The 57,221-nt window shown below is 49.9% G+C and overlaps 2 protein-coding genes across 7 annotated transcripts; one reads left to right on the plus strand and one right to left on the minus strand.

Moving 5' to 3' along the window:
* Positions 1 to 515: 515 nt before the first annotated feature.
* On the plus strand, positions 516 to 40,309 carry LOC112545673 (uncharacterized). Of its 6 annotated transcripts, none has more exons than XR_016347339.1 (6): positions 516 to 743; positions 1,725 to 1,925; positions 20,388 to 20,539; positions 21,183 to 21,330; positions 22,838 to 25,335; positions 25,641 to 27,178. XR_016347339.1 is itself a non-coding variant. In XM_075913683.2 (2 exons), the coding sequence occupies exons 1-2, from the start codon at positions 1,694 to 1,696 to the stop codon at positions 14,330 to 14,332; spliced, it is 1,362 nt and encodes a 453-aa protein (XP_075769798.2). In that variant the 5' UTR covers positions 762 to 1,693; the 3' UTR covers positions 14,333 to 20,381. The 6 variants fall into 6 exon arrangements, 1 of the variants encoding a protein (XP_075769798.2); XR_016347340.1 differs by lacking the exon at positions 20,388 to 20,539 and having other exon boundaries at positions 530 to 743; positions 22,838 to 22,897; positions 25,195 to 25,335; positions 25,641 to 26,520; XR_016347342.1 differs by lacking the exons at positions 20,388 to 20,539; positions 25,641 to 27,178 and adding an exon at positions 39,322 to 40,309 and having other exon boundaries at positions 531 to 743; positions 22,838 to 22,897.
* Positions 29,688 to 47,994, minus strand: LOC149522246 (zinc finger protein 77-like). The gene is given in 3 exon segments (XM_089771210.1): positions 29,688 to 30,774; positions 30,777 to 31,397; positions 44,393 to 47,994. Coding segments are annotated over 3 exon segments (921 nt in total). The 5' UTR covers positions 44,520 to 47,994; the 3' UTR covers positions 29,688 to 30,601.
* Between the last annotated feature and the right edge of the window lie 9,227 nt (positions 47,995 to 57,221).

Below are 57,221 nucleotides of genomic sequence, written 5' to 3' on the forward strand. Positions count from 1 at the left end.
GTGTTTAGCGTGTGGTCCAAAGCACTTGCAACTCCCTCCCAATGGGTTATCAGTTACAGCCTTTAAAAGTGCACTTGCCAAGCAGAGGTGACTAGTGAGGGGCGACACGGGCCTGCGATCCCTCTGCCCTGACGCCTGTGCCAGAGTTTTGGCAACTTACTGTTCAAGAGGTGACTTCCACTCCCTGCAGCCCAGTGGGTGGCAAATGCGCAGGGAAGGGTTTAAACCAGGGATTTTAAATTTAACTAGTCGAAGGGTTTCCCATCAAGGCATTTGAATGGATTTTCCCTGGATTAGCCCATAAGCAGGGGACCCGCAGTGGGGTAACCCCGCTCCCCTTAGCGCCCCATCTGAGACGTCACCTGCTCCCCCCACCCACACGCCCCTTGCCCCTCCCCGCCTCACGTCGACTCCTCCCATTCCTTCTGCCCCCGCCCCGCCCCTCCCGTCACCACGGCGCTGCCCGGAAGCGGAAACAGCAGCCCGGCGAGTACTACACAAACGATTCCCTCAGAACTCGCGCCACATGGCGCGAGGCGCATGCGCAGTAACTGGCGGAGCGGGGGGGACGCACTGAAAACTCGGCCGGGGCCGTACGGAATGGCGCGGGGGGGATCAGGCCGCTCGTGCGCAGCGGCCAGGGACTCCAGTCCCGGGTCAGCGCCAGGGCATAGCTCAGACCGGGAGCTGCCTGGCCACGCCCCAGCCCAGCTGGGTTGGGCTTCCCGGGCGAGAGCATGCAGGTTGCAAGTGCAGGGCGCGCGCCGGGAAAAGGCCGGGCGGGTGGGCGGCAGCGCCCCACGCGCCAGGGGGCGGGGTCGGCGCGCGCTGCTGTTCGGCTCGTGCCCAGGCCCCGCGAAGGGCTCCTGCTGCGAACACTCGAGCCGGGCGCTGGACACGGGCGGGGCGGGGCTGTCGGGCCCGGCCGCTGCTGCCAGTCAGTGGCGGCCGCGCGGGGGCTTTGCCATGCGCTGTCGCTGCGCCGGCCCCGCCGCCAGGCCGGGGAGCACGCGCCCAGCACCCGCTCCCCTCGCTGCTGGCGCGGGGATGCCGAACCTCAGGCCGGGTGCAGAGAGACGGGAACATGGATTTGGGGTGCAGCTTGTGGGCACGGTGCATGGACTAGCGGGACCCAAGCATTTGCCCGAAGTTGAGGGGTGTCAACAAGGACAGAGTGGAGGGGGGGGGTGGAAGGGTTAGGGCTGTAAGCGACTAGTCAGCTAGCCCTTAAGCAAGGAACTTGAGGGATCCTTCCCCCTCCACTGCCCCTGTCAGAGAGAGGCAGGACGGGGGGGCAGCACAAGCCTGTGCTGGGGAAGCTGGCTTATAAGGTGGTTTCCTCTAGTACCATCTCTGCAGGGGGCAGAGGAGGCAGCAGGAATGGGGTGAGCTGCTCTTATACATTGCAAAGGAACAGACACCGAAGGGGAACCCACTGACCTGAGTTCCTACTACCTTTCACCCTTTGAAATATACAAGAGCCTTGGGCAGCTCCTCTGCATTTCAGAGGGAGAGAGTGGGGTGGAGGGAAGCCCCTGGGACTCTCCTTTTGAAATGTACAGGAGCTTGTTCTTGCACATCTCAAAGGGGAGAGACCCAGTGGGGGTAGCAAGTGACCCTCCCTTATCGACAAATCTATAAGTTTTGATTAATCAGCTCAATGACCCTATGAAGGATTAAAGCCCCTTCTGAAATGTCTCCCATTACCCTTCTCCCCCTGACAGGCTGCAGAACACCCGTGCCTTGCACCAGCTCAGCCCCCGGCCTGCAGAGCAAGGGACAGGAGATGGCTGTGGCAGAGCCAGTGACCTTCGAGGAGGTGGCTGTGTATTTCTCTAAGGAGGAATGGGCCCTGCTGGACCTGGGGCAGAGAGCACTCTACTGGGATGTGATGCAGGAGAATTATGAGGCTGTGAGCTGGTTGGGTAAGGATTCCTATCCCCACTGGTGTCGGAGACTGGGTGGGCTCTGGAGCAGTTGGGTTTGGTTCAGAGTCCCTCATTGCCCCCTGCCCCCCAATGTCAGGAGTATCAGCCCCAGTAATCCTGGTTTCTGTGTGAAAGACTGTTCCCTCCATGGCCCCTCCTAGGGGAAGCAGGTTCAGGCACATAACAGTGGGGCTGCTCTTCCCACAGCCATGGTCTCAATGTGCTTCCCCACCATCTTGCCCTTGTGAGTTGGCCAGAGGTGTCACTCTGCAGTTTGGGCTGCAGGGTAGCTCATAGTAGGCTCTGAGGCAGCCAGCCAAAGATTCATTTGGCTGCTCAGAGAACTTCCTCTGCCTCCTTCTGGCCCAAGTAGAGCATCTGAACCAAAGAGCAGGGTGAGCTGAGCCCCCCAGCCAGGAGCTTTGTGGGCAGGGCCCTTGGGGAATTAGAGCTCTGCTGGGCTCTTTCTCTCCAAGTCCTAGTGACTTGCCATGTGGCAGCTGCAGTCTGAGCCCTGCCTGTGGTCCTCGGTGTCAGACCTGACAGCCCTCACTAGAGCTCCCCTTTGAGCAGTGTGTTCCTGTCCTGCCCTGAGAGAGGGGGATGGAACAGGCACTAAGGGAGGCTGTGTTGTACTCTAGAAAATGGAGCAGAGCACTTGGCTCCCACAGAGAATAAGCTGGGCCATTCCCAAGACAGAGGGGATACACCTTTACTGCAGGTGAGCGTGTCCTGGGATCTTGTACCAGCCAGAGCCCAGTCTCTACAAAGTGGGGAAGGAACCTCTCTGGGTGGGCAACTCAGATCCTGGCTCTGGAAGCAGCAATGGCGCAGACCTTAATGAATAAGATCAGCACTTGATTAATTGCTCCCCCACACAGGATTTCCAGTCTCCACAGCTAATGTGATCTGGGTGGAGCGAGGGGAGGAGCTGTGGATCCCAGCTCTCCAGGGTTGTGAGGAAGGGAAGATCATTGGCAACACCCACAGGCTACATCTAGACTGGCATGATTTTCCACACATGCTTTTAACGGAAACGTTTTTCGTTAAAAGCATTTGCGTAAAAGAGTGTCTAGATTGGCACGGACGCTTTTCCGCAAAAGCACTTTTTTGTGGAAAAGTGTCCGTGCCAATCTAGATGCGCTTTTGCGCAAAAAGGCCCCGATCGCCATTTTCGTGATCCGGGCTTTTTTGTGCGAAACCATTCTGAGCTGTCTACACTGGCCCTTTTGCGCAAAAGCATTTGCTCGAATGGGAGCAGCATAGTATTTCTGCAAAAAGCTCTGATTTCAGACAGTAAGAAGTCAGTGTTCTTGTGGAAATTCAAGTGGCCAGTGTAGACAGCAAGTTTTTCCGCAAAAGCTGGCTGGCACAAACAGGACCATGTTACAAGCATTTATACTTGTCTGCAACTGGTTAGTAAAACACTCCCAAACATCAGTAATTCCCGAAGTTGAGTGTGATTCTTGAGCAGGGGAGGGCTAGAAGCGGCCAATGGCAGAACAAGGAGCACTGAGGAAGGTCTAGTTTAGGAAAAACTATTTCACTGGGAGGGTGGTAAAGCACTGGAATGGGTTCCCTGGGGAGGTGGTGGAATCTCCATCTTTAGAGGTTTTTAAGTCCTGACTTGACACAATCCTGGCTGAGATGATTTTGTTGGGGTTGGTTCTGCTTTGGGTAGAGCAGGGGTAGAGCAGGGGTCTCCAGCCTTTTTAAGCATGAGATCACTTTTTGAATTTAAGTGCAATCCAAGATCTACCTCAAACCCAAATACCCTTGTCCCGCCTATGTTGTGCCCCTTTCCCGAGGCCCTCCTCTGCTCACTCCATCCTCCCTCACGTTCCCCAGGCTAGGGCAGAGGGTGGGGGTGCAGGCTCTGGTCTTGGATTAAGGGATTTGGAGTGAGAGGGGCTGATCTTGGTGCAGGCAATTGGAGTGCTAGATGAGGTTCTAGGTGCAGGCTCTGGATTGGTGTTTGGATGCAGGGGTGCTCAGGGCTAGGGTAGGGGCTTGGAGTGCAGGAGGGGTTCATAACTGGCATAGGATTTCAGGATGTGGGCTCCAGCTGGGCATTACTTACCTCAGGTGGCTCCTGGATGGTGGTGCAGGGGGGCTAAGGCAGGCTCACCCCTGCCCTGGCCCTCCAAAAGCAGCCAGCAAACTCCATCCCAAGTCCTGCTGTGCCTCTTCTCTGCAGAGATAAGATACAGGGTGGGAGAGTGGGCACCTTGACATCAACACCCCTCCTCCCTCCCTTGCCCTGCACAGAAAGCAGGAGGCTCATGAGGGGACAGCTTCAAGGCAAAGGGCAGGAGATGCACAGCATTGGGGGGGGGGCAGCTAAAGTGCTGGCGTTTGATAACCAAATCAGTTAGGATCACCTGTCAGAGGCTCCAAGATCCACCAGTAGATCCCAATCTATTGGTTGGTGACCAGTGGGGTAAAGGGTAGGACTAGTTGACCACCTGAGGTCTTTTCTAGCCCTATGATTTTATGTATCCAGAGGGAAAGTCCCTGACAAGCTCCTCCTGAAGAATCCATCTACCTCTAATCTTCCATCCCTCTTTATTTGTTAGTACTAGACTAACACATCATTCAAGGAATACTTGCTAGGTGAGCAACCCTGAAGGTGAGGCAGGAGCCAGCCATCAGCCAACCAGGTAACTTTTTTTTTTTGTTTAGAGTTTGCCTGCCTTGGCGCCTTGACAGACACACCCCTGAGGGCACATAGACAAGCTTCTCAGCAATTTCAACAGAGATCTTAGCAGGAAGGACATGGGGGCCTTTCTGTCACCCAAACCCCCCGCCCCTTCCCCCTCCCCCCACACACACACACTTGTTTGTTGCATGACTGTTGCCAAAGCCCATTTGGAGCCTGCTAGGCTGGCTTCTTTTAGCAATAAGCAGAAGGGGTTCACATACTACACTGGTTTGTCAATATTTCCCAGCAGAGAAGGATGGACTCTCTCCTCTGGGGAAGGGTTTTGAAGGTGGAAGGTGAAATTAGGTCATGATATTTCTGTGATGGATTGGATCACAGAAATCCACTTGGGGTTGTCCCCTGGTGTGCTGCTGATCAAGCTACCAACGCCCGTCTTCCTACCCTTGGAAGCTCCCTACCACTCTGTCCTGCTGGGCCAGAAGCTCTGCTCTCCCCCAGCCAAAGCACAGAATTGAGGTTACTGCCCCCAGCTCAGCAACACAGAAGCTGAACCAGTTCAGCTCCAGGAAGGCTTAGCTATAAGGCTTCAGCACTCAGGAAACCAACCCCCAAAGTGACAAAAACCCCAAGGCTGTGTCTAGACTGCATCCCTTTTCCGTAAAAGGGATGCAACTTAGACACATCGCAATTGCAAATGAAGCGGGGATTTAAATCCCCCCCGCTTCATTTTCATAAACATGGCTGCCGCTTTTTTCTGGCTCGGAGCTTTGCCAGGAAAAAGCGCCAGTCTAGATGCAGATCTTTTGGAAAATAAAGCCTTTTCCGAAAAATCCCTTATTCCTTATTTTAAGAGGAATAAGGGATCTTTCGGAAAAGGCTTTATTTTCTGAAAGATCCCAGTCTAAACTGGCGCTTTTTTCCTGCAAAGCTCCTAGCTGGAAAAAAGTGGCAGCCATGTTTATGCAAATGAAGCGGGGGGAATTTAAATCCCCGCTTCATTTGCAATTGCGATGTGTCTAAGTTGCATCCCTTTTACGGAAAAGGGATGCAGTCTAGACACAGCCCAAATGAATTTGTATTACTGTGAGTAAAAGTTTTACACAAAGAAAGGTCATAAGTTCACCCCCTTTTCAATGAAAGAGAGATGGACAGCGGTCATTCTCCCAGCTAAGAATGATTTGCACTGATGTTAATAAACAGAAGTGTTTTCATTAGTATAAAAATAGGCTCCAGCTAATTTTAATACACTAAGAAACTCATTGCATGTAAATTCTTATCCTAAATTGTTCTTATCTCAAGTAAAATAAAGTAAAATACTTAGTCACAGAGCTGCTCTGTATTCTTTCCTGGGGATCTACAGATTTTCCAATGTTCTTTAGAGCTTTTTGTTTTCAGGTTTCTTCATGTGCGTCACCTTATGGTGGGTGTCAGGGCTGTTCCTTACTCTGGCACCCTGAGTGCAGAAGGTGAGGGTCCCCAAGAGAGCTTAAAAACCTTGCCTCTACAGGTACTGGTTACCAAAACTTCCCAGTCACAGGTTCCCTGCCTCTGAGAAATAAACAAACAAGCTGCCACCATCAGGTGATTTTCTTTCATTCCTAAAACAAGGGGTGAACACTTGAATCTACCTGTAGGGGTACCTCAAGCTCTTTTGCCTCAAAAGAGCTTGAAAAGAGAAAAACAAGCTGCAGTCTTGATCACACATCCACACACACGATAGGACACACGAATCAAATAATCACCTTACAGTGATTTTTATTACAAAAAGATGAAATTGATAAAGCATTCTTGGTTGTTCGATGTTATAGTGCAACTAAGGAAAGCAAATTAAAACACAGAAAAGTCTCTAGAAACAAAACTTAGATGGTAAGAGGAGAAGAGAGATATAGATTCACACAGAGCAGTTGAAACTAAACCACAAAATAAAGAAAAAAAATACCCTGATTGCGACTAGACCCACTTTTCTTTTACATACTTCCAATCTTTTCTTTATTCAGCTCACGTCCATGCTCTGTATTCCTTGGAGGCATGGTAGTCCTGCCTGGGTTTAAATCATTCTGTTTCTCAACTCCTGTTTTTTCTCCCACACAAAGAAATCGTGGGTCTGGCCCACGAAAGCTCATCATCTAATAAACCATCTTGTTAGTCTTTAAAGTGCTACATTGTCCTGCATTTTGCTTCAGCTACCCCAGATTAACACGGCTACATTTCTATCACAAAGAAATCAGGCATGGAATCTTTGCTAGTTACCTGAATTTACCCTGGGGTGGGCAAAAGCTTCTCAGGGGGCTGGATCATAGAATCATAGGACTGGAAGGGACCTCGAGAGGTCATCGAGTCCAGCCCCCCACCCTCAAGGCAGGACCAAGCTCCGTCTACACCATCCTTGACAGATGTCTATCTTACCTGTTCTTAAATAACTCCAGAGAGGGAGATTCCACCACCTCCCTTGGCAATTTATTCCAATATTTGACCACCTTGACAGTTAGGAATTTTTTCCTAATGTCCAATCTAAACCTCCCTTGCTGCACTTTAAGCCCATTACTCCTTGTCCTGTCCTCAGAAACCAAGAGGAACAAATTTTCTCCTTCCTCCTTGTGACACCCTTTTAGATATTTGAAAACCGCTATCATGTCCCCCCTTAATCTTCTTTTTTCCAAACTAAACAAGCCCAGTTCATGAAGCCTGGCTTCATAGGTCATGTTCTCTAGACCTTTAATCATTCTTGTCGCTCTTCTCTGTACCCTTTCCAATTTCTCCACATCTTTCTTGAAATGTGGCGCCCACAACTGGACACAGTACTCCAGCTGAAGCCTAACTAGTGCAGAGTAGAGCGGCAGAATGACTTCACGAGTTTTGCTTACAACACACCTGTTGATACAACCTAGAATCATATTTGCTTTTTTTGCAACAGCATCACACTGACTCATATTCAACTTGTGGTTCACTATGACCCCTAGATCCCTTTCCGCCATGCTCCTTCCTAGACAGTCACTTCCCATCTTGTATGTATGGAACTGATTGTTCCTTCCTAAGTGGAGCACTTTGCATTTCTCTTTATTAAACTTCATCCTGTTTACCTTTGACCATTTCTCTAACTTGCTAAGGTCATTTTGAATTATGTCCCTATCCTCCAAAGAAGTTGCAACCCCACCCAGTTTGGTATCATCTGCAAACTTAATAAGCGTACTCTCTATCCCAATATCTACATCATTGATGAAGATATTGAACAGTACGGGTCTCAAGACAGACCCTTGTGGAACTCCACTTGTTATCCCTTTCCAGCAGGATTTAGAACCGTTAACAACAACTCTCTGACTACGGTTATCCAGCCAATTATGTATCCACCTTATCGTGGCCCTATCTAAGTTATATTTGCCTAGTTTATCAATAAGAATATCATGCGAGACCGTATCAAATGCCTTACTAAAGTCTAGGTATATGACATCCACCGATTCTCCCTTATCCACAAGGCTCGTTATCCTATCAAAGAAAGCTATCAGATTAGTTTGGCATGACTTGTTCTTCACAAACCCATGCTGGCTATTCCCTATTACTTTATTACCTTCCAAGTGTTTGCATATGATTTCCTTAATTACCTGCTCCATTATCTTCCCTGGGACAGACGTTAAACTGACCGGTCTGTAGTTTCCTGGGTTGTTCTTATTCCCCTTTTTATAGATGGGCACAATATTTGCCTTTTTCCAGTCTTCTGGAATCTCCCCCGTCTTCCATGATTTTTCAAAGATCATAGCTAAAGGCTCAGATACCTCCTCTATCAGCTCCTTGAGTATCCTGGGATGCATTTCATCAGGACCTGGTGACTTGCTGACATCTAACTTTCCTAAGTGATTTTAACTTGTTCTTTTTGTATCCTATCGTCTAAACTTACTCTCTCTCTGCTTATATTCACTATGTTAGGCACACCTCCAGACTTCTCGGTGAAGACCGAAACAAAAGTCATTGAGCATCTCTGCCATTTCCAAGTTTCCTGTTACTGCTTCTCCCTCCTCACTGAGCAGTGGGCCTACCCTGTCCTTGGTCTTCCTCTTGCTTCTAATGTATTTATAAAAGGTCTTCTTGTTTCCCTTTATGCCTGTAGCTAGTTTGATCTCATTTTGTGTCTTTGCCTTTCTAATCTTGCCCCTGCATTCCGGTGTTGCTTGCCTATATTCATCCTTTGTTGTTTGTCCTAGTTTCCATTTTTTATAGGACTCTTTTTTTATTTTGAGATCATGCAAGATCTCCTTGTTAAGCCAAGCTAGTCTTTTGCCATATTTTCTATCTTTCCTACATAGCGGAATTGTTTGCTTTTGGGCCCTTAACGTCCCTTTGAAATACTTCCAACTCTCCTCAGTTGTTTTTCCCTCCAGTCTTGCTTCCCGTGGGACCTTACCTACAAGTTCTCTGAGCTTATCAAAATCTGCCTTCCTGAAATGCATTACCTCAATTGTGCTGGTCTCCCTTCTACATTTCCTTAAGATCATGAACTCTGTTATTTCATGATCACTGTCCCCCATACTGTCTTCCACTTGCAAGTTCTCAACTAGTTCCTCCCTATTTGTTAAAATCAAATCCAGAACAGCTTCTCCTCTGGTAGCTTTTTCAACCTTCTGAAACAGAAAGTTGTCTCCAATGCAGTCCAGAAACTTATTGGATAGCCTGTGCCCCCGCTGTGTTAGTTTCCCAACATGTCTGGATAGTTGAAGTCCCCCATCACCACCAAATCTTGGGCTTTGGATAGTTTTGTTAATTGTTTAAAAAAGGCCTCATCCACCTCTTCCACCTGGCTAGGTGGCCTGTAGTAGACTCCTAGCATGACATCACCCTCATTTTTTACCCCTTTTAGCTTAGCTGTGTAGAGTCTCTCTGGGTTATCTCCTACGTTCATCTCCACATTTTTAATATACAAGGCAACCCCTCCTCCCTTTTTTCCCTGTCTGTCCTTCCTGAGCAAGCCGTACCCTTCCATACCAACATTCCAATCGTGCGTCCCATCCCACCAGGTTTCTGTAATACCAATGATATCATAGTTGTATTTATTTGTTAGCAATTCCAGTTCTTCCTGCTTATTACCCATACTTCTCGCATTTGTATATAGGCATCTAAGATACTGATTTGATCTTGCCTCCCTGTTGTGCCCTGACCCTCCTTTCTCCTTGCCATTATAGGCCATAGTCTCCCCCCATTTCCAACCCATCTCCCAGTCCTGCACATTCAGCACTTACCTGTCCCCGTCGAACCTAGTTTAAAGCCCTCCTCACAAGGTTAGCCAGTCTGTGTCCAAACAAGGCCTTCCTACTCCTGGAAAGGTGAACTCCATCTCTGCCAAGCAGTCCTTCCTGGAAGAGCACCCCGTGGTCAAGGAAGCCGCAGCCAGGCATTCACCTCCAGGATGCACCTCTCTCGGCCCGGGCCCCTACCTTTGACAGGAAGGATCGAAGAGAATACCACCTGCACCCAAACTCCCTCACCTGTACTCCCAAAGCCCTGTAGTCACGCTTGATCCGTTCAGTATCATTTGTGCCCACATGGATGAGAAGCATGAGGTAGTAGTCAGAGGGCCGGATAATCCTCGACAATGCTTCCATAACATCTCGGATACGGGCCCCTGGCAGACAGCATACCTCTCGAGATGAACTGTCAGGGCGACAGATAGGCGCCTCCGTTCCCCTCAGAAGAGAGTCTCCAACCACCACTACCCTACATTTCTTCCTCGCAGTGGTGGCAGGAGACTGCTCAACCTTGGTGGTGCAAGGCCTGATCTCCAATGTGGGGGGTGATGCCTTGTCTCCTGCAGAAAGTATAGTGTAACAACACAGTGGGAGGGTTAGGAGCAGGGGTGGAACACTTCCTGCTGCCAGAAGTAACCAGCTGCCAGTGCTCACCCTGCACCATCTCTTCCTCCATAAGTGGCGGGTCAGCAGTCCCACATCCTAGGACAGTGACCTCAGTGGACTCCACAGGAATACTGTCCAGTAATTCCTTATGGCCTCAAATTATGACTTCGAGGCAGTTCTAGGATTTTCAGCCCCATTCCTCCTCCCCAACACAGCTGCTGGAGGGTGATTCCCCTCCCTGCAGCAAGTTAAGCTGTGGATGGAGGAAGCAGTGCCGGAGTTGAGGCTACTCAGTGGTGCCTTGACAGGGACTGGATGTGCCCTGGCCACACAGTCCGCGGTCGGCCCTGGAGGCGCCGCTGCTGCAGGCACGTGGTCTGGGGCTCTCCCCAGAGTCTGTAGGCACTGCCGCCATGGCCACGCAGTCCGGGGCAACATGGCCACGGCAGCAGTGCCTACAGCCTCTGGGGCTGGTCCCAGAGTATGTGGCTGCACAGCAGCGGCATGTCTGGGGCTAACCCCAGACCATGTGGCAGCAGGGCCTTCCTCCAGGGCTGGCCCCGGACTGTGTGGCCACCATTGTGACAGCGGGGCCTCCCTCTGGGGTGGCTGGGACTGCTTGGCTGCAGCCACTATTACAAGGGGGCATGAAGCCAAGTAAGGTCCCCCCTCATGCTCAGATCCCTCACCCCAATCCTGTCACTTCCCCTCCCCATCAACACCTGGGTTGCTCCGACACTTGTTCCTGCACCTTTTCTCCTGGCCAGACACCACACCCTGCTTCTTCATCTATGTTGCTCCTACACCCTTTCTCCTGGCCATGCACTGCACCCTCTCTTGATCCTGCTCCCTCCTCCTGGCAAGACACCCTACTCCCAGCCTGCTTCTGCACCTCACCTCCTTCCCAGATCCTGCACCCCATCACTATCCTACTTGCTGGCAGCCCTATCCTGCACTCTGAACCCCTTATTTTTGTCCCTACCCCAGAGCCTAAGGAGGACCATAAAATCCACTAACTCTAGAACCCCAGAAAAGTAAATCTGGTTTATGGTATGTCCTGAACCTCAGGCCTCCGTTTCCCCTCACCCGGTGAGGCTGAGGCATCAGAGGAGTGATGTGTATCAGTTGGGGCCACATCAGTGAGCGCTGGGTGTTTTTGAAGGAGTTTTTTCGCTTCTCACTTGTGTGGTCCCCAACTGATTTTTCTGTGGGTCAGTGACCCCTGACCCCAAAAGGTTCCCCACTCCTGCCATAAATAAAACATTGAAACCTTTTGTGTGTGACATATTTTACTTTATTTAAAATGAAGTTTGATAAACTAACATGAGAAAATTAAAATGCTTAATCTGTTTCATAATTTAAATTAAACCATTCTCACTAGCTGCAGCTGGTTCAGAAAATAAGGTCACTGTACACAGCCTGCCCCTGGCACACAGATCCGTGAATAAGTTAAATCTCAGTACGCTACTTCTGAAATGTTGCCAACCCTTGCACTAAAGATCTGCGTCTTAATTTATTTATTAATGAAGCTGCTGTAAGTAGGACTATTTTTGACTTTAAAAAGTATCACCAGCACTCTGCCCTGTACATAGAGGCGAATAAGTCAAATTTCTGCACTCCACCTCTAAAAGGTTGCTGACTCCTGCCCCTAGCACGTTGCCTGGGAGCCAGAGAGGCATGAGCCTTTTCAACTGCTTCTATTTAAAGGGCTCGCACTTGCTGGGCAGTTGCGTTGCCTGGCAGCCACCTGGCAGGTAAAAGCCCTTTAAACAGAAGCAATTGAAAGGGCTCACAGCTCTCAGTCCCACTGTCCCATTGCCCGGGAGGCACGAGCCCTTTCAACTGCTTCTGTTCAAAGGGCTTGTGCCTGCCAGCAGCTGACAAGCAACAGGTTAGTAGCGGGGCCAAGAGCTCCCATTGGTGTTATGTGAACTCTAAGCCTCCACACTAGACAACTCTGGAGGAGGCTGGCCCCCAGCACCCTGCCATCTGCTCCAAGTTCCTTCCATTGGCAGAGACCCCAAACCAAGCAAAGCTCCCAACAGTGTAGTTCTTAACCCTGCCCCTTCTGGATTGGCCCATGGCCACTTCTGAAATTTGTGAAGTGGCCCCCCTTCCAAAATGGGTTTAACCACCTGGTTACCAGGTGCTAGTCAGTACTCCTCCTGTCTATTGCAGTAGATGAGGCAATTTCTAAGGCCAGCTGAAGACAAAGCCCTGATTGCTTTCCTTTCCTAACTTAGGCTTTCCCCCAATCTGAGAACATGTGTTCACACTCTCCATACTCATGGAAAAGTATTGGAATCCATCTTGAATCTAGTACCAGGTGGCACAGTCATGTGACTTTCTAGGATCAACCACAATTTGGACTTACAGGAGAAATGTAATCATCATTGGTGGTTGGTTTGAGTACTGAGTCGCTACGTTCCTAACATATCAGTAATGGTCCTCATTAGTACATTTAGACTTAAAACCAGATGCACACTTCATAAGACTAACTTCGCAACACAAGAATGATACAGGCACAGAAATAGCACATACAGATTCAGCAGACTGTAACAGTAAAAATGGTATGTTACATGATGAGTTATGCCTGTCTAGAAGAAGCTTTATGAAAATCCATATTTTCATGAAGGATGAGGGAGGGCCGTGGCAATTTCAACCTGCACAGCATTTGTTTGGATGTTTTCTCTCCCTTTTCCTGTTCCCCTTTCAGCACAGCACAGCACAGCACAGCGAATGACTCCTGTCTGGTTTCTGTCTCTATCCCAGCAGGTGATGGGATGCTGAGGAAGAACTATGAGGAAAGTCTTCAGCAAGAAAGTCTGGAGCAAGTGGCTCCACATGGGATGTTACTGTCAATATATGAAGGGCACCTTTTTCAGACTCCTAAGCAGGGAGAGACCTATGCAAGTCAGCATAGCCCAGAAAAACAGCAGGGAAACCATGCAGTGGAGGGACAGGGTAAATCCTATCACAGGAACAGACACATAAAAAAGAACAGAGAAACTGTTCAACAAAAAATCCCCCATCGAGAGGAAACCTACCCTTGCAGTGACTATGGGAAAAGTTTCCAGTGTAGACAGGTCCTCATTTTACACCAGAGAATCCACACAGGCGAGAAACCCTTCAACTTGTCTGACTGTAGGAATAACTGCAATCAGCACTCAAAGCTTATTACCCATCAGGGAATGCATCCAACTGAGAAAATCTGTGACTGCCCTGACTGTGGGAAAAGCTTACATTGCCAATCAGGTGTTATTAAACACCAGAAAAACCACAGAATAGAGAAGTCCTTCATCTGCTCTGACTGTGGGAAAAGCTTTAGTCAGTGCTCACACCTTGTTAGACATAGGCAAATCCACACAGGGGAGAAACCCTTCAACTGCTCTGTGTGTGGAAAAAGCTTCAGTCAGAATGCAAACCTGATTAAACATCAGAGAATCCACACAGGGGAGAAACCCTTCAGCTGCTCTGACTGTGGGAAAAGCTTCAGTCAGAGTTCAAACCTTATTAGACATAGGAGAATCCACACAGGGGAGAAACCCTTCAACTGCTCTGATTGTGGAAAAAGCTTCAGTGAGAAGCCAGACCTTGTTAAACACAGGAGAATCCACACAGGAGAGAAACCGTTCAGCTGCTCCGAGTGTGGGAAAAGCTTCAGTCATAGGTCAGACCTTGTTAGACATAGGAGAATCCACACAGGGGAGAAGCCCTTCAATTGCTCTGAGTGTGGGAAAAGCTTCAGTCAGAATTCAAACCTGATTAAACATCAGAGAATCCACACAGGGGAGAAACCGTTCAGCTGCTCTGAGTGTGGGAAAAGCTTCAATCAGAGATCAGATCTTGTTAGACATAAGAGAACACACATAGGAGAGAAACCTTATAACTGCTCTGACTAATTACAAAGGTTCAATTGTAGCTGAAATGTTTTTGAACATCAAAGAACCCTTTTAATAGCTCTGACTGTGGGGAAAATGGGCTTAAATTGCAACAAGGAGCTTTCGATTTTACATTACAAAAAACTTCCTGTGAGGGTAGTGGAGCACTGGAATAAATTGCCTAGGGAAGTTGTGGAATCTCCATCACTGGAGTAATTTAAGAACAAGTTAGGGATCATCTAGATGGTGTTTGGTCCAGCCATGAGGGCAGGGGATTGGATTTGATGCCCTCTAGAGGTTCCTTCCAGCTGTAGTGTTCTATGATTCTGTGAAAAATATCTTTATTCCAAATGGCATGAAAGAAAAGTGTTAGAAATAGGGAAAATAGTACAGCTTTCTAACTGCTGCAGGTTGTGGAAAATTCTTCTAAACATAAAGTGGAATGTGTGACAGGGTTTGCATGTGATTCCACTACCGTGCAAGAAATGACTTGGTGCTGATTTGAACTGCTTGCTTCCCTACCCTGAGTAAGCACCTGAGCCTCTGGGTTCAAAGCTGGGAGGGAACCATCTCCTTCCACCCTCTCCCAGGCTATTTTGTGTAGAGAGAAGCAGCCTTGGTCAGACCTGCCAGATTGGGCCCCGCCTGCCTTCCCCTGGCTTCTGAACTGCACTGTAGCTTGGGGGGCAGCCAACAGCCTGGGTGCCTACAGTGCACTGCTGAGTATAGTATGGAACCTGTTCCTTAAGTTTCTGCAACATCTGACTGAAGGATGGCTAACATGATGCTAATTTTTTTAAAGGATTCAGAGGCAATCCCAGGCATTCCATGTGGGGAAGCCTACCTTCGGTGCCAGGGACATAGGTTGAAGTACAGAGTTATCCCACATAGAGATGCACATGATCCTTTTGGAGAGAAATCAACAGTGCTTTCTGTAAAGAGAAATCATACCTCACCATTGTATTAGAATTCTTTGAGGGGTCAGTAAACATGTGAACAAACATGATCCAGGGGATATAGTGTACTTTGTCTTTCAGGAAGCTTTTGAGAAGGTCCCTCACTAAAGGCTGTTAAACAGTGGAAGCTGTCATGGTTTTGTGGGAGAATTGAACCTAACATTAGCTATTTTGTATGTCCAGCCATTGGTAGCTGAAAACCAAATATTGCACAGCTAGGACTAATATTTAGGACTTCGAGAGTCAAAGCCAAATAACTGCATATTTCCAGTTTTGCTTATCACAGTGGGACAAAAAGTTAATGTACCATACAAGGAATGTTTAAAGAGCTCACCTTGGTTTTAAGTGTCTGTAATGTATTAGTGTTATAACTAAAATGCGTTGATAACCATTATTTGCTAAAACTCGATGAATTAGTGACCCACAGTGGGTTCCTATGGTGATCCACTAGGCATCAGGATGTGTTATGTGCTTTAAGGTAGCTATAAAAAAATCAGTCTACTTTGGAGAAATCCAAGGGAGTTTTTCTTCAGGCAAGAACTTGGTACCTAAACTCCCCAGCAACTGGATGGAAGGAAGCTCACCAAAAGCCAGCTATTAATTACTCAAACTGTCTCAGTCTTTGGGTAATTATAATGTTTGGAATGCTTTGCATTACGGGTCTATTTAGTGCACGTGTGTGTGTTTGCTTAAAACCTAATTTTAAAAAAGCTCTCTGGTTGTATCAGTTATTTGTTATTCAGAGGACCTGGGGCCTCATTGTTTTATTCCTGATGTCACCTAGCAGTATTTCATTGACCACTGCTTTGGGTTCTGAAACCTTTGGGTAGCAAATGTGGTGAGCTAGTCATGAGCGATGGAGAGGAGGGAAGGATTGTGGAAGAGGAGAGGACAGCAGGACAGGCGCTCTCTATGATATCCCTGTGGCCCTGGCTGTGATTTGATTCACAGCTACATTCCAGTACTGAGTCTCATGGCTCAGGCTGGTAGTCTAGAGGAGTGGAAAATGTCATAGGGAATGGGACTAGTTGAGAAGAAAGGGAGAAGGCGAGAGAGATCAGTTAACAGTGGCTTTGGGGAAAAGGTTACTGATTTTGTAGAGGAAGCTGGTAATGGTCTTTGGAAACCTGGGGCCTCCCAGTAGCTCTCTCAGCAAAGAGCAGCAATAATAAAAACATAATTCAAAGGAACAACACAAATAAATATAATGAAAAGGAAGAAAGGCTAAGGGCAGAGCCAACTCCCCTGGGCAGTAACCCTGCCTCGCCCAGCAAAGGCAGTGGCCCGGCAGAGACGGGTGTGACAGGAGACAGAGCGACAGGCTGAAGCAGGAGGTGAATGAAAACAGCAGCCCATGGAGCTTGAAGGGAATTGTTAGGGCTTCATTGCAGGGTTCCCAGAACAAGCCCCAGCCCATCCTAGGGAATATAGGAAACTCAATGATGCTCAGAGCCCAGTGGGAAGAGCAGAAGGGAACTGGGACTGCAATTTGTAATCTGGGGCAAGGGAGGGAAGTTAAAGGGGGACCCAACTTGCATCCTTCTTAACACAAGCATGAGAGGGATGAGCCAGATGAGCTTTCCCTACACAGGAAACCCTATGCTAAGGCAGATTGGTCCCCAAGGAGGGGAAGTGAGAGAGGTCATGGCCCTTCTCTCCTGCCCAGGTCAGAGCCATAGAGAAATTGGGGGGGGGGGCCTCTCAAACGAGCACAGCCTGGGGATGGGTGGCACGGGTATCTCATACCTCCGGCCTCCCTCTGGTTAGGGAATGCCTGATCCCAGAGGATTTTGGAGGGTTCCCTTATGCTGCCCAAGTGGGTATCCAGCCTGGAAATGAAGGCAGCGCAATTAGTTTGCAAGATCAAGTGGCAACCTCCACTATCCTCCTCGAGCTGGGCCAGAGCGTCCAGATGTTTTGTCTGCCTGTGAAGCCCCCCTTCTTTTTAGCAGGTTAAATTTGTTATTGCTGCCTGTATTTTGTTTTTTGCCTTCTCTTTCCTTTCCTAACTCATTGTTTATTGTTTATTTCCCTTCCTAACACACACACACACAACTTCTGCTTTTTCTTTCCCAACTCCTCTTTCTTTTCACTTCTTTCTCCCTCATCACACACACCCCACCTCTTTTTTGTGTGCATGTTTTTTGTTGTTTCAGCGGTGAAGGGTTGAAGAGACAGTTAAAAATATTTATAGCTGTATAGAAATAGAAGAATGTGAGAAGCACCAGGGCCAAAATTTGCATTTCATTTTCATGGCCTCAATAACGAGACTCCTAATCACAAAACGATGGGGGTCTCTGGGATTGACCCTGCCCTGCAGCCTGTCCCACCTGGCCCTTGTCGTGGGCTCTCTGTGAGGTCACCACCTCACAACCTCCTTTAGCCAATAAGCTGAGGTGCTGCAAAAGGCCCTTGTGATGTCACTGCCCATTGTCGGCAAAACCATTTCTGCTGCAGAGAGACCAGAAGCCCAGAGAGCACACAGCCATGGCCACAGCAACTCCTGTACGGGAAATCCAAGAGGAAGCCAAATGTCCCATCTGCCTGGAATGTCTCAGACCCAGTGACCCTACACTGTGGGTACAACTTCCGCCGATGCTGCATCATGCAGCACTGTGGGACATGGGCAGAGCTGGGCTCTGACCTCTTGTACTACCCCAGCTGTAGAGCCCAAACCCAGAAAGGGGCTCTGAGGAATAACTACCCACCAGCAAATATCGTGGAAAAACTCAAACAAGTGGATTTGAAACCAGGCAATGGGAATGTGAGAGAGACATGGCAAAGCCCTGGTTCTGTTCTTTGAGGAGGATGGGGAAGCCATGTGTGTGGTTTGCTGGAGATCCCCGAAGCACAGATCTCACTGGGTGCTGCTCCTGGATGAGGCTGCCCAGACACACAGGGTAGGACACACACTGGATGTGGGTTAATTCCAACCTTCCCTGTTCACACGCAGTCTCTCTGAGCCCCAGAATCTCCCCGTTTCCTAGATTTTCTCCCCTGATCTGTGGCTCCATCTAAATCTCTGCCCTGCAGGTGCCTTCCTCTGGGCAGGTGCAGGGAGCCCTGGCACTCATGCTGCACCAGCCTGTCCTTAGGGAGACGTGGGCACCACAACTCTGTGAACGGCATTTTTCTGGCACATAGAGTTGAAGCAAAGTGTGTCTGTGCTGCTGGCAGGCCAGGAAAGGAGGGAATGAGCTGCTTTCACCACACCCCTGACAGCTCACGCATGGCCCCCAGTAAAGACAAACTATGCAACAGAGAAACCTCAGGTCAGATAGGCAGCTGGTGACAGACAGAAACAGCGTCCGGAGGCAGCAAAGGAAACTGGATGAGTCAGGGTGTGTAGGGAACAGCAGGAAGATCTGAAACTGTTCTGTGAAGATGATCAGACTTCTTCTACCTGTCTGGTTTTCCACCCACCCCTATGCTCACAGAGCTCAGACAGTGGTTCCCATACAGGAAGCTGTCCAGGAACACAAGGTATTGAGTTGCTGTTCTGTCTTATGGGCAATAACTTTGCATTTTAATAACTGGTTACTGGCACCACAAGGTGCATCCCTCACAGTACGCAAACAGCTGAGCAAAGCAGTGGCACTCCAGCCTGGCAAGAAAGGAACCAGAAGGGAAGATTTTGGATTTGTCTGATGTGGGAAAGTTTTCTCTGAGCATCTGAATCCTTTTCAAACCCAGTGCCCAGCAAGGACATGTGGGAATTTTCAACAGACTAGGAGCTGTGAAATGATCCATGAGTTCCTCTTAGAGTGGTCCCAGTGGGTGCTTCACTCATGGTGTTGGGCTTGTCCCGTACCACAGCTCAGATGCTTTGTATAACTGTTTCCAGCTGGGTGCGCGTGCGCAGGATACAGTTCATGCCGTTTGCGCTCTTTGATCTTTGCGCGTACCCAGCTTCCCTGTCAGGTCAGGACTACCCCCTCGATAGCGACACAGTGTGAGGCTGATCCCAAGGCTGTGTGAGGCTGATCAAAGGCAATCAAGGGAACAAAAGATTAAACACTCCCAGTCACACAGTTCCAACCGCCACAGTAACTGAAATCACCTGCAACAGAACAGAAACAAAATGCAAACAAACAGTCCAGCAAACTCACTCACTCACGCCAAAGCTAGTCCACTCTTCTGGCAGCCTGTTCAGTGGCGGGATCTCTTGTGCGCCCTCTCAAACTCTCCTGTCTGCAGCCTCCTGTCCGCTTCACATGGAGGTGGGAAGGTTTTTTATTGGTAGATTTCTCTATGACTTTGAGGAACATGGGCTTGTGTGTGTTTCTCCATTGTCCTGAAATAGTCTCTTGTGTGTGTACTTGTGTATATGTGGGAAAAACTGAAGCATGAAAGATGCATTTAAAGTAACTACAAGACTTGCTTGGCATTGCCCTGGTCCTTCAGGGCAGGGGGCTGGTGATGGGTGTAGGTAGGGCGAGGCAAAAGTGAGGGTTGGGCGCTGAGTAGGCGCTCAGGGCCAGAGGGGACTTTCTCTCCTTTCCCTGTCTGCAGGGCCTTTTCTCACCCCCTCCGCCTCTCCACCTACCCCCAGTTTCCAATGGCCAGCAGGGCCCTTCTCTCTCCCTCACACCTCCTGCGGCCTTCTGTCTCCTCCCAGCTCCCTGACCTCCTTCTGGTGCTGTGGCAAGGGCTAGGGGAGGAGAAAGGTTTGGGATGGGGGGGGGAGCTACTTACCTGGTCTGGTGACCGACAAGATGGCAGAGCCCCAGCTCTGCTGGTCACTCTTTTGGTGGTATGACTGTCGTCCCCCCCCAAGTGGCCACTCTGCATATAGCTTTCCCCTGCAGGCTCAGCACCCCCATTGGCTACTCTCAGTTTCGCATCTCTCTTCTCTGTGCCCCTCCCTTCAATGTTACAGAAAACAGTCCCTTTCCCAGCACAGCCCATTGTCCTGGCACAGCCAAACCCTGGCTTTGCTTTACGTTAGGATAGGAAGAAGCTGTAAACCAAAATTGGTGGTCCTAGCTCTTCCCATTTAGGAGTACTTGAGCAAAGAGACTCACAGACGGACATTTCTAAAATATACATATGTATGAGTTAATTCCTATTCATGGTGATGTTCACAAAACTTCTCCCAAACTGCACATATTATTTTCCAGGAGGCCCGGAGACATCCCTTTAAGGCATATTGGGGCCAAAACTGTAAAACAAAGACACTGTCAGGAAACTCTCCGCACAGATTTCCCATCTCAGCAAGGTGATCAGTGAGCTGGAGGGGAAGTGTCAGAAGCCAGCGAGTGAATTCCTGCGGGTGAGACTGAGGGAGAAGCACAGGCACCACTTCTGTGGGTGCTGCAGGGCTGGACCACCCATGGAAAAAATTAGTTGGTGCTTAGCAGCCAGCTTCTCCTTTTTCCCCAGCACCTCCTGCCTGCTGCAGTCAGCTGTTCCACCGTGTAAAGGCAATGCTGGGAGGGAGAAGAAGGATTGGGCATAGGGTGTGCTCAGGAGAAAGGTGGGGAAGAGGCAAGGCAGTATGGGGTGTGGCATTGGGGAAGGACAGGAGTGCGGATGAGGCCTGAGGTTGAGGGCCCTGGGACAACTGGACACTAGCGCCAGTGGTTGGAAACAACCCAGCTCCCCATACAGGGAAGGGATGCTCCTGAATCACAAGCGCTGAGATCCAGGTGTCCGATCTCAGTGTAACTCCGTGTGCATTGCTGGCATGTGAGTGACTGTTGTGCTTTGCAGAGTCACAGGCACAAAGATAGTAGAGATGGCAAAGCCCCATTCGCTCAGGGAATCCATGGCCCTGGGGCCAGGGCAGGGCCTCTCTTCCCCATGTTTGCAAAATCCCTTCCCTTGGGTGAGGTCCCCTTTCTATGTCTAGTGGGTGTTCCCAATGTCTCATATGGAACTGAGATGCGTCTCTCTCTCTCTCTCTCTCTTTCTAGGATGTCAGGTACATGGCGTTGTCTCTCTCCAGGTGTGAGACGAGGCCGTTCCAGCCGCCAGAGGAGATTTCTCCTGAACTGGATTTGGGAATCTGTCATTTCGCCCAGAAAACTGTTGCTCTAGTGAAGACTCTGAGGAAGTTCAAAGGTGCTGAGAAGGGATCTTGACGGGGAAATTGGGATGAGCCTCTGATACAGCAGGAGAAGGGAGATGGGAGGTGCTCTGGCAAGCTGGGTCATAATTAGATGATGGATCATTTGAGTGAAAGATGGAAAATAGAGAAACTGAGTGGGAGTAACAGGTGCCCTGGTGCCAGCACACCTCGTATTAATTCATGATTCACTAAAAGTCACAACACTGAGCCCCAAATTTAGCAAAAATGCCTAATTTTTCATCCCTCCCAACTTGGAAAGCCCATGGGGCCAGAGAAACAGGGATGCTGCTTTGGCTGGATCTTGAGACTCCCCTAGCCTATGCCAAGATCTGCACAGAGCTCTGCATCCATGGACTAGGAGAGTCACAAACTGCCCCCTGCAGTCCTCGGCCAGTTCAGGGTGAATCTGGCCCATTGATCCAACCCTGTCCCAGCTCCAGTTTTCACCTTGTATAATGACTGCATTACAGTGTGTGCCAGTCTGTGGAGGCCAAGGGCCCCATTGTGCTGAGCTCCGTAGAGATGCTGAGTTAACAGAGGGGCTTACAATGGTGAGACCTGACCCTGCAAACTGTTACCATCCCATTCCTGTCAAAGGCACCTGTCAGGGCTGGTCCCCACTCTGGTACTCTGAGTAAAGAAGATGGAGACCCACAAGAGACCTTCCCTCTATAGGCTCTACGTACAAGAATTCATCAGAGTCGCAGATTCACTGACTTTTTTAGGGAGTAGCTGCCACCACCAAGTGAAATAAAAGAAAAAAACCCTTTCTTCTTGATCCCAGGCAGAAAGCACTTGGACTGCTTCCAAAGGGAAGCTCTTTACCACCAAAGAGCTTGAAAACAAAGAGAAAACAACGGCAGTCTCTGGCAGCTGACCTCTCAGTCTGAGGCATGCAGACACACACACACAGACCCAGACCAACGACCTGTGTCTTTCCAGGACACAAGAATCAAATCATCACCTTACAAAAAGGTGATTTTATTAACAAAACAAAAAAGGTATATGCAAGTCAAATTTCAGCACTGTATCCCATTAGTTCTTCTGCCCCCTGTCAACAGCCTTGTGAGCTACCTGAGTTTAATCCTTTAGTCACCGAGTGCTGGCCATCACAGCGCCAAAGTGGGTAAAATTACTTTTATGCTAAAGTCTTTGCAGGATCTGGGTCTAGGGTCTGACAAAAGCCAACAGGTGGATGAGAGAAAGCAGCTGGTGTCTGGAGGGGGGGAAGGAAGGATGAGAGGAAAATAAATCTCTTACAATTGCATCTCCCCTAGGTTGGGTATGAGACCTAAAGGCTTTTGGCTGCATTGCTGGGAGATTCCTGAATGAGAGAGAAAAAGGAAGGTTTCAGATCAGTTTATGTTTATATTGAAAACCTGTGTGCGCCCTTGTGCCCCTCTGTCAAAATTCAAACCAGGCTAGGTCAGGTCAAACTGGGGATACTCTTATAAATCCGAAAGCATGAAATCTCGTCTCTTTCTCCTTTTCCCCCACCAGACACTCTGCCCTCTGTACTGGAGACACAAAGAGGGGAGTCCCTAGTAGTGCACAGACAAGGTAAGATTGCACATGGTCACAACTTAAAGTGACGAGAAAAATCCTTTGAAACCATCTTCACGAGATTATGGATAAATTTAAAAATTAAAGCAATAAAAACAGCCCCACAAATAACAAAAAAACAGGACTATGTAGCACTTTAAAGACTAACAAGATGGTTTATTAGGTGATGAGCTTTCGTGGGCCAGACCCACTTCCTCAGGGGCTGGGGGCACAAGGATAGAGGGAGTCAGGGGGCTAGGCTGGACTTCAGTGACCTAGGCCTGGGATGTGAGTGGGCCATCCCTCTCCATCCCTCTGTATTGCCTCTGCCAGGACCCCACTGTCTTGAGATCTCTAGGGAGTCTTTCAGTCTCTGCAGGGGAGAACACATCCTACGTGGGCCCTGAGCAAGGTGTGTGTGGGGAGTCTGGCTCCAAGCTCCTGGAAGGGGCCAGGCCTTGGGCAGAAGAGGTAGAGCTAGTGGAAGCCAGGTCTCAGACCACACTCCCCCCAGTCCTCAGAGCTGCCTGTAGCATGTCACAGGGTGCTTTGGTGGCAACCGGGAACTCCAGGCCCTTTTGAATCCAATGGCCTGGGAGGATGCAGTGGCAGCATTACTGGGCCACAGATCTGGCAGGCAGATGCCTGACTCCCACAGACTGTCACAGCCCTCGCAGCTGGCTGATGGTGTGGGATGATGTAAGTTGTTACGAGTTAGAGCACAGAGGGAGCTGGAGAAGCAAAGCCCATTGGGGAGTGGGGAGAGGCTGAAAAATGATGCAACACAAGGGTGTTTATTTTCCTTCTGCACCAGGGCATTCACTGCCCAGTTCAAGGTGACAGGCCTAGGTCACCAGGGTGAGCATTGAGCACACAGGGCAATGGCACTGTTGAGCCTTCTGCTCAACTCTGCACCTCTCTCCATGGAAAAGTTCCAGGATGAGATGACACGTGTTGTGGAGGACATGGTCTTCAAAAGGAAAAGCGGCGAGGAGTCCTGTGGTACCTTATAGACTAACCGAAGTCCTATAAGGTGCCACAGGACTCCTCTCCGCTTTTGCAGGTTCAGACTAACATGGCTACCCCTCTGATACTCTCAAAAGGAAGTGTAGCCTTGAGGGTACAAGACATCAGAAGGACAATATTGGTGCCTTTTCAAATATAAGAACAGCCATATTGGTCCATCTAGCCCAGTATCCTGTCTGCTGACAGTGGCCAGTGCCAGATACCTCAAAGACTATGTCTAGACTACAAAGATAATTCAGAAAAAGAAACACAATTTGCAGTATGCAAATTGCATATCTTTTTCCGATTTACTTCTAAAACAGGCTTTTCTGAAATTTGGCTCGTCTGCAAATTTTCAAAAAAAAGTGTCTTTTGGAACATCCTTTCTTCCTCGTAAATTGAGGTGTACAGAGATGACGACAAAACATGTCCACTTTTCTGATAATTTCTTCGTAAAAGCAGACATGTTCCTTGGACACGGCAGAGCTTTTCCGGGATCCTGCAGGTATCCAAGAAAAGACCTAAAGTCTGGACGTACCCAGAGGGAGTGAACATAGTTGATAATTGTTGGCCTCCTTCTCTAAGCAGAACCCAGGGGCACAAAAGTCTCCCCTGAGAACAGTGATGAGAAGCCTGCAGCCCACGGGCATGTGCAGCCCATCAGAGCAATATGAGTGCAGCTGCCAGGCCTCGTGCTGGTGTTGTTCAACCACAGGCCCCACGCCTGCAGCTTCCAGTGGCTAAGGTTCCCTGTTCCCGGCCAATGGGAGCTGAGGGAAGTGGCAGCAGGCACAGCCCCTTTGCTTTCTGTAGTTACATCGATCTATGCCCGTAAAGCTTTGTAAGTGACAGTATTGACTGCCAGTAAATCATTATTTATTGCTTCTCATTGGCTGACAGCCCCCCCCCACCACACACACACACACACACACACACACACACACACACACACACTAATTCCTTACAACTGTGAACATCTGAATAGAGACAATTTTTAAATGAAAGCTTCAAACCCACCACTTGAGGGAATTGTTTAAATCCATCAACATTTACAAAATGCTTCCCAACAAACATCTCTCCAGCCTGTGAGTCTCTGGGAGAGATTTCTGCCAAGCCTGATCCCACCTCACTGGCCAGAGCTCCCCTGACAGAGGAGACCCTTGTTCACAGTCGCGTTCCCACCTGAGACAGGAAGGGAGCGCCTGGTGCTGGGACAATGGGGCAACCAGCAATGGGTGCAGAACTTTAGGATGCACAGGGGGACCTTTCATGAGCTCTGCACCTGGCTCACCCCTGCACTCCGGAAGCAGGACACCCACCTGAGCCCCACCATTCCCGTTGAGAAGAGGGTTGTGATTGCCCTGTGGAAACTGGCCATCCCAGACAGCTACCTCTCCATGGCAAACCAGTTTGGGGTGGGCAGGTCCATCATCAGCACAGTCGTCTGGCAGGTAAGGCCCTCCGTGGATCATGGGCTCGTCCTGCGAGAGGGAAGGGGCCAGACTGGGTGGGGGGAGGCTGTAGAGGCAGGGGGAAGCCCCGCACCCAGGGGGTCATGCTGTCCCTTCTGCACACAGCCCCGCTGGTGGTGGTGGGGAAATCCTGGGGAGCAGAGGGTCCTGTCCTGCGTGGGGGAAGGGGCCAGGAAAGAAAAGTTGAGCACACCCCAGGGGCCCATGTATGCACTGTGTCTCATTTCATGCTCCCATGTGCTTCTCTGCATGTCGTCCATGCCATCAATGACGTACTGCTCCAGAGGGTCATCTGCCCCCGTGAAGTGAACACCACCATTGTCGGCTTCGCCAGCCTTGAGTTCCCAAATTGTGGGGGAGCCATAGACAGGACCTACATCCCCATCTGGGCGCCAGAGCACTGAATGGCCCGGTTCATAAACCGGAAGGGCTACAGCTCCGTGGTGCTCCAGGCGCTCGTGGACTACTAGGGCTGGTTCCAGGACATATACGTGGGGTGGTCCGGCCGGGCCCATGACGCTCGTATCCTCAGGCACTCAGGCCTGTGCTACAGGCTAGAGATGGACACCTACTTCCCCCAGGGGGAATTCACCATTGGGGATGTCAGGATGCCAGTCTGCATCTTGGGGGATGTGACCTACCCCGATGGCCTGGCTGATGCGGCCATACACCGGCCAACTAGACCACAGCCAGGCCACCTTCAACGCCTACCTGGACCGGGCCCGCAACCCCGTGGAGTGCGCCTTTGGGTGTCTGAAGGCATGGTTCAGGTGCCTCCTGACCCGCCTGTAGATGTGCGTGCAGCACATCCCGAAGGTCATCTTGGCATATTATTGAGGGGAAGGGGGAGGCCTTCCTCCTGGGATGGATGGCAAGTGAGGGCCAGGCCTACCAGCAGCCCCAAACGGCCGCCACCCGGCAGACCAACCGCCACGGGGTGCGGGTCCGGGAAGCCCTCTGGGTGATGCTGGACCAGGCCCCACAATAGGCTGCCCCTACACCTCTGACCGCATGCACCCGTGCCCCCACTTCCCACTCCCATCACCACCCCTTCCTACCACCCTTCCCTCACCTCCCAATAAATAAAATGCACTTGCTTTATATAAGGCATTTTTATTTACATGGGGAAGGGGGTGCACTGTGGGGAGGGAGGAGGAGGGGGCCCTGAACTGGGAGGAGGGGGCCCTGAACTGGGAAGGCCTCATGGGTGTGAGGGGAGGCCTCTCCCACCCCCACGGGTGCAGGGTCGCCTCTGCCCCTCATGCCGGGTCGAGACAGACTGCACCAGGAGGTGCTGATGTTGGGGGGCTGCAGGACGGGGCATGGGCATGTCGGGGGCCTCAGGACAGGGCACAGGCACATCAGGGGGCAAAGTGGGGGGAGGACTGGGCACGTCAGGAGGGAAGAAGGGGGGTGGACTGGGCAAGGCAGAGGGGACAACAGGAGGGGGTCTGGCCATGGTGTGCTGCAGTACAGGGTCCATGCGCTCCGCAATGGTGCTCAGGAGAGTTTATGTGCGGTCACAGTGCTCAATGTACCCACTCCCGCCACTCCTCGTTGGCACATATTTTGTTTGTGAGCGAGCCTTCCATGCGCTCAATGGCATAGACGTGGCAGCAGAGAAGGTGGTAGCGGTCTCGGGTGCGCTGCAATGGGCCCTGGCTCCTTGGTGCCAGCAGGATAGGGCTGGAAGGCCCTTCGCTGGCAGGAGGTCCCACTGCAGATGAAGCAGATGAGAGCAAGATGGTCAGTGACCCCTGCCCCATGGTGTTCCAGGCGCCCTGTGCTCTCCTCATGCCACCGCACATGCCACAATGCCTGGGGACAGGTAAGACTGGTGGGGGGGGGGGATTCCCCTAGGGGCAGCGGGAGGGCCTGAGGTGGGCCAGGGGATCCTGAGAGGGCCACATGTGGTGGTGGGGGGGCCTGTTGTGCCTTCCCCTGGGGCAGCTACTGTGTCCCATAGGTGGCCATGGATTAGTGCTGTGTGTAGTCCCCTTGGGCTGCATGGTGTCTGCCCTGCACCCTTGCAGCTGGGCTGCTCCCAGCTGGACCTTCCCTGCTCCTCCAGGCTGGGTGTGCATGGCCCCTGGGGTCCCAGGCATGTGCTGGGGCTGGCAGCCGTGTTCGTGTGCCACTTGGTCCGGCTGCACAAGGTTGTACATGCTGTGTGCCGCTGTGCAGCATCCGGCCAGGCTGTGCAATGTGCTGCACCCTCTCCCCCATCCCATGGCCCCCTACCTCCTGCACACTTGTGAGTGGCAGCTGCGACACTCACCAGATGATCCCTCACCAATCTCTGAGGAGGCCTGGGACACATGGTGGCTGCTGTGCTGGGCTGGTGGGCTCTGGCTGCCGTCCTCCTCCTCCTGCTCCTCGGTGGACCGGTTGCCCTCCTCATCTTCCTCCGCGTCTGTTGGCTGGACCACTGGGGTGGCCAGGGCTGAGTCCACCATGGCCTCCAGGGTCTCAGCCCACTTGTTGGCCAGGATACTGCGCAGGCGGTGGTAGTGGGGGCAAGCAGTGGCTCCGCCACCCCCACTTTCGCTGGCCCGCACGTAGCTGAGCTGCAAGTCTTTCACCTTGACCCAGACCTGTTCCAGGGACCGGGCTGGGTGTCCCTGTGTGGCCAGCACGTGGGCCATGCAGGCAAATATGTCCGCAATTTGCCTCTTGGATTTGGGATTACAGAGGGCCTCCTCCTCATTCCAGAGGTCTAGGAGGGCCTGGACCTTGACATTGCCCCAGCATGTAGCCCACTGCTTGGTGAGCCTGTGGGCCTGCTGGGTGCTCTGGGGTGGCTCCTGGGTGGGGCCTGAGGGACCTGGCTGTTGCTCAGCAGCGGCCATTGCTCCCTTTGGCAGCTCCAAGGGCTGCACGTGGCACACGGCTCCGCTGGCTGCCTGTGCCTTTAAGGGGAGGCTGGCTACAGGGAACCAGCAAATGGTGACAGGGTATATGGAAGGTCGGAGAGGACACCTGTGTATTTTTCCTGGAGGCCAGTTCTTACACAAGAAACCCCTGCCACGCGTCCACACCGCCCTCTTGCGCAAGAGAGCTTACACCTGATAGCAAACAGCGTAGCTCTTACGCAAGGAGCTGTCTCTTATCACGCCGTACTATAAATTTCCTTACGCAAGAGCTGGTGGGCAGTGTAGACATTCTGCGGATTCTTGCACAAGAATGGCCATACTTGCGCAATAGCCCGCAGTGTAAACATAGTCCAGGAGTGGGAGAAACTAAAACTCTGCTTTATTTGCAAAGAAGGAACAAAAAGAGACTCCTGTCTCCACCCAGCTCAGCCTGGCACTTTGTACCCCCAACCCAAACACCCCCCAGAGAGCAGCATTCAAACTTGGGTGGCTGAAAACTAGAGAGAATCCCCGAGACAATGGTTCCTAAACTTTTTTATACTGGCAAATCCATTCACAAGCTTTTGGCAGACCAAAAACATTTGCATATTCATTGTGCAAATAATGAATATGCAAATATGGGAATAAAATGTAGCTTGTCTGCCAAACCACTCACCGGCTGACCCCATCTTGTCACTGCACATCCTTCTACCTCCAACCCCAGAACCCTCTGACCTCGTCTAGCCAACTCTGGTACTCTGTGTATCTGTATTATTAAACCTGCCAAACCCATCATCTGATACCCCCTATATCCCACTATCTCACAAGTCTGTCTTGCCAAGATGGTCACCCCAGTGCCATCTCCTCCTTCCTAACACCCCTTGCTGCCAAATTCCTTTTGTCAACCTCCTCTGTCTTGTTTGGCGCCTGTACTGCATCCGCTGTCACCACCAATCCTGGCACGCTGCATCCCCATCAACCCCTGACTTAAAATTGACAACCTCCCATTTCCCCAGATCCTGCCCACCACTCCCAGTGCTCCCTGATCCTGCCCCACTGCCCCTTGCTCCACAAACTCCATGACTGCCTGTTGTGCCAAACCCTGATCCTGCCTCACTGACCCTGCAACTGCCCGTTCCACAAGCTCTGAGGCCCCCTGCCCTGCTCAGACACTCTGAGATCTGCTGCCCCCAAGCTGTGCCACACCTAGCTCCATACAGACCCACTGCAACCCACCCCCTTGCCCTTTGACTTCTAACCACTACCCTCCCTCAGCCTAAGTCCTCCCCATTTAACCCTTAGCTCCAACCCAGCCCCTTGCTTCCCAGTGCCTAACACCCTTTGACCCCTCCAACCCTATGCCTTGTGCCCTTTGACCCTTTAAACCCTACCACCTATGCCAACCCCCTTTTGCCCTATGACTTCACCATACCCTCACCCAACACTCCTTAGCCCCGCCCCCACCCCCATACTCCCCAGAGCGAGGTTGTCCTCTCTAGGGAGCATTGCCATTACTGTCACGCGAGTACAGGAAGCAGCCATTGGCTGTGTGCCCCCTTCCTCCCCAAGTGTGTCTTGCACTCCCATGGGTAGACATGGGTGAGAGCACAGAGCCTCAACTGGGCTGCCATCTTACCTGGATAGGAGGGGGCGGGAGGGAGGGAGGTGCCTTCTGCTCCACGTCCTCCTGCTGCCACCTCAGCCCCTGCACCGTGGCCAGACAAAATCAGCCATCATGGCCGTTGGAACTGAAGCCGGCTGATTTTTAGCAACTAAGGTGGGGGGGGAGGGGAGTGACACCCCCCCCCCCAGAACTGCAGCAAATAGCCAGCTTCAGGTCTGGCAGCTGCCACAGCTTGGCAGCCAGCGGTTTGTTGCCTGGCACGGGTTCATGGACCAGCAGCTGGGAACTGCTGCTTTACACATTAACTCGGTGGCTCTTAACCTCTTTAGCACTGTTATACCTTAAAACTTAACCAATAAACTACCCCTTCTTCCTTTTTAAATAGCAATAAACAAAAAGAAAATTACGATTAATCATTTTTATTGTATTTTGTAATCTCATACATGTTGAACAAAATTTAACAGCTACTGTATTTTAAACGTATTACCACCTGAAATATGAGAAATTATACCTTGAGGGATAATTACCCCCCAGATTAAGAACCACTGCACAACCTAATGAAATCTGAGAGGTTTCTGCCCAGGGGATTTGCTGATGAAGCTGTGTTGATTCTCTGATGTCTAGTGAGGTGCTTCCAAAGCTTTTCCCACAGTCAAGGCATTTATATGGCCTCTCTTGTGTGGGTTCTCTCCTGGGCAGTGAGGGCTGATCACTGAGTGAAATCTTTCCCTTACTATGGTGTCTCTCCCTTGTGTGCACTCGCTGATGTCTAATAAGTTTTGAGGTCAAGTATCAGAGGGGTAGCCGTGTTAGTCTGAATCTGCAAAAGCGACAAGGAGTCCTGTGGCACCTTAAGATTTGAGGGTTGCCTGAAGCTTTTCCCACAGTCAAGGCATCTATATGGTCTTTCTCCTGTGTGCAGCCTCTGATGGATAATAAGTGTGAACTCTGACTGAAGCTTTTCCCACAGTCAAAGCAATTATATGGTTTCTCTCCTGTGTGAATTCTCTCATGGGCAGTAAGACCTGATCGTATAATGAAACCTTTCCCACACTCATGGCATTTATATGGTCTTTCTCCTGTGTGGGTTCTCTCATGGACAGTAAAGGCGGATCGTATAATGAAACCTTTCCCACACTCATGGCATTTATAGGATTTCTTTCCCACATGGATAATCTCAATATGGGATGACAGTTCACACAAATTTTTTCTACACTTGGAGAGTCTTTCTCCTGTATGCCCTCTTTGGGGCAGAATAAGGCATGATTTCTCATTCAATCTTTTCCCAGGGTCTGAGCATTCATGGGGTTTCTTTCCATTGCAATTTGTCTGCTGGGCTGGAGTTTCCTTGAGATCCTTGGATCCTCCCCCACATTCAATGGATTCCTCCTCTTTCCCGCTTGGATTGTTCTCCAGCTGCCTCGCTGCCCTGTGTTGATTTCTCTGTTCTACACACTGGGAAAAATCCCCTTCAGCTTTTTCCAGAAATATTCCCTGTGATTCTACAGTTCCAGGACCATCCTGCTGTTGATTCTCCTCATTATTCTCCCTAACTGTCTTATCACCTGCTGGAAGAGAAAGAATCCAGGTAGGAGTGTCTGTGCTAGAGAAAAAAAATGACCGGGGAATGGCAAACAGAAAGCACAACTCAATAAAAGATCAGGAGACTGAGACATTTGATTCTGCCTCCACATCCCACCCAAACACTCCCAGGGAAAAAGAAGTTACCCTGTGAAGTAACGATTGTTCTTCGAGATGTGCCCCGTGGGTGCTCCACTCTAGGTGTCGGGTCTCGTCCCGGCACCGCGGCTCGGAGACTTTTCATAGCCGTGCTCCGCCGGCTCGCGCATGTGTGGTTCACCAGGATAGTGTTCACGCCTTTGATCACCCGCGCGCAAGCCGGCAACCGTCAGTTCCTCTCATCCGCTCATCTGAAAGAAACATTAAGAAGAAATTTCCGGAGCGGGGAGGAAGGGCGGGTCGTGGAGCACCCATGGGGCACATCTCGAAGAACAATCGTTACTTCACAGGGTGAGTAACTTCTTTTTCTTCTTTGAGTGGCCCCGTGGATGCTCCACTCTAGGTGACTCTGGAGCAGTACACAGAGCAGAATTAAAGCGCTCCGGAATCAAGACTATCAGCACGATTCAGTACTGCTGTAGCCACAGAAAAATCTGAAGTAAACTGTTTGGCTATAGCGTAGTGCTTCATAAAAGTCGCATACGAAGACCATGTTGCCGCTCTGCAAATGTCACAAAAGGACACTCCACTGAGAGAGGCTGTAGTAGCAGCAACTGCCCTAGTTGAATGAGCTTTGGGGCGAGAGGGGAGAGGCTTCCCTCGCAGCGAATGACACATGGATATACATAAAACTATGAGCTTAGAAATACGCTGAGAAGTTAAAGGCTGTCCTTTTGAGTGACTCGCCACTGACACCAACAAACGGTCTGTTTTCCTAAAACCCCGTGTTCTGTCAATGTAAAACACCAACGCTCTTCTCACATCCAAGGTATGTAGGTGTGCTGCTTGCGTTGAGGTATGGGGTTTTGGGAAGAAGCATGGTAAAATCACCGGTTCGTTTATGTGGAATTCAGAAGACACCTCCGGGATGAACGCTGGATGGGTCCTCAACGTTACCGATTCTTTCGAAAAGACTGTATAGGGCGGCAAGGCCATCAAAGCTGCTATCTCACTCACTCTGCAAGCTGAAGTGAGGGCTAGAAGAAAAACCAGCTTGACCGTAAGTAAGTGTAATGTTATTGTTGTAAAGGGCTCGAAAGGGGGACGAGTCAAAGTTTGTAGGAACAGATCCAAGTTCCATGATGGAGGGGGAGGCCTCTGTGGGGGATGGAGATTCGAGAGCCCCTTCAGAAATCTTTTTGTAGTGGGGTGAGCAAACAAGAAAATATTGTCATCTCCATGATGGAATGCATTAATTGCTGCCAAGTGCACCCGTAGCGATGCAATTGCCAAGCCATTGTCATGTAGTTGCAAGAGGTAATCCAATATACAAGGTAAGGGTATGTCTACACTACAAAGTTAGTTCGAACTAACGGACGTTAGTTCGAACTAACTTTAATAGGTGCTACACTAGCGCTCCGCTAGTTCGAATTTGAATCGAACTAGCGGAGCGCTTAGTTCGAACTAGGTAAACCTCATTTTACGAGGACTAACGCCTAGTTCGAACTAGCTAGTTCGAACTAAGGGCTGTGTAGCCCTTTAGTTCGAACTAGTGGGAGGCTAGCCCTCCCCAGGTTTCCCTGGTGGCCACTCTGGCCAACACCAGGGAAACTCTATGCCCCCCTCCCGGCCCCGGACCCCTTAAAGGGGCACGGGCTGGCTACGGTGCCCGTGCCAGGTGCAAGCCTGCCAGCACCCAGCTAGCAGACCCTGCACCTGGCACGGCACAGAGCCACCGACCCGATGCCCCCCAGCCCACCCCCTCTTGCCGGGACCAGGCTGGCGGCTCCCGGGAGTTTGCCCTGGACCGCAAGAGGCGGGCACCTTCCTGGGCTAGTGCGGACATCGTGGACCTCGTCCACGATCTCCGCACTAGGCACAGGAAAGTGGCCGTCTAGGGCAGGAGAGCTGCCAGCCTGGCCACCCAGGACCAGGTGTGCATGAAAATCAAGGGGGTCCACTGAGACCCCCGACACTGAGCCCTGAGCTTACAATGGCCGTCCTGGGTCAGACCAAAGGTCCATCTAGCCCAGTAGCCTGTCTGCCAACAGCGGCCAACCCTAGGGACCCTGGAGGGGATGGACCGAAGACAATGACCAAGCCATTTGTCTCGTGCCATCCCTCTCCAGCCTTCCACAAACTTTGGGCAGGGACACCACTCCTACCCTCTGGCTAATAGGACTCCATGGCCCCAACCTCCATGACTTGATCTCACTTCCCTTTAAACTCTGTTCTAGTTGTAGCCTTCACAGCCTCCTGCAGCAAGGAGTTCCACAGGTTAACTATTTGCTTTGGCAAGAACAACAACTTTCTCTTACTAGTTTGAAGCCTGCTACCCATTCCTTTCCTTTGGTGTCCTCTAGTCCTTCTTTATGGGAACTCAGGAAGAACTTTTCTGAATGCACCCTCTCCACCCAACCCCTTCTTTTAGAGACCTCTATCCTGTCCCCTCTCCGTCTCCTCTTTTCTAAGCTGAACAGTCCCAGTCTCTGTAGCCTTTCTTCATCTGGGACCTGTTCCCAACCCCTGATCATGTTAGTTGCCCTCCCCTCTCCCAGCCTTTCTCTTCCCCTCTCCCACCTCCTTTTCCCAGTCCCCCCCCAGTTTTGTTCAATAAAGACAGAGTCAATGTTGGAAGAAACGTTATCTTTATTTTGTACATCAATAAGAAGGGGGGCTAGGGAAGGGTAAGTGGAAGGAGGTGAGGGAGGAATGGGGTACGAGCCCCCGATGGGGAGGACTGGGCTGGCTCTGCGGGCTTCTGGGGGTGGAAGCTCTCCTGCAGCCCCCCAATTACTCCCTCTCCCCAGATGGCAGCCTGCGGCAAGTGCAGCCGGGCTGATGGCCGAGTGGTGTGATGTGCCCAGTGTGGGCACTCAGGGCACTCCAAGCCAGAACTTCTTTGCAAGCGGGGCACCCCTTAGAACTGTGTGTCCGGGGTGGGGGTCGGGACCCTTTAAGCGCAGCCCTCGGCTAGCCTGAGACAGCATCTCCATGCTCTAAGTCCTCCTTTTATGCCCTGCCGGCACTGCTTCCGGCCATCCTTAAGCCCTGTCCAGAGTCCACTCAATGTGGACTTACTAGTTCGAACTAGCAAAACGCTAGTTCGAACTAGTTTTTAGTTCTAGATGCGTTAGTTCGAACTAGCTTAGTTCGAATTAACTAATTCGAACTAAGTTAGTTCGAACTAGCGCTGTAGTGTAGACGTACCCTAAGGGTGCAAAACGTGAGTCCATGTTATTGTCCGCACACCATGCTTGGAACTTTGCCCACTTAGCTGTGTAAGCAGTTCGAGTAGATTGTTTCCGACTATGCATCAACACTTGTTTGACTCGCTGAGAGCAGGATTGCTCGGAGTCGGTAAACCAGCCAGGATCCACGCAGTGAGGTGTAGGTCCTCTGGACGCGGATGACTGAGGGATCCGTTGTCCTGGGTCAACAGATTCGGAAGAGAAGGCGGAGGATATGGCGCTTTCACTGACATCTGGTGGAGTATTGAGAACCAAGGCTGACGAGCCCATGCCGGCACTAGAAGGATTACTTGGGCTTTGTCTACATTGATCTTTTCGAGAACTCTGGGAATTAATACTACCGGTGGGAAAGCGTACAGTAATGACGTCCCCCAATGGAGAAGGAAGGCGTCCCCCAGCGAATGGCGTCCTATCCCAGCTCTCGAACAATAATTGGGACATTTCAAATTGAGTTCTGTCGCAAACAGATCTATCGTCGGAAATCCCCATCGAGCGAAGATATTATTCAGTACGTCCGTGCGAATCTCCCACTCGTGGTTGTGTGGAAAACGTCTGCTGAGAGAGTCCGCTATTAAGTTGTTGGCACCCGGCAGGTAGGAAGCTGTTAGAACAGTGTTGTTGGTAATACACCAATTCCATAAACGGATACTCTCTGCGCAAAGAGAACGGGATCGGGCACCTCCTTGCTTGTTTATATAAAACATAGTCGCCATGTTGTCCGTTAAAATCCTGGTCGTTGTATTTTGAATGCGTGACTGAAAATGCTTGCACGCATGCCGCACCGCTCTCAACTTGAGCACATTGATGTGCAATAGCATTTATCTTACCGACCAACGTCCCTGGACCATGAGATTGCCCATGTGAGCTCCCCAACCTATGGGGGAGGCATCTGTAGTTATTTGTGTAGTAGGTTGAGGACGATGAAATGGAACACCTGTGAGAAGATTGGTTGGGTTGGTCCACCACTGCAGGGATTCCCGGACATACTGCGGCACCACTAGCGGCCTGTGAACACTGTGCTTTGACGGGATGTAAACCGTGGCTAACCAGTGCTGGAGGCAACGAAAACGTAACCTTGCGTTGCACACTACGATGGTGGCAGCAGCCATATGCCCCAACAGCTGTAGACAGACACATGTGGGAATTGTTGGAGCATGGACCACCGTGTGTACCAATTCCTTGATTAATATAAAACGTTCCATCGGTAAATACACGCGTGCCATAGTTGAATCGAGGCGCGCACCTATGAACATGAGATTTTGGGATGGAACTAGTGTTGACTTTTTCAAGTTTATGAGAAGGCCCAGGGTAGCAAATTCGTCGGATACTGTCCGAACCATATGACATGTTTCCATATAGGTCGTACCCCTGAGAAGACAAGTAGGGGAATATTGTTACCCCTAGTCTGAGTAGGTGGGCCGCGACCACTGCTAACATCTTGGTGAAAACCTGGGAGCACATGCCAGGCCGAATGATAGAACCCTGTACTGGTAATGCTTGCTCCCCAATTGGAAACGAAGGAAACGTCTGTGTGCCACGTGAATTTCTACGTGGAAATAAGCGTCCTGCAAGTCGAGGACTGCAAACCAATCCTTTTTGTTCAATGATGGAAGAATGGTTGATAAAGTTACCATCTTGAAACGCTGCTTTCGAAGGTGCCGGTTTAGTCTTCGAAAGTCCAGGATGGGTCTCCATCCTCCCGACTTCTTTGGTGTGAGGAAATATCGGGAGTAAAAACCTTTTCCCCAAAACTGCTTGGGAACTCTCTCTATCGCCCCGATGGTGAGCAAACGTTGAACTTCTTGCTCCAACAGTTTCTCGTGAGAGAGGTCCCTGAAGAGGGACGGGGAGGGAGGAGTGGTAGGAGGAATAGAGAGAAAAGGGATGGAGAGACCGGATTGAACTACCTCTAGCACCCATCTGTCTGTGGTGATCGTAGACCAGTAGTGGTAAAAAGAGCGTAGACGATGGTGAAAAAGATGATGAGTTTCCGTATTGACTATGGGCAATTGGTTTGCATCCTCGACAAGCAAGTCAAATCTATTGCTTAGTCGACTGCTGATTACCCGAACGGTTCTGCTGTGGTCGCTTGCATTGGGGGCGTTGTCTAGGATGCTGGTTGTCAAAAGGACGTGATTGCTGTCTAGGAAAATTGAAGTCATATCTCCGTTGGTAAGGGAAATAACATCTACGTTTGAAGGAAGGTGTGTACATCCCCAGTGTACGTAAAGTGGTGCGTGAGTCTTTTCCCGAGTGGAGGATCTCATCAGTGTTTGCTGCAAAAAGTTTAAGTTTGTCAAAGGGCAGATCCTCAACCTTGCTTTGCAACTCTTTCGGCGCCCCTGCTGACAAAAGCCAAGATGATCTCCTCATGGTGATACCAGTAGCAGCGGCCCGAGCTGCTGTGTCAGCCACATCCATAGCAATCTGAAGTGCAGCGCTACATGACGCGTACCCCTCCTGTACTATTGCTTTCAGGAGTGGTTTCTTAGTGTCTGGGAGATGGTGCAACAAATCTGCTAGTTTGGAGTAATTATCGAAATTATGGTTCGACAGATGGGCTGAGTAATTTGCAATGCGAAGTAAAAGTGTAGCTGAGTAATAGACTTTCCTCCCAAAAATATCCGATTTTTTATTGTCCTTGTCCGAAAGGGTATTTCTGTACTGTGTCGCCTTACCCCTACGTTGCGCTGCATCTACTACCAGTGAATTAGGTTGGGGGTGATTGAATAAAAAGTCCAACCCCTTTGCTGGAACAAAATATTTTCTATCAGCTTTTTTACTTGTAGGTGCAACCGATGTTGGGGTTTGCCATATCTCGTCCGCCACTTCCATAATCGCCTCATCGATTGACAATGCGACTTTCGCACATTGTTGTGGGCGGAGGTTCTTCAAAAGGCGATGTCTCTTAACAGGCACATTTGCTAGCTGTATGTCCTGCGTGTCTGCCACTCGTTTGAAGAGATCCTGAAAATGTTTCAGATCATCCGGTGGGGAGATTTCAACTGGGCAAATCGCTTCATCCGGGGAAGACAATGGGCTGTCCGCTGGGGAAGTTTCCGTCTTAGGGTCCTCCGTTTCCGATAACTGACTCTCCTCTGGTTCGGATTGGTCTAACCGGATTGTTGGGCTCTTAGTTGGAGAAGGTGAGTGTAGTGGTTGTGATCGATGAGGTAAGTATTCCGCTAATGGTGATTGGCAGATGTAAGAAGATCCCCTATGCGATGGTGGTGAATGGTGACGCTGGGGACGATCGTCATAACGTTCAGAGCGTGACAGAGAGGGGTATCGAGACGAACGTGCGCTACCATGCGGGATATAATAGACGCAGCACGGAGAGCACCTCACTGATCCGTACCTCGAGAGACGGGAGGGCGACCGGGATCGTGAATGGGACCGATGTGCATCTAAATACACCGCATCCCTATAATCGTACCGGCTGTACATAATCCGTGAGGGGGAAAAGTAGCCGTGATAGCGACTTCGCCTTCTTGGTGAAGCAGATGGGGAAAGAGACCTGTCCCTATGATGGGTCTTTGACAATGACTTCCTATATGTTGAAGTCTCATCCCTACCCCGAAGCACAGGGGAACCAGGCACCGAGTGAAGGTGAGATGGTGCCGGAGAGGTCAGCTGCTGCTGATCTGGTGTTGGTGCCGGCAGGGCACCCGGTGCCAGGGTTAGCAATGGTGCCGAGTCTGAGGCATTGACGAGTCCCGCCTCAGGTCTCAGTGCTGGAGGAGACGGTGCCGACGTCACCGCTGGGGCAGGCGAAACAGGCGCCGGTCCGCTGGGTGCTGCTGAAGCCGGTGCCGGGAGGCTGGTCAATTGCGGCACCGGCGCGTTCATCAATTTCAAGGAGCGCGCAGCTGAAGCCAGTGCTGGCTTGCTGGTCAGCTGTGGCGCCGCTCCTGATATTGGCGCTGAAGCCGCTCTGCCTCTGGATGGTGGGGGCTCCCTTATGCCAGCCCCAGCAAGGTGTCTGGACCCCCTGGGGGTCACTTTAGAAGCCACTGCCGGGGTTGAGACTGCCGCAGGGAGGGAGCGTGTCGGGGACGGCTTTGACGTTTTGGAGCCAGCAGGTCCCGGAGAAGCCGCTCTCCTCTTGTGCTGGGAGATTTTTGTGGCTGCTGGAGGGGTAGGGTCAGGCTGCAACGCCTTGCCAAACATAAGCAGCCTTATCTTCATCTCCCGCTCCCTCCGGGCTCTTGAAGTTAACTTACAGCAATGGGTGCACTTGTCAGGAACATGAGTCTCCCCCAGGCACCTAATATAAGTGTCATGGCCGTCAGCCGTTGGCATGGCTTCACAGCACACTGAACATTTCTTAAAACCAGTTGATCCTGGCATTGTCAGCAGAGTTACAGAAAAAAACTGATCCCTGTGCAACCCCGCTGTGGGTAGTCAATTTCACAATTTAGCGCTTCGCTGCAGCGCTTCTGAGTGAAAAACGGCTTTAAAGGAAATCTTTTCCTTTTTCTCCTTTTTTTTTTTAAACAAGAGAACACCTAACAAGTAACAGGAACACAGCTAACACGAAAACTTTAACTATTTACAGGTAGACAACTATCTAAAACCATGACTGAAGAAGAGATCAGGAAGCTCCGACCGCGACCTGAGGCGGTTGAGAGGAACTGACGGTTGCTGGCTCGCGCGTGGCTGATCAAAGGCGCAAACGCTATCCTGGTGAACCACGCATACGCGAGCTGGCAGAGCACGGCTATGAAAAGTCTCCAAGCCGCGGCGCCAGGACGGGACCTGACACCTAGAGTGGAGCACCCACGGGGCCACTCGAAGAAGAAGGAGACGTAGAGAGGAAATTCCTGACATCTAACAGGATGTATGGGGAGTTGTGAAAGGTATTTGCTAGGATGATACCTGCAGCCCTACCTGGGAGACATGGGGCAGAATTGAGGGCTCTCGCTCAAAGCTCATTTTTGGTAGTCCCAGCTTTACTCTGCACTCCCCAGAAGGTGTCTCTGTCAGTATCTTTATCACCTGTGCTGATACCTCTCAGAATCTCCATTTCTTTGGAGGTCAGGAGATCCGGGACCCACGGCTCTTCCCCTTGGTCCAACCGGGTGATCAGGTCAGGTTTGGGAATGGGGCACCCTGCAAAGGGGTGAAATCAGGCAAGCTGAAGGTACACGAAGTCTGAACTGAGTATGTGTCACAAGGAACATTCCCTGAGCACAATCTGATTCTATATGGGACTGTGGTAATTTAGACATCTTAAGAGCAGCAGATTCCTGGGGCAGATCAGGGTGGGGGATTTGACTAAGTTGGGATTGTATTTGCTGTTCACTTTAAGTGATATGTACTGGATTGCAGTAAAAGACAGTTACCTGTTTTCAACGTCCATTCCAATTCAGATATATGCATGTCATATGCATGAACATCAGAAACTTTTCCCTTAGCAGTTCCCGTGGGGTTGGCTGTGGAGATACCCCTAGAATGGCACCACTATATTGGTGCATATATACCACAATCGATCCTACCGGCCCTACGTTCCTGCTTGCCAGCTACTCCAACAGTGGGAAGGAAGGTGGGTATTGCAATGGACAAGAACAACACATCTCGACGAACACCAGTTATGAGAATAGGTAACTGTCTTTTCTTCTTTGAGTAATAGTTCAAATCAATTCCAATTCAGGTGACTACCAAGCTGCTACCCCATGGAGAGAGAGTCAGAGTCCAGAATCACAGACCAAAGTACTGCTCTACCAACTGCTGCATCCTCCCTGGAGGATTTATCAATTGACTGATGGGTTGTGAATGTACAAATCAAAGACCACGTGGCTGCTTTGCAGATTTTCTGCAAGGGGACCTGTGCCACAAAGGCTGCAGATGAAGCCTGGGCTCTGGTCAAGTGGGAGGAACCCCAGCTAGGTCATAGCAGATGCGTATGCACTGCACTATCCAGGTAGAGATGCACTGTGCATATGCTCTGCAACTACCAGGACAGTTGTGTGGATTTCCTAAATGACCTAGTGTGTTATATGTAGAAGGTAAAAGCCCTCCTTACCTACCTATCCACCCAATAGAACTGGAAGGGACTTTGAGAAGTCAATCAAGTCTGGTCCCCTGCACTCATGGCAGGACCAAGTACCATCCTGGACAGATTTGCCCCAGATCCCTAAATGGCCCCTTCAAGGATTGAACTCCCAATCCTGAGTTTAGCAGGCCAATGCTCAAACCCCTGAGCTATCCCCCCCAAATGTATATAATACCCTTTGTCTGTCACTAGTGAGGCTTAGGGGGGCGGGGGGAACAGAAGGAAGACCTCTTTTGACAGGTGGAATTGGGAGACCACTTTTGGTAGGAAGGCTAGGTGTAGACTAAGCTGCACTTAGTCCTTGTGGAAGACTTGTACAGTGGTTCTGAGGATAGGGCCATCAACTCAGACACTCGCCTCACTTACATGCCAGTTACCAGGAAAGCTATCTTCATAGACAGAGGCAGCAAAGAACACCGAGCCATCACATCAAAGAGTGGACCCAAAAGTTTACTGAATAGCAGGTTCATGTCCCAAGTGGGTACAGGTGGATGACAATATGGTTACAACCTCTCCAACCCCTTTCTTAACTGTGTCCCCATAGGGTGGCCCGATAGGGAATGCTGAGAGCAACCTCGATGAAAGGAGGATAACACTGCTAAGTGAACTTTGACTGAGGAGGGTGCAGCCCTGCAACTACAGATGCAACAAGTACCCCACCACTACCAGGATACACATTTGCCCTGGGACAAAACTCAATTCTTGCACCAGCTAGAAAACCTCTACCATTGGCCAAATATGCTGCTCTGGTAGAGAGCTTTCTACTACCCAAAAGGACCTCTTGTACGTGGGCCGAACATTGACGCTCTAACCAATCAAACCATCCAGCCTCCATGCTGCCAGATGGAGCGAGTGCAGATCCAGGTGCTTGAGGCATCCCTGATGCTGCAACAGAAGGTCCCAGTATAGGGGAAGGTCTACCGGGGTTTTCACTGACAAGCTGAGTAAGGTATAGAATCAATGTTGATGCATCCATGCTAGTGCCAACATGATTAGATGGGCCCCATCCCTCCAGGCTTTCATTAGGAACGGATGAACCAGGGGAATTGGGGGAAATGAATATGGAGTGGTGCCTCTCCCCAGTGGAGCAAAAAAGCATCTCCTATGGAACCCTGATAGTAATTCTAGAATGAACAAAAGGTGAGGCGTTTTCTGGGGTAGCAAACAGGTCTAGACAGGGAGTCCCACACACAGAAGATTGATTTTTATTATGTCTTTGCTACAGACCACTCGTGGACCATAAAGGTCCTGCTGAGGGCATCTGTCAACATGTTTTGTAGCCCTGGGAGATACTGGGGCATTGAGGTGAATTCTGTGTCACACACAGTAGTGCCATAGACTCTGCATCTCGTTGCATAGATGAGATGTATATAAAATATCATGGTTGTACTGTCTGTACACACTGGTATGCAACAGCCCTGCATCTGGGCCCAAAACACCGAGCATGCCAATCTGACTGCTCTCAGTTCCTCCACATTGATATGAAGACTCATGTCTGTAGGTGACGAGAATCCTTGCATCCTGAGGTCACGCAGGTAGGCTCCCCACTCCATATCCAATGCATCAGCTACCAAAGTCAGAGTGGGGGTCAGAGGGGCAAACTGTACTCCCTCTGATAGGGTACACTGTTCACCACCTGAGGGACTATCACCTTCTGGGAAATGGATACTACCATATCCTGGTTGTAACATGCAGGCACATACACCAAAACAAGCCACCCACCCCTGAAGGGGACTTAGATGTAGATGTGCATATCTAATCACATAACATGATGCCACATGGCCTAGAAGCCTGAAGCACATCTTTACGGTAGCGACTGGATACTGTGTGAGGGAATGTACAAGGTCCCAAATGCTCTGAGCCCTTGACTCTGGTAACAGTGCCTTCTCTTTTATTGAGTCTAATGTTGCCCCTATGAATTCTATCCTCTGCACCACACTCAACACCAACTTTTCCCTGTGAGGAGGATACCCAGCATTTCAAAGAGCTCCAGGGAGAAGTCAATGTAGCTCAGGAGCAGAGCCCTGGAAGGTGCTTTTATTAGCTATTCATCCAGGTAAGGGAATACCTCCACTTCCCTCTTTCAGAGGAAGACGGTTGCCACTACCATACATTTGGTAAAACACTCATGGGACTGAGGAAAGGAGAATGGTAGCACCACAAATTGGTAGTTTTGACCCACTATTGTAAATCTGAGGTAACACCTGTGATAAGGAAGGATGGAAGTGTGGAAATACACAGCCTTCACACTGTGGGCAGTGAACCAGTCTCCTGGATCCAGACAGGGAATTACAGTAGCTAGGGTGACCATCCTGAACTTTATTTTCCACATAAAGCAGTTGAGGTTCCTTCGATCTCGGATTGATCTTAGGCCATCCTTGGTTTTGGGATAAGGAAGTAATGGGAAAAAAATCCCTTGTCCCTGACTTCAAGGGACCTCTTGAATCGCACCTGCCTTGAGGAGTGATTCAAGCTCCTGATTTAGGAGATGCTTGTGGGAGGGGTCCCTGAAGAGAGACGGGGAAGAGGAATGGAGAGGCGGCAGAAAAGCAACTGCAGGGAATATATCCCACTCCAACCATACGACGAAACATTTGCTCATGCCTAGTAGTAGTGGGATGATCTGGCTAAGAAGTGGGGGAACAGATCTTGCAGGTCTGGTGCTCTGCTCTTGAAGGTACACTTGAAAGGCCTGAGTGTCTTGGAGGACTTATTCTGCTGCAATAAGATTCTCCTCCTGTTCTTGTTTCTATTGCAGCTGTGCTGTTGCACTAGGTGCTGTCTGGGTGCAAACCTGTGATAGGGAGGCTGAGGGCAGAAAGAGAGCCTTTGGGAGTCTGGGGTGTACATCCCCAGCGATCTCATAGTTGCTTGGGAGTCCTTGGCTACGTCTACACTATGATCCTCTTCTGCTTGAGGAAATGCAAATGGAGTGCTCATTTGCATATGTCCTGCTCTCATTTGCATTTCCTCCTCAGATCCCTTTTGCGCAAGAGGTTTTTGCGCAAGAAAGCACTGTGCACTAACTGCTCCTGGGTCCAGTGCTCAAAAGCCTGTTCTACAATGTATCACTGTAAACTAATAAACTTTCTGTTCTACCTGCTGGTTGAGAGTCAACAACTGGCTGCAGTTAGCAGTGCAGGGCCCAGTGACTCCCCACCCCTCAGTGGGGAGCTTGTCATGCCCTCACTAGGAATTTTAATGATCTGTTGACTTATAGGGGACTTGCTAAGACATACACAGCTCTGGTGTTCAACTCCTGCCTATTTCCAAGCCTGCAGAACCTGGACTCCCTCCCCACATATGAGCCAGTCCGAAGGAGGCAGGTGAACGGTGTGTGTAGGAAATAATGTAGGTAGGAGAGGACCCAGCTTCTGGCCCCTGAAAGCTGGAGAGATGGGGATGAATTAGCATGCCCCTTAGGTGTCTGACTCCCCTGTTCCCCAGAAGGGATCACGGTGATGAAAGTGTCTCTCACAAAGGGACTGTAGGCCCCACTCCCTGCACTCAAATTGACCAGATGCAGAAATGCCAGCCCCATGGCTTTATTAGCTGAGGGCACAGGAATTCTTACCCAGTGAGGCCACAGACTCTTAGTTCTCCTGCATGACATCCCTGCAGAGGGCTTGCTGTGCAGGGTCCAGCAGTACCCCCTGCCCTGCGGTGAAATACACAGCCACCTCCTCAAAGGTCACCGGCATCTGAAAAAAGACAGGGCCCCCCACTCAGCACCTGCAGCCCCAGCCACAACCTCATGAGTCACAAAGGAGGAGGCCAGAGCAGCAGAATCTCACCCTGCCCTTGCCCAGAGCTGCAGGAGGCATATGGAGCTGTCAGGACCAGTGGAGACTGGTCAGTTTTCCCAGCTCTGTCCGTGGGATGTTTCCTCTCAGAAATAGGAGAACGTTCACCCCCCTCCCAATAAGCCTGTTCAGACAATCAAACCCTAGGCTGAGCATGTCCGAACAGGTTTATCCCACCCTACCCCCTCCCTGCCCCATCCTGTGTATTTCCTGCCCCTTCTTCTCTACACTAGCCCTGCTCTCTGCAGCTCCCCACAAAATCCCCTACCTGAGCCAGCTCCACCGCAGCCATTTCCCTGCTGATCTGGGATGATCTGAAGCAAAGCAGGTATGTGAGTCTTCAGCCTGTCAGGATATGAGTGGCGACTGGGGAGGTTTCTAAAGGGGGTTTGGTCCATTTCACACCCCAGTTCCCCCACACTCTCTCCCTGCAGACAGACATGCTAGGCTCCACAATGCTGGGAAAACCCTCAGCTGAGTAATTACAACACTTCTGTAGCTAATGACTGGAAAATCGCTAATCTGATGCCAATATTTTAAATGGGGCTCTAGAGGTGATCCTGGCAATTACAGACTGGCAAGTCTAATGTCAGTACCATCAAACTAGTTGAAACGAAGTTGTCAGACACAGAGAAATGGTGGCGCTCTGGCCACTGTTGGAAGATAGGATTCTGGGCTAAATGGACCTTTGGTCTAACCGAGCATGGCCGTTCTTATGTTCTTAACACAGACTTGGCTCCTCCCACCAGGGCTGAGCCCATTAGGCATTTCTACTCCCTTTGGGAGTCTCTGAGAAAACACAATTTGCCACTCTGGGGATTCCCAAATATTGTCCCCAAGAGCAGTGCCTCCCCCCACCTCCCATCACATGGGGACTGGGAGGGGCAGTAACTTGCAATTATTATAATTTAAATATAGGCATTGCCATCATATTGACATACATTTCACAGTAGCTTTATATAAATGATCTCCATGGGAAATTAACCCTCACCACCACTGCTTGCATGATGCTTACATGAAGAGGAAAGGAGTCCGGGAGAGCTGGCAGGATTTTAAAGAAGGCTTTTTGAAGGCACAGGAAGAAGGCATCCTATGTGCAGCAAGAACAGTAAATATGGAAGGTGATCAGACTGGCTCACCAGGGAAATCCTTGGTGAGCTTAAACACAAAAAGGAAGCTTACAAGAAATGGAACTTGGACAGATGATTTGTCACATATGCTTAGCAGCTCTTTAAAATTAAGCTACAGCAAAAGCACAGACAGCTATGTTTAAGAGGAAGTAGTCTAACCACAGACTACATGAATTGTCTTTTAGCTGTTAAGAAGGAGTGTATTAGGAAATGTGTTGGGAAACATGATAATTTAGGATAAGCAGTAAAATTTATAAGAGTAAAAATTCTCATCTGAGTCTCTAGCTCTTCAGCAACACACCACATTTGGTGTAAGAAAAAATTTTCTTGAATCTACTTACAAGATCCTCAGCTAATTCGCTAGTCCTTAAGACAGTGGTCTCCAGCCTTTTTACACCCAAGATCACTTTTTAAATCTCAGAACAAGCGAAGATCTACCGCCCCACTCCTTCCTTGAAGCCCCGCCCTCTCTATTCTCCTCCTATCCATCACTTGCTATCCCCAGCCCTTACTTACACACTCTGATAAACAGTTTTTTTAAATTATACAATACATACAATTAAAATCACGTGTTTATAGTTATGAAATAAATGGTCTGTTTTTTATTCATGCTATTTAAATCTAAAATGAAGCATTTATAATTATACATTTGTGGGGACAGAGTACTGCGGCTGGGGACAGGGGAGAGGGAACAGGGTGCTGGGAGGGCAGAGGACAGAGTTCTGCAGCAGGGGACAGAGGGCCAATGGGGACAGAGTTTGGGGAGTGGGGACAGGAATTGGGACAGCGTTCTGTAGCTGGGGACAGGGAGTGGGGGCTGCGGTGCCAGTGGAGGCAGAGAATCCCCTGCTTCTCCCCCCCCCCCAGGGAAACCAGAGCATGCCTGCCCCGGGGCCAACCCCTCCCCCCCATGCAGGGAAGCCCCGCGCGCTTATCCCGGCACCAACCGCCCCACGCCGGGAAGCCCCAGGGCAAACTCCCCTCCCCCCCAAGCGCCTCCCGCAGGGCTGACTCACCCCTCCTGTGCGGTGCAGGGAGCCAATGCTCCCTCCCACAGTACACCCGGCCCGCAGAGCAGCTAGCGCACTTCTGGAATTGCTGGAAGTGGCGCTAAGCTGCGGGATTTCTGAAGCCAACACTACCTCCGTTTTCTCGAGGTAAGTAGTGGGGCTTCTGGGGGGTAGGAGGGAAATGGGGTCGGGGCGGACAGGATGCCTCGGGAGCGACTGCTTGATGCCTCGAGATCGACCAGTAGCTCACGATCAACCTGTTGGTGACCACGGCCTTAAGAGAAAAAATTTTTTTTGCATCTCAAATTAACTACAGAACTGAATATACAATGAGAGATCAGGCCATAAATACCCTGCAGTAACAACTGCGGGTACCTCATCATCTACCACTCATTCTGGAAACTGAACTCACGTGCTGCTCTCTGACAACAAGAGGCAGGAGGTCCATACCAAGGCAGGCATCGTTACAGCATTCGTTGTCCTCTACCTGGCAAGTAGAGAAATGCTGCTACACCTGATCGGATGAGTCAAAAAACTTAATAAGAGACTCTGAAAAACCTAACAAAAAGATTCTTAAAAAAAAAAAAGAATCAAGAAAAACAAAATAATCTTGATATCAAGATCAAGATTATAAAATCAAGGATCCTCATAGTTGCAGTTTAAAAAAAAATAATCTAGAAGAAATTAAAAAACCAGATAAGTTAGCTGACATCACTAAGTATCCTTGTAATCATGCTAGCAGAAACAATTTGCTTTTTGTATTCTTCTCTTATTATTTTCTTTTTAATTCTTAGCTGTTATCTTTTGACTCTGTTATTCATTAAGTGGCAACATCGATAAAGTTATGCTCATTGATTAAGACACAAATTGGTATTTGGTCTAAATTTATTGACAACTTACCAGGTAAGCAAGGGGGCAGACCAGAGTTCTGCACAGTCCTAGCGAACCCAAGGGAGGGGGGCAGTTTGCATAATCGTGACCACTCACGGCATAGCACACATCTGAGGACAGCAGTGGCATGTAGACACTGATGATGTGAGTCTGTCTTTTGGCAGGAAGAATTTTTTTTATATAAGAGCAATTATTTTGAACCCATCATCATTTATCTGCATTATTATTGTGCCATACGTGTCATGGCACTACTTATTTTCATATTAAAAGCTAATGCTCAAAAACATTTAAGTGCATAGTAGAACTGGATTTGATGACCTCTTGAGGGCCCTTTCAGCCTCCTGCTCTCACAGCAGGACCAAGCACTGCCTAGATTATCCCTGACAGGTGTCTATCCAACATGCTCTTAAATATCTCCAGTGATGGAGATTCCGCAACTGCCCTAGGCAATTTATTCCAGTGTTTAAGCACCCTGACAGGAAGTTGTTTTTTTTTTTACACTGTCCAACCTAAACCTCCCTTGCTGCAATTTAATCCCACTGCTTGTCCTATCAGAGGGCCAGGAGAACTATTTTTCTCCCTCCTTCTGGTAACGCCCTTTTAGATTTTAGAAAACAGCTATAATCTCCATTCTTAGTCTTCTCTTTTCTAAACTAAACAAGCCTAAACCTTTCAGTCTTCCCTCATTCCCCCCTCCCCCCCAAAAAAATCACTTCCATCCCCTGCTGCTGCTCTGTAGCCCCGGGTTTCCCCTCTGCCACTGGCTGGCAGGGCCCATATCCTGTTCTAAACCTCACTGCCTGCCCTGATTTTACCATTTGACCCCTCTCCTGGTTCCATCGCCAGCTGCAGGATCCACCCATACAGTCAGTCTGGCCCCTTCACAGACTCCTTCCCTGCTTCACAATTTGCCCAGAGCAGCTGGGAGTGGGTTGTCACCTGGAGACAGGGGGAAACAAGGAAAGCAACACATAGGTTGAGATGCCCCAGTTTGCACAGGACTGCTCAGGCCCTGAACCACAGCGGATGGTGCCACTGCCCAGCCTCTTGCCCAGGGCTTGCCCCTAACCCAGAACTTGTTCCTCACCTACAGGCTGTGGCTCTGAAGCTGGGGCAGGCAGACCATGGCTCTCCTGCACACACGCAGTGCTACATGGAGGGGGCAGCAGTGTGTGTCAAGTGACCCCAGCCCCAAATCTGCAGAGCAGCCTGAGCAACTTCCTCTACAGAAGCAACCAGCAGTATGGGCTGGGAGCAGTGTTAACTCACTGCTGCCAGATCCCATCCATAGCCCCACCCAGCACCCAGGGACACGCCACAGACATGGGTCTGTTTCATTCAACATCACTCAACTTTTTCTGTTTCAGTGTCTATCCCTTTCTGAATGGTTCTCAAAAATTTGTTCCCTTTTAGACTGTAGCTGCACTCAGTTTCAGAGAGCTAGCCAGGATTAGGGATATAATAGTGAAGTCAATTAACCGATAAGCACCCCCATCCCCACCAGTAAAGTTTTTAGCAAGCTGGCCAGCAGCCTGGCCCAGTCTTGGCTTGAGATGGGTTCAGGACCTACACCCACTGCAGCTTTGCATTTAAAGTACAGGCAGTCCCCGGGTTACGTACAAGATAGGGACTGTAGGTTTGTTCTTAAGTTGAATTTGTATGCAAGTCGGAACTGGTACATATTGTAGGGGAAACTCAAGCCAAACTTTTTTTTTTAGTTTTGGATAGCATAGGGAAGGGTCAACTCCCCTCTAATAAAATACAGGACTATGTAGCACTTTAAAGACTAACAAGATGGTTTATTAGATGATGAGCTTTCGTGGGCCAGACCCACTTCCTCAGATCAAATAGTGGAAGAAAATAGTCACAACCATATATACCAAAGGATACAATTTAAAAAAATGAACACACATGAAAAGGACAAATCACATTACAGAACAGAAGGGGGATTTAGAGGGGGGGGAAGGAAGGTGAATGCCAGAGGACACCACTGCCATCCTGGTAGCAGACCTATGTAACTTCGTTCTCACCCACAATTATTTCCAGTTTGAGAACAACTTATACCTCCAGATCAGCGGCACAGCCATGGGTACACGCATGGCCCCACAGTATGCTAATATCTTTATGGCTGACCTAGAACAATGTTTCCTCAACTCCCGTCCCCTTTTACCCCTTCTCTACTTACGCTACATCGATGATATCTTTATGATCTGGACGCATGGCCAAGAAACACTGGAGACATTCCACAGAGATTTCAACAACCTACACCCCACCATTAACCTCAGCCTGGACCATTCCACACGAGAGATCCATTTCCTGGACACCACAGTACAAATCAACAATGGAAAATTAGACACCACTCTCTACAGAAAACCCACTGACTCATACAGTTACCTACATGCTTCCAGCTCCCATCCAGCACACACCACACGATCCATCATCTATAGCCAAGCCCTTCGATACAACCGCATCTGCTCTAATCCCACAGACAGAGACCAGAAACTTCAGGATCTCTACCAAGCATTTATAAACCTCAACTACCCACCCGGAGAAATAAAAAAGCAAATTGAAAGAGCCAGACGAATACCTAGAAACCATCTACTACAAGACAGACCCAAGAAAACCAACAATAGAACACCACTTGTCATCACCTACAGCTCCCAACTTATACCTGTCCAACACATTATCAATAGATTACAGCCTATACTGGAACAGGACACTAAACTCCAAGAAGCTCTGGGAGACAGACCCATAGTCCCCTACAGACAACCACCTAATCTCAAGATGATTCTTACCAACAACCACAGGACATACCACACTAATACCAACCCTGGTACTTTCCCTTGCAACAAACCCCGCTGCCAGCTTTGTCCACATATTCACTCTGCTGACACCATTATTGGGCCTAACCAAGTGAGTTACAAGATCAAGAATACATATTCCTGCGCCTCCAGAAATATAATCTATGCTATCATGTGCCGAAAGTGTCCGTCTGCTATGTACATTGGACAAACGTCTCAGACACTTCACCAAAGAATCAATGCCCACAAAACAGACATTAGACAGGATCACAAAGAAAAAACAGTTGCTTGTCATTTCAACCAGAAAGGACACAGTCTCAATGACCTGCTAACCTGCATCCTACTTCAGAAGTCATTCAAATCTGCACTTGAAAGGGAATCCTCTGAACTGGCATTCATGCTAAAATTCGACACTCTCCGCACCGGACTTAACAAAGACCCCGGCTATCTTACACATTACAAAGATAGCTTCCCCAATTATCACCTCTAATTCTATTAACTCACAGACATTTCCCCTTCCCCACCTCTAATATCATTAACTCACTGGCATTCACCTTCCTTCCCCCCCCCCCCCAATCCCCCTTCTGTTCTGTAATGTGATTTGTCCTTTTCATGTGTGTTCATTTTTTTAAATTGTATCCTTTGGTATACAGGCAGTCCCCGACTTACGTGGATCCGACTTACGTCGGATCCCTAGATACGAACGGGGTGAGGCAACTCCCGCACATGCGCAGCAGCATTCCTGGGGCTTGCTCACCTGAGTCCTAGGATCCTCCTCCTCCTCGGGCCGGCTCCGACTGGGGTCCCACAGAGCTGCTGGGCAGAGGAAAAGTGCCTCCCCATGCCCGCTGCCCCCCCACCAGCAACAGGCTGCCCCCTCCCCTGAGCAACAGGCTGCCGAACTGACAAAAGCAGCCTCTCTGCCCCTCCTCCCCTCTATACATGCCGGGCTCCCGGAGCACAGCAGCGTCCCCGGGGCTCGCTCACCTGGGTCCTAGAATCCACCTCCTCCTCCTCTTCGGCCGGCTCCTCCGGCCTGCCGGCTCTAACTGGCCTCTGCCTGCAGCAGCTGGCCACAGGGACAGGGATCCCGCAGAGCTGCCGGGCAGAGGAAAAGTGCCTCCCCACGCCCGCTGCCCCCCCCCCCCCGCGGCCTCTCATCCTGCACGCCTTCCCCCTCCCCCCCTGCCAGCAACAGGCTGCCCCCTCCCCTGAGCAACAGGCTGCCGAACAGCAGACAAAAGCAGCCTCTCCGCCCCTCCTCCCCCTATACATGCTGGGCTCCCTGGGCAAACAAAGACTCCACCAAAACAAACAAAGTGCTGGCCTCATTGTGTTAGCAAAAAAAGGACCCTCCTCCTAGAACCCTGGGTGGTGTGTGGAAATAAAGCTATTAGCTCAAAGCATGGTGCAGAGCTGTTTGGTATTTGATGAGTTACTCCTTTAGTCCTGAGTGTGTCACAGGGACAGAAATAGATGTGAAATCTTCTGAACAGGGGAACAGACAGCAAAACAAACATTAGAGGGGAGTTAATCTTTCCCTATGCTATCCAAAACTAAAAAAAATGTTTGGCTAGAGTTTCCCCTACAATATGTACCAGTTCCGACTTACATACAAATTCAACTTAAGAACAAACCTACAGTCCCTATCTTGTACGTAACCCGGGGACTGCCTGTATATGGTTGTGACTATTTTCTTCCACTATTTGATCTGAGGAAGTGGGTCTGGCCCACGAAAGCTCATCATCTAATAAACCATCTTGTTAGTCTTTAAAGTGCTACATAGTCCTGTATTTTGTTTCAGCTACACCAGACTAACATGGCTACATCTCTATCACTCCCCTCTAATGTTTGTTTTGCTGTCTGTTCCCCTGTTCAGAAGATTTCACATCACTTTGTCCCTGTGACAATTGGATTTTGAATATTTTGGGTTGTCTTGGAAAGAAGGATTGGCGATAAAGCTTCAGTGGAGACACCTCCCCCCCCCCCCCCATGATAACTCTTACAGGAGTGAATTTCTCTTCCTAGGGGTAGATTTCCCCTCACCTCCTGTTGTCTCAAGGACAGGAAATGAGATTAAATCTTTCTAATGAGGATACAGACAGCAGTAAAACCTCAAGTGGCTCTAACCCCACCCAAACTAACCAAAACGAAAAAAAAATTGCATGGAGTTCTACTTTAAATGTAACTTGGACAGATGTTTGTCTTAACATATTCTTTATTTTTAACTGTGCATGTAAATGCTTAAACATTTCAAATACTGCACAGTACAACCTTAAACAATCTTGGTAGAGGATGATGGACTTGTTGGAGAGGATGGGACTGGTATTAGAGAGTCGGAGTCTGATTCTGCTGCTGGAGTCAATTTCTTGAAGTAGGCATCAAGGGAGGTTTGTTTAGAGCTTTTTTTTTCCTCATCATAAATAGCCCCATAGCATCTCAGACCTTCGGTAACTGTACGGTAAACTTTTTCAAACCTCTCTGTATCAGGATCTTGCTCCTCTAACTTTGCCATTCCTGCTTCAATAAGACAAAAAGCATCAGCTAACTCTCTTGTAGAAAATTTTTTCAATTGTGGAGTTTCTAGGTCTTGGTTTTCTTCCCTAGATTCTATCTGCTGCTCTAGTTCCATAAGGTCTTCATTGGTTAGTTCTTTGCCATGGAAGTCAAGTAACTCTATGATATCATTTTCAGTGATGTCCAACTGCAGTTTATTACCAATAGCAACCACAGTTTGCCTGGTTTCGGCGATTTCATCATCTGTAAACCCTAGAAATTCTTGTGTGAATTGGGGGCACAATTTGTTCCAAACTCCTCTCATATTTGTCTCTTTCACTTCATCCCAAGCATCAGCAATATTGTTGATGGCATCATAAATGTTATAACTTTTCCAGAAATCCCTTAAGGTCATCTCATCCTTTTGGGTAGCCCTGACAGCTTGTGAGAATGTCCTCCTTAAATAATAGGCCTTAAAGGAGGCTATGACTCCCTGATCCATTGGCTGAATTAGTGATGTGATGTTGGGGGGTAGAAATACCACCTTTACATTGGGGTGCATGTCATCTAAAATGTTTGGATGTCCAAGGGCATTGTCAAGAAGAAGGAGAATTTTGAAAGGAATGTTTTTGCCCAAGCAATAACGTTCAACAGTAGGGACAAAATGGTTCGAAAACCATTCTTCAAACATAGCAAGTGTAACCCAAGCCTTTGAATTTGCCCTCCAAATAACAGGAAGAGATGCCTTAGTGACATTGCGTAGTGCCCTCGGATTTAGGGAGCGATGCACTAGCAAAGGTTTCAGCTTTAAGTCTCCAGATGCATTACCCCCAAGTAATAAAGTCAGCCTGTCCTTTGATGCCTTATGTCCTGGTGCATTTTTTTCCTCTTTTGAAATGTATGTCCTCTCAGGCATTTTTTTCCAAAACAAGCCAGTTGTGTCTACATTAAAGATTTGTTCTGGCAAATAGCCTCCATCGTCAATAATATCTTCCAATATCTTGGGAAAAGAACTTGCAGCACTGACATCGGCACTCGCTGCTTCACCTTGAGCTTTAAGATTATACAAATTTGTTCTTTTTTTAAAGCGATTGAACCAACCCTTACTTGCAACAAATTCTTCATTGCAATCACCTTCACTTGCTGTACGAGCAGCTTTTAAATCATTGAAAAGGCTTCGAGCCTTTTCTTGCACTAAAGAAAGACTGATAGGTATATTCCGCTGATTTTGGTCTTCTATCCAAATTGTCAGCAGTTTTTCCATCTCGATAATTAAACCACTGCGATGCTTGGTAATAACCGTAGCATTCATTGGGGTATGGCGTTTCACATGCTCCATTATTCTATCTTTATCTTTTAAAATTGTTGCGATTGTTGACCGACTGTAACCACATGCTCTACCAATGGAGGATGGATTTTCACCTCTCTCTGATCTCTTTATTATTTCTACTTTATCTTCCATGGTGATGGTTTTTCTTTTCTTTGCTGTATCACCAGCACTTGCATAAGATTTGTGTTTTGGAGGCATTGTTGCAGGGTGCAAAAAACACTGTACAGTATGTACACAGGTTCTGGTCAGCGGGACGCTGGGCCCAAGGCACCTTTGTTTTGAAGTCCGGCTGGGCCGATTGTCAGATGCAGGACCTTCACAATAAAAGAAGCAGTAGAGTTACACGCCTAAGATAGTGCCTGTGGAGGCTTGGGGAACGTAGCGAGGAGTCGGGCTACCCAGTGATGGTGGGGGAGCAGGGGGGGGGGGGGGGGGGGGAGTTCAACTTTATTGGCGTGTTGGCACCTGTGGAGGCTTGGGGCACGTGGTGAGGAGTCGGGCTACCCAGTGATGGTGGGGGGGGGGGGGGGGGGTGTCACCTTTATGGGCATGACCGGGTCTTGAGCCAGGTGAGGGCTGGTGGCAGTGTAGAGCTGGTCCTGATAGCTTGAAGGAGCGAGCAGGAGCTCTGCAGCAGTGATCTCCCACTGCGGCGTGAACCTGGGCTGTCAGCCAGCGGGAGGTAGGGAGATTACTGTATATACATATGCCAGCGGGAGGTAGGCTGTCAGCCAGCGTACGTAGCAGCCTGTGGCCAGAAGCGTGGCTATGCTAACTACGCTTACGTTGGATCCGTAGTGACGAACGGAGGCCCTCGCTGCTGCGCAGTTATACTAGCCACGGATGCTGCAGCGTTGTTTGCGTAGCCACGCTGCCGGCCAAAGCGAAGTCAGCGTTGCCACGCCGTGCAGCAGTGAGGACCTCCGTTCGTAACTATGGATCCGACGTAAGTTCGATTGACGCAAGTCAGAAACTGGCTGTATATTAGGAACTGGGCAGGCAGGAAGCCCAGCTGAGTTCTGACTCGCTCCGGATCTGGGAGTTCAGACCCCCTCCAAACATGAGCTGCTGCCACCGCCCACTGCTGTCTCTGAATCAGAGGCAGCAGCATTGGGGTGACAGGCAGCCAGTCCACAAGGGAGGCTGCTTTTTAAACTTGCTCCCCTCTCAGACCAGCTCCCGCTTGGCACCCTACGCTGCTGCCTCAGAGACAGCAGCATGGAGTAGCAGGGGGGGTCCTTGGGAGTGGGTCCAGAGCACACTGGTGGTTCTCAATAAGAATTAATGAGATTACTTGACTATTCAATTAATCAATATTTAACATCCCTAGCCAGGTTGATTCTAGACTTCAGACCTTACAGCAGCAGAGTTGTGTCATAGTAAGATCTCCCATGTAGTCTTTTTTGCCAGCAAGAGACAGGCCAGGCTAAGGATGTTACACAATTATTTAAGCAAGCACATTTTAACTGCTGAAAATGAAGCAGCTACCTAGTTACATGTGGGTGTATGGGGAGGTGGGTTAAAATTAATAGCACATACCTGGAGTCTGTGTGCAGCTGTGAAGGTTAACCAATGATCCCAAGCTCCTCAGTTACCTGTGTACAATTAAACATTCACATGTCTAGTGCAGGCCCCTGCGCACAAGACTGAACTAAGTATTATCTGGACCGGGCTGGGGGGGGGGGGGGTGTACAAAATGCAGCCCATGGGCCGGATCTGACCTGCTACCACTACTGCTTGCAGCCCAAAAAGAGCCTCGGGCAGGCTTCCTGCCTTCTGCACTCCTGAATGCCACTCAGAGGGGGCTTTATCCTCTGTGCACTGCAAGCCTTATCTAGATTGGGAGGACAAAATGTGGCCTGCATGGTGGATCCAGCCTTCGAAACTCCCAGATCCAGTTTGCCGCCGCCACCACCACCACCACCGACTTGTGGTCCAGAGACTTGGCCAGGGTTCCTGCAGCCCTGCCTCAGGTCACAACCCAAAACCTAGGGTGCTGCTGGGCTGCTTACGTAGCAGGCTCCCAGCCAGACCTAGCACTCCAGACCCTCCATCCCCCCAAACCCTCTGCTCCCTCTCCTCCTCCTCCATGTCAGAATCCTCCCCTAAACCCATCTCCATACTCACTGCTGGACCTTGAACTCCATCCCGCACAACCCTCCAGGTCACAGCCCTCCTTCACCTACACTCCCTCCTGGACCCATTCCCCCCCTCCCCCCGCCCTACAATTACCTGCCTGGAACTTCCTTTTCTAGGGATGTTAAATATCAGTTAATTGAACAGTCAAGACAGCTCAAATTCTTATTGGTTAGTTGACTACTCTACAGCCCCCAGGGAGCCCCCCCCCACCTACCAAGGAGCCCCCCCCCCCACACACCACTCTGCACTGCCACCGCCTTTGTATCAGAGGCAGCAGCGCAGAGTGCCAGTCAGAAGGTTCACAAGGGGAACCAGTTTAATACTCAACTCCCCTCATGGACCAGAGAACATGGGTCCCAGGGAAAAACCTCTAATAAAGAGGCATCAGCATGAGGTGGCAGTAGCCTCTGTCTAGGATGGGATCTGAGCTTCTCAAATCAGCACAAGCCAAAACTAAGCCAACCTGGCTCCTAATACACTTTAAATGCAGAGCCATAGCACAGCCCTCGCAAGCCAGGACTGAGCAGCGGGTCAGACTGCTAAAAAATGTTTTGGGGAGGGAAATGCCTGTAGCCTGTTGCATTAACTATAAGCTTTTGCTTCTCAGTTAATCAACTACATTAGTCCATCCCTTTTCTGCACCAGGCTCCATCCCAGCCCCGCACCCCAGTGACGCACGGGGAGAGCCCGGCCCTGGGCCACTGACCGAACACTCGGGAGCCCCGCAGCTGGGCTGCGCTGCCAGGGCGAGTCTGAACCGCAGCCCGGACAGGGCCCGAGCCAGGGAAATTCCCCCCGTCACC

Source organism: Pelodiscus sinensis, chromosome 19 (genome assembly GCF_052426305.1).
Source record: "Pelodiscus sinensis isolate ZL-2025 chromosome 19, ASM5242630v1, whole genome shotgun sequence".
Lineage (NCBI taxonomy): Eukaryota > Metazoa > Chordata > Testudines > Trionychidae > Pelodiscus > Pelodiscus sinensis.

Coding starts and splice junctions, on each gene's coding strand:
- LOC112545673 (XM_075913683.2), top strand. CDS start 1,694: ATGTCTCCCATTACCCTTCTCCCCCTGACAGGCTGCAGAACACCCGTG. Junction 1,926..13,202: donor TGAGGCTGTGAGCTGGTTGG/GTAAGGATTCCT, acceptor TCTCTATCCCAG/CAGGTGATGGGATGCTGAGG.